The sequence below is a fragment of the Lagenorhynchus albirostris genome, chromosome 1, assembly GCF_949774975.1.
Source record: "Lagenorhynchus albirostris chromosome 1, mLagAlb1.1, whole genome shotgun sequence".
NCBI classification, from domain to species: Eukaryota; Metazoa; Chordata; class Mammalia; order Artiodactyla; family Delphinidae; genus Lagenorhynchus; species Lagenorhynchus albirostris.
Window position 1 is genome coordinate 54,537,850 of NC_083095.1, and position 60,948 is coordinate 54,598,797.

The 60,948-nt window shown below is 36.5% G+C and overlaps 1 protein-coding gene across 1 annotated transcript; it reads left to right on the forward strand.

Annotated features, from left to right (window-relative positions):
• Positions 1 to 5,154: 5,154 nt before the first annotated feature.
• On the forward strand, positions 5,155 to 60,073 carry MIS18BP1 (MIS18 binding protein 1). The gene is made up of 14 exons (XM_060142899.1): positions 5,155 to 5,758; positions 9,903 to 10,013; positions 10,645 to 11,120; positions 17,370 to 17,443; positions 19,126 to 19,256; positions 24,432 to 24,519; positions 26,554 to 26,711; positions 30,190 to 31,054; positions 40,853 to 41,016; positions 46,906 to 47,066; positions 49,091 to 49,239; positions 53,994 to 54,081; positions 59,044 to 59,098; positions 59,283 to 60,073. Exons 1-14 carry the CDS (start codon positions 5,224 to 5,226, stop codon positions 59,384 to 59,386), a joined length of 3,159 nt encoding a protein of 1,052 aa, XP_059998882.1. The 5' UTR covers positions 5,155 to 5,223; the 3' UTR covers positions 59,387 to 60,073.
• Positions 60,074 to 60,948: the final 875 nt, after the last annotated feature.

The following is a 60,948-nucleotide window of genomic DNA, read 5'->3' on the forward strand; positions in this document are numbered from 1 at the left end:
GGAACGTGCGGCTGGCGCCCCTCTGAAGAAAAAACGAGTCCGAGAACGACTATAGGTGCGTGCTCAGTACCCGCTGCAGCTTGGGGTTGCCCAGTTTTTATAGAAACAGCATTGCTCACGTGGAGCGGGGACCACCCCCAGTTTTCCTGAGTCCCAGTGAGACGCACGGTGACGCAGTTCCTGGGCGCGCCAATCCCGGGCTGACTGGGAGGGCGGGCTCTTCAGATTTGAATTCCCAAGCAGTTTAGCGGTTAGGGAACCTCACCGAGAAAGTGAGCGTCACCTGGGGCTAGGCCGCTGCGAGCTGGGGCCGACTTGGGCCAGAGGCGAGAGTCTCGGGGCGCCCAGGTCCCCCTCTCCCCAGCACGAAGCCGAGCCCAGACTGCAGCCGTCTTGCCATGCTAGGTCCTTCGTCCAAGGTACGGCCACCCCGCCCCTCTTTCCTCGCCTCCTGCCTCCGGTCCTTTCTGGCGCCGCGAGTCTCAGCGCTTCAGCATTCTGGGCTCGCTCGGACTTCTGTACATTTCTGGCTTTGGCTGTAGTATCACAACTACTCATTCATTCGGGGTGTATTTGTTGCGTGTCTACTGTAGTTATCAAGAGAGTAGACTACTTTCCTTCAGATTTGTTTCGATGGTGAGCGCTCCAGGCTTTTCTTCTAAAATCACTTCTAGAAAAAAAATTTTTTTTTTTAAAGATTACCAGGTAGGAGAATTGTGTGCGTCACTGCCCGATTCTTCACCTTGGAACCCAGCATCCACAGACCTAAAGAAACAATTGATCCATCCAGCTTCTGTTTTCTTCTGATTAAATTACATATTAGTTGCAAATATTTTCAGATGTAAGTAAAATTATTTAGGTAGTGGGAGGCCCCTTCATCAAAGATAAACGCTGCACTTAAAAGATAAACGCTGTTTACAATTTGGTATACTCATTTACAGATTTTTTGCCCTATGCTTATGCTCCTGGATGTGTTTGTTTATTTTTGACTTTTTTTTTTACAGAAATTCAATTGTACGTCCTGTTTTGTTGGTTTTTTAATTTAGTGTATCCTAGCTACTTTCTATGTCAGTATATGCGCGTGTGTGTATATCCTTTTATTGAATACATAGAATTCAGTTGTATGAATGTAGCAGAATTTTGTCCCATATTTATAGACATCTAGGTTGTTTCTAGTTAGCCTGGTACTTCAGTGAACAGTAGAATTTTGTCCCATCTTGGTAGACATCTAGATTCTTTCTAATTAGTTCAGTACTTAAGTGAACATCCTTGTATAGGGCCTGTTTAAGAACTTGGGCTTTGAAATCAGATAGACTGAGGTCCTACTCTTAATCATTGTAAGTGGGACCTTGGACTGGTTATTTAACCACTCAATGCCTTAGGTTCGTCATCTTCAAAATGGGAATAATGACAGTATTTAACTCTTAAGAATTGCTGTAAGGTTAAGTAGTATCTGATGTATATGCAGTAGATGTTGACTATTATTACCACATATATATTTGCATTCTTATGTAGATGTTTCTATAAGAAAAATAATTTTAAGTAGAATTTCTTGCCCATTGGCATGCAAACCTATATTTTGAAATTAATTTTTACCAATCTGATAATCATAAGAAGTCTCACTGTTTTAATTTGCATCTCTTCATTTATTAGTAAAATGGAGTGTCATTTTGACTCATTTATTGGCCTTTTGTATTCCATTAATTGCCATAAATGTCCTTTGGCCATTTTTTGTGTTGATCATTTCTTTAAATTGATTCATTTGGTTTCTTTGAATGTTATCTATATTGACCCTCAGTGTGTCATGTGCTGCATTTTTCCCCCCAAATGTATCATTTGCCAGTTAACTTAGTGTTCCTCTCATTTTTTTCCCAACTCTTGTCTCCCAGTTTTGGTTAGTGTGCCTTGGGAGTTTTGATCCATTCCATTATAATTATTATTAATATTACCACAACAATAAATTCCTAGAACTTTTCATGTCTTCTTAGGAAGAAGAGTAAAAATTACTTTCAGTATCATTTCCATGATAACAGTTGTTTAGCCTGCCTTTTACATACTATAAATGCTCATAGCTAGCTTTTTTTATATAACGGTTTTCCCACGCCTGAGTATTTATTTTGAATAAATAGTCATTTTTTCCTAGTACATCAGAATTTGTCAGTTTTCAGAATAAATTATAAGTATTAGATTTTCCAATAGTTTTAAGCAGTTAATGAAGGCACAAGCATACCATTTTAGAATTCACCTTCTCTTCTTCAGTCCTAGAGTCTGAGCATCATGATTTATTTTCTTTGTTTTGCTTTTCTGTTAACTAGGAAGAGAATGGGGCTTCAGGTGTTTATTGAGTGGCCTCTACCCAGTGGCTTTTTGTTTTTCTTCTTTATCTATTATGCAAAGCCTCTATGGTCAGAGAAAATCCTGGGTGATTTTTTTTTCTATATATCCTTCTCTTTTCCACCAACCGCACTGAAACCTGGCAACTATTGGCAACTCTTTTTGCTTCTATTGAGTTGCTCTTTATCACATAAATAAGAAAGAGGTGCTTCTCTTTCTTATTTAAAGAGGAACTTTCTGCATCTTTTGGGGAGAGTGAGTGGAGTTTGAGGATTTTCAGAATCTTGACTACACACCTCTCAATCCTACTACATGTTTGAATTGAGAAGGAAGAAGTTGGGCAACATGAAAGAGAGGAGTTGTGTGCTGGTTCTTGGAGACTTTCACTGTGACTGAAATTATCTGCCTTTAGATGAAAACAGTTCTGCGTGTGTACAGTAGTCCCCACCGCCCCCCCCATTACCTGCATTTTACTTTCCTCGGCCCACAGTTTCAGTTACCTTCAGTCAATTGCAGTCTGAATATATTAAATGAAAAATTCCAAAAATAAACAATTCATAAGTTTTAAATTGCATGCTTTTCTTAGTAGCATGATGAAATCTCACACTGTCCCGCTAGGGATGTTAATCATCCCTTTGTCCGGCATATCCTACCCATTAGTCACTTAGCAGCCCTCTCGGTTATCAGATGGACTGTCGTCAAGGTATCATAGTGCTTGTGTTCAAGTAACCCTAATTTTACTAAATAATTGCCCCAAAACACAAGAGTAGTGGTGCTGGCAATTTGGATATGCCAAAGAGAAGCTGTAAATTGGTTCCTTTAAGTGAAAAGTTGAAAGCTCCTGACTTAATGAGGAAAAAAAATTGTATGCTGAGGTTGTTAAAGTCTGGGTGAAAACCGAATCTTCTATTTGTAAAATTGTGAAGAAGGAAAAAGAAATGCATTCAGGTTTTGCTATTGCACCCCAAACTGCAAAAGTTTACAGCCACAGTGCATGATAAATGCTTAGTTAAGTTGGAAAGGCATTAAATTTGTGCGATAAGATATTTTGAGTGAGAGAGATGACATTCACATAACTTTTATTACTTTTTATTATTTTTTATTTATTTTTGCTCTGCCGTGTGGCCTGTGGGATCCTAGCTCCCCAACCAAGATCAACCCCACGCCCTGCGGCATTGGAAGTGCGGAGTCTTAACCACTGGACCGCCAGGGAAGTCCCTATTACAGTATATTGTTATAATTGTTTTATTTTATTCTTTACTGTGCCTAATTTACAAATTAAACTTTATCATACGTATGTACATAAAGGAAAAAACATAGTGTATATATAGGGTTTGGCACTATCCACAGGTTCAGGCATCCACTGGGGGTCTTATAATGTATCCACCCCTGGGAGAAGTGGAGTGGGGGGGGAGGACTATTGTGCTACAGATTGGGCCTGTTCTTAGTTCTGCTAGTTTATTTACAGTTTATACTTCCTGCTGAGCATTTCATTAGGTTCTAAGGAATTGAGATTGTGTAAACCTGCACATACTTTGCCTTCTTTCCATGCAATTGTCCCAGTTTATTCATTTTGTTTTGAGAGCTTAAAGAGAATGGCTAGTGAGTATTACAACTCTCAGCACAGCGTTCCTGTCACTACCACATTGCCAAATGCATAAATATATACATTAATACATATTTGCTGAATTCAGTGGTTTTTGTGTCATTCCCAGGATAACCCTTTTTTGTCAGCTCTTGTTATCGAGGGATATTTCCTTCTTTTTTCTCTTATAAACTGTTGGATAAAATGGTAATTCGTATATGAATTTTTAACTTGCATATTTGTTTCTTACAGAAGTTACTGTAGATAAAGATACTTGATGTCTTTGGTCTGATTGCATTTGTATTTTCTGAAATAGGCTTTTTATGTTTATATGATGTCAAAGACTGGTTGGAATAGTTATAAATTCAGTGATCAGAGATGCTATAAATCTAGATTTTCAAGTTCTGAGCTCCTCAGGTTGAAATATTTTGTTAATTTACCAGGTATTACAGAATGTAACTGTATGGTTCATCATCTAGAATCTTAATTTCTAGGTGTGGGAAATAAAATTTATATGTAAGAAGCAAGCTAAAACAAGTCTAAGACCATGTATGCCCAAGTGCATGATTTCCTCTAAAAATTCTAAGTAGCGGTAAATGTTTAGAAAATTAGAATGTATATAATTTACTTTTGATTTGAGGTTTTTTTTAAAACAAAAACCTCACAATTAAAATGTTCTGCAGCATAACAAAATCAGGATTGGAGATTATTTAACTTAAAAATTGAATGGATTTTTAGCCTTCATTAGGATATATCATTGTAGCTGCTGCCTGAAAATTTAAGTGCCTAAAAGGAAAAACCATATTGGTGAAAGTTAATCTTTTATAACTTAATGTAGTGCCATATGCAAATGTCAGTTAATGGCTTTTGATGCAAATATAGATTGGAACTTACAGGACTTGAGGTTCAAATAAATTTCAAAAACAAATATTCAAAATTCAGCCCCTAGAGCGATTAAGTAGAAGACTTGGTGAAAGCTGCTTTTTCGTAGAGAAGTAAATTTAAAAGCCAAACTGTTTATCATTGAAAAATAGTAAAATGAGGCTTTAACAAAAATATAAAATCTTCGTCTGATTTGTGAACTATAGATTATCCAGTGTTGTTATAAACCGATTAAACCTTTTAATTAGTATAATGTTGTTATGGAAAGCAAATAAACTTAACTTTTTCTGTACCAAAGCATGGTAAAGGTTGATTTCACATTGAACTACAGGTTCTTCTGGCCCCTTGCTGAAGGTCTATCCTGAAAATTGTGTTTAAGTGAATATTCTCTTAGAGGAAATTTGTTGCTACTGTTTATCAAGATGATTGCAACACCTTTGAAACATCCAGGAATTCACTTGTCTTCAGAGACATCTTCTCAGAGGAGAAATATGCCCATGCATGCAGTCTTTTTTGACAGCATTCCTTCAGGCACACTTACTCCTGTAAAAGATTTGGCGAAATATCAGAAGTCCTCTTTAAAATGGAATGACCATAAAAAGAGTCAGTTCCTAGAAATAACAGTTTTTAATAATAAATTTCAATCTACCATGCTAGCAGAGGCTACCACCTCTAACAGTTCTCTTGATATCAGTGCTATAAAACCCAACAAGGATGGATTAAAAAATAAAGCAAGCTATGAATCACCAGGAAAAATATTTCAAAGAATGAAAGAAAAAGTACTACGTAACAAGCAAGAACAAGCATCAAGAAACAGTTTGTTGGAACCACCAACAAATGAAAGTAATAAAATTTTCACTCCTAACGGCGCTGAGGAAGGAGTATTACAGCATACCTACCTCTGTGAAGGAAAGGAAAACAACAAATCGTTCCAGCCAGAAGACAGTTCACTAAGAGGTTAGTTTTATTACGTGTTGGTTTAAAAAGTGTTTATTGTGTCTGATACTGTTTTAGGCACTCGGGCGGGATACAGCAGTGAACAAAATGAACAAAAATCTCTGCCCTCATGAAGCTAGCTTACATTCAGTTGCTGGGAGACAGATCACCAAATAAGTATTTTTTAGGGTATAATAGAAGAAAAATGCTCTGGAAAGAAAAAGAGTAAGCTTGATGGGGAGAGTTGGAGGAGGTTGTAATTTTCAATGGGGTGGTCAGTAATAAGGTGGCATTTGAGCCAAAAATTGAAGGAGGCACTAGATACAGATATCTTGGGGACTGAATGGGGAAGGATGATCCTTCAGCTGGTACAAATGCCCTGAAATAGAAGCATGTGGACTAGCTGTGAGATTATCATGGGTGAGTGGACAGAGCTGGGAAGGAGCGGATAAATAGAGGGTCAGATAATGCAGGGCCTTATAGGTGAATGTTAGAGTTTGGGCTTTTATTGTGAACACATTAGAGAGTTTTGAGTTGGAGAGTTTTGAGCAGAGGAATGACACGATCTGACTTATATTTTTAAATTTGAAATAGTTAATGAAGTAATTCAGTTGAGAGAGGGTGTTGGCTTGGTCAGGTGGTAGCAGTGAAGATAATAAGGAGTGGCTGGATTCCAGATATATTTTGAAGGAAGAGCCAACAGCATTAGCTTAGAGATTGGATGTGGAATATAAGAGGTATAAAGGGTGATTTATTTGTTTGGTTTTGGTTTTTTTTTTGCTCGAGCAACTGGAACGATTTAACTGAGGTGAGGCAGACAGAGGTGGAGTGGGGTTGGGGGCTCAGCAATTATGTTTTTTGTCATGTCAATTTTGATATGTCTGTTAAAAATTGAAGTGTAGTTGTGAATTAGGCTTTTGAAAAAAAGTAGTTGGAATTTAGGGAAGTGGTCCAGGTGTGAAAAATACATTTGAGAGTCATTAGCACCTAAATGGTATTTAAAGCTATGAGATTAGATGGGATCATCAGGGAGTAAGTGTACACAGAAAAAACATTCAAGGATGAGTCCTGGGGCACCCTGAAATTTAGAAGTTAGAAGAAAGAGTAGGAAGTACTGAAGGCCACTGAGAAGATGAGGAAGAAGAAAAACCCAAGAAAACAAAATGCTTTTGAGGAAGTTGTCATTAGCTGTGTCTAATGCTGCTAATCAGTCAAGAAAGATGAAGACTGAGATTTGACTATTGGATTTAGCAACGTGGAAATCATTGATGACTGATGTGGGCAGTTTTGGTGGAGTGATAGGAGCAAAAACGTGATTCAGGAGGGTTCAAGAGAGAGTGTGAGGAGAGAAATTGATGATGGTGAACATAGTTCTTTTTGAGGGGAGCAGAGAAATATGGGAAGTATGGTTTAAGAAGATCTTGTTGTTTTTAATGATTGGTGAAATAACATCATCTTGGTGTGCTTTTGGGAATGATCCACTAGGGAAGGAAAAACTGAGATTTGTAGTATGATATTCTTGAGTAGTTGAGAGGGAATAGAATCTAAAAGTGGATGTTTGGCCTTTGCTAGGAACATAAACAGAACATCAAACAAGAAGGTAGGCAGTGTTATGTGACTTCAGAAATAATCTGAAATACGAAGTCAAGTCATCAGTTGAGAGTGAGAATGGGAAGCAGGTATTGAAGTTTGAGAAGGTTTGAATAGTGTAGGAGAGCGAAACAGTAAATGGCCTAGGCCTGATTTCCTGGGCAATGTTAAGGACTTACTTGAGATTTGTGGGCATGAATTTAGATAAGACCAATCAGTATGGTTGTGAGTTTTCCTCTAGCTGCATAGGTGCTGGTGGGGAACAGGAAGGGGGTTGGATTTTATCAGGACTGTAATTTTGCCAAATACAGGCATCCTCGTTTTATTGCAGTTCACCTTATTGCTCTTCACAGATATTGCGGTCTTTATAAATTGAAGGTTTGTGGCAATCCTGTGTTGTCAGATATGGTTACCATTTTTAAACGGTAAAGTTGCTATAAAAAATTGTGCTTTTAGCAATAATTTTTTAAATTAAGGTATGTACATTTTTTTCTTGGACATAAGACTGTTGCACTCTTAATAGACTACAATATAATATAAATATAACTTTCATATGCATTGGGAAATAAAATTCACATGATTCACTTTATTGTGATACTCACTTTATTGCAGTGGTCTGGAACTCAACCCACAATATTTCCGAGGTATGCCTGTAGGATGATGTGAAAAAGGGACAAAGGAGTTGGGGTGTGTGTGCAAGGGGGTGGTCACAATTGGCCATGAAATTTAAGTTGGTTAGACAGAGAAAAGAAGACCTGAAGGAGGTGAAGAAGTGTGAAGAAGTGTAGGTCTTGTTGGGATAGTCAGTGAATTTGAGAGAATGATCTGGAAAGATATAAGGTGATCAGAAATTGGGACACTTGAAATTGAGATTTTAATGAGTTGCAATAATTGATAAAGATACTTTACATGCATTATTTCTTTTGATTCTTTGAGCAAACACTATGGTTACATGCATATTTAATAGTCTCGGAGTTGGAGCTTTTAAATATGTCACATCTGCTCTGTGTCTCACAGGTAATAAGTGATGGGCTGAGAATTAAATACAGGTAATTATTAGAAAGCCCATGCTCTTAACTACTGTACGATAGATTGTGGGTATATTGTTGCATTTCAAAGACAGTGATATATTTTGACACAAAAAGCAGAGTTTTCTAAGGGAGTTTAGGATAGAGGTGGGGGAGTATACAAAATAATCTCATACAGTCTAGGAAAAAAGGGAGAAGCAAATGAAATAATGTATATTAAAGCATGTTTTATATGTAAAGTGGAATTAGAGACAAGTAACTGACTACTTTGAGAATCTGATGAATCTTTCCCCAGAAAATGCACATATATACAAACACAGATTTTGTATATATTTTCAGAGATCTTTTGGAGAGTCTCTGCATGGATCCTTGGACTCTCAAATAAACGGCCCAAGTTCTATATAGCATGTTATTTATATTTGATTGAATTACCTACTCATCTTTACTACCTTGCTTTTTCATTTCTAGTAGAATGAATTAAAGAAATAGAAACTTATCCTTCTTTTATGACACATCATTATAATAAAATCTTTATATTAAGGTTTCTAAGGCCAAAGCGGCATACTTATTAAGTATAATCACTACTAATTTTTTCAAGTGTAATATTTAAAATTAAACATATAGGGCTTCCCTGGTGGTGCAGTGGTTGAGAGTCCGCCTGCCGAAGCAGGGGACGCGGGTTCGTGCCCCGGTCCAGGAAGATGCCACATGCCGTGGAGCGGCTGGGCCCGTGAGCCATGGCCGCTAAGCCTGCCTGTCCGGAGCCTGTGCTCCGCAACAGGAGAGGCCACAGCAGTGAGAGACCCGCGTACCACCAAAAAAAAAATCAAACATATAAAATAATTCAGTTTTTCCTTCTCTGGTACAAATTAAGTCGATTACCTTCCCCTTTTTGTGTGAAAGAAATTCATTTCTGTATTCAAGAAACAAAACTAACCATCTAGGATGTAAAGCAGAATAAAATGTAAATAATACTATTAGTTCCTATTTTTCTAGTTGATAAGCCTACCAGATTTGTGCCTTTGAAGACCTGCTAAAGAGATGTCAAAGAAGTATAAATTATGGTTTAGTCTGCTACTGAATCTCAACATTTTGATTTTTAAAGTATAAGTTACAACTTTTCAACTGTTCTTCCACATTTTAGAAATTTCCAGCAACCAGAAGCAAAATCAGAATTTTCAAGGCTGGATGGCACTTCATATATAACCTTAACACTGATTTGTGGCAGAAACAGAATGTTATTCCAGATGTCTAGGCTTCTAAGTTCAGTAGTATACTTTTGTCTAGAGTTGGCAAGTAATGTGGAGAAGTTTTAAAAAATTTTTTTCTCAGCATAATGTAGATATAGATAATCTGTTGAAGGCATGAGACAATAATAAAGGGGAAAAACTTAATGTAACTGTCATATATTCCGTAAGTATACACTATTGGTTGGATCATTACTGAACCTAAGTCTATTCCAAGATTTTTTCTAAGGCAGTTTTTTCTTCTCAGTGACTAATACAACTCAACTTCTTTCTTTTAAAAAAAAACAACAAAAAACGCAGCCTCAGTCCAAGAAGTTCCTTCAGAATCATCAAATAATATTTTCCTGTCAGTCAAGCAAAAGATTCAATATCAGCAGGAAAAGAAGTCACCTCTGTGCAATTTAACTTATGGTAAAGTGCTTTTTGTTTTGTTTTGTTTGTTATTTCAATGTATAGCTAAATGTGCTAGATAAAATTATTTCCCCTGTGTAGGCAACAAGCATTGACTGTGGATAAAAGATTGAGTTGTAAAAGCCAGCTGCACTCAGAGAAAGACTGGGCAGGAGGGTGGAACATTTCTAACCTGAAGACTTTTTAATATAAACAGTTTTACAAAACAAATGAACAAACATAACAAAACAGAAACAGACCTATAGATATACAGAACAAACTGGTAGTTGCCTGGGGCGGGGGAAATGAGTGAAATAGATGAGGGAGATCAGTAATACAAACTCCCAGTTATACAATAAATAAGTCACGGGGATTTCATGTACGGCATAGGGAATGTGGCCAATCGTATTGTAATAACTTTGCATGGTGACAGATGGTAACAAGTTATTTTGGTGATCCTATGTTGTGTGTTTTTTGTAATGTGTAAAAATACTGAATCCTTATGTTATATACCCTGAAACTAATATTTAAGTCAATTATACTTCAGTTTTAAAAAGGAAAAAAATATTAGAAGTTTTCAGTTGTTCTGTTGCTCTCTTTTAATTTCATATTATCCTTCTATAAATTTTGTTTGGTTTTGTGTTTTTTGCAGAGCTTCCAATTCTGAACCAAGAACATGAAAATGATTCAGCTGCAGGAGTCTCAAACAAGGCATTAACTAGAGCTCAGTTGGCTAGACAAGTTCTTCACTCTAAGGAGAATACAGTTGCAACCACTAAGTCCAAAAAGGACACATTTGTCTTAGAAGGCACTGATTCTACCTGTGAAAAATCCCAAAATACCACCATTGAGACTCTCTGTGTTCCTTTTAAAAATGGCAGTCAATTAATGGTTTCTGATGATAGTAAGATTACAACAGAAGGCACTTCAAAACAGGAAATTAAGGAAGGAAATGAGAAAACAATGCCCAGGGAGACTGATCTTCCAGGTTCCATGAATGATACATGTAAAATTGTGCTTGCAACTCCAAGATTTCATATAGGAATACCTCAGAGATCCAAAAGCAATGCCTGGAAACTTTCTCCAAGTACATGCCGAACTATTACTAATGGAGTTAAAAAAAATAAGGTAGGAAAACTTTTAAGGCAGATGTATATTTGTTTTTACACCCATTCTTCAAGAGCATGAGCTCTTTTGCTTTCTCATTAACAGTATCTTCATTTTGGAGTTTTGATGTTATTTAGTGTAGAGGCAGTGTGGCCTAGTGAAAAGAACAGTGGATTAAAAGTAAGACCTAGGCATTAACTCTTACTTTGCTCTATTACTAGTACAGTCTGCAACTCCCTTTGGGGATGAACAGTGAGGTATTCTTCTTAAATTTTATTTTTCCTGATTCTTGGGCTTCTATTAACAGAGCAGTTAAAAGAAGAGTTACAGCATCTGAAGATTTGAGAAGTTTTTCTGTTGTAATACAGAGGGATCAATGAAAGACTTTAGACCATCAAACTATGTTATATTAGGATAAGTTCTCTGAAGGAGGTGTAATAGAAATGCAAGTTCAAGGAGGAAGATACAATGTAAACTTTCCAATTGGTAAAGGTTTGAGCCTTTATTTTTAAAAGGATGATTGTAGGTATCAGACTGAGATATTTGAATTCTGTCTAAATTTTTTTTTAAATTATTTATTTTCGGCTACGTTGGGTCTTCATTGCTGTGCGAGGGCTTTCTCTAGTTGAGGTGAGAGGGAGCTACTCTTCTTTGTGGTGCACGTGCTTCTCATTGTGGTGGCTTCTCTTGTTGCAGAGCACGGGCTCTAGGCATGCAGGCTTCAGTAGTTGTGGCACACAGGCTCAGTAGTTGTGGCTTGCGGGCTCTAGAGCACAGGCTCAGTAGTTGTGGCTCATGGACTTAGTTGCTCTGCGGCATGTGGGATCTTCCCAGACCAGGGCTCTAACCTGTGTCCCCTGCATTGGCAGGCAGATTCTTAACCACTGTGCCACCAGGGAAGTCCCTGTCTAAATTTTTAAGAGCGATATAACAGTTACAGTTTCGTATCTCAGTGTATTTATTGGAAATTGCATTATTTGCAAATGTTTAGACTTACGAGGAAAAGTTTTAGATGTTGTCTTAAAAATATGAGGTGGATTAAGTAAAAGATTTAAAGACATCTGTTCTAAGAGACCCTACAATATTAATTCCATCATCTCTATAGTACTGTTTACCTCAGCTACTACACAAAGTCCAAGCCTCCCAGGTCTCTATACAGTTCTGTACATGCCTTAGTCTGACCCAGTCTCTCACTCATCTTTAACTCTCCCAACATTACATTGCTCTCTTGAACTCGAGTTACAGCATTAGCAAAATGTTATATTCTCAATCTTCTATGAACATTTCTTAACTTTGCTCTAACTAAAATTATGGCTGTTTCTCTTAAATGGTGGCTCTTTTTTCTCCCATATCCCATATTCTTTTGGACCTAGAGATGATATAATGTGCGTTCCTCTTGTTCCTCATCCTTGTTGCAGGTCATTTTTCCTTCCTTCTTTCTAAAACCACTCCTTCCCCCTCCCTAACTTTTGAAGCATGTGCCATAAGGCTTTACCACTCCCTCTGTCCTTTTGTAGTCATCTACAGTGCAACCTCCTAGTCATGAGCTTGCATCCTGTTGAAAGGTTTTGACACCTGTTACTTTTTCCTGTGCTACTCCTTCTGTCAACTCTTGTGACATCAATATCCATGCAGATAATCTATCCAGCCTCCTTGAATTCTTGATTTTCAGAGACGTTCTCCCTACCAATACCCTCAACTCTAGTCATACCCATCCCTTGTCTTTGCCAGTCCATGCACCAGCTCCTCACTTTCAAGCATCCCACTCTCTCTATTAAATCCTGTGTGCTCAGATCATTCTACCTCTAGTACTTTTCCCCCATCCCCACCATCAATACTCCACCCCACTAAGACAACCTTCAGTTCATCGAATCTTTTCTGTCCTCATTTCTCTTACCTTACATAGAGTCCATGGTCCATCATTATAATCATCCCCTTCACTAAACTCAGTTCTGTTTATTGCTTTTCCTTCTGTCTTCCTCTGGCAAAATTGTAACCCTGGTTAAATTTTACTCTTTTTTTTTTTTGCTACACATCTGTACCTGAGAAGTAGAAGATGACTGGAACAAAATGTACAACGATGTTGACTAGTCTCATTTTAAATTTGACAACAAACCTTAAATGGGCTCTCAGTATTGCCCATCAGTCCTGCTAGATTTCACTTGTCAATCCACCCCACACTCTGACTTTCCTAGAGGAGTATGCCACTCTTATTCTCTCTTAAAACCTCCAAACCTTCTCTTTCCTCCTCATTCTCAGTTCATTGAGAACCTCATATTCCCATCACCAAATCTATCAGTCTGTTTGCTGCTATATCCACATATTCTGTGTTTCCTTCTGTTAAAATGGATGAACAGTTTGTGTTCCTTTTCAAGGCCAGTTCATTTCCTCCTACCACCTAAAGGATTTTGTCCTTCTTCCCTCAATTTTTTCCTCTCTTCTGCATCATTCCCATTAGTATACAAACATGCTGAAACATGACCTGCGTTTTTTAAAAAATATGAAGAAAAAGTCTACCTTCCTTTTACTCCATATCCCACTCCAGCTACCACCCCTTTTTTTGTTTGCTTGTTACAGCAAAACACCTTGAATGAGGTATATGTATTCACAGTGATCATTTCTTCTTATCTCATTCCCTATTGAGCAAGTTCCACTTTGGACATTCATATTCACTACGCCATGAAAATTGCTTTTTTCAGGTTCACCAGTGATTTCCATATCATTAAATCCAATGATTATTCTTATTCCTTATTCTGTCACTCATGGGGGAGGTTAACACAGTGAATCAGAACATCCTTCTCAAAATTTTGTATTGCTTTTTTGCTTAGGTTCTAGGAACTCTCTCCTAATTTTGTGCTACCTCACTGGGCATTCTCACTCCCCTTTGCTACTTTCTCCTGTAACAACCTGTAAATGTTGGATTCCCTAGAATCCTAGAAACTGATTCTCTCTAGACTATTATTATCCAGTGCCATAGCTTTAAATTCCATTTCTCTGCTGATAGCTGCCAAGTATATATGTCCAGCCCAGAACATTCTTGTAAACCCTACTCACATATGCAATTATCTGTAAATCTTCTCTATTGATACCTAATAGGCATCTCAAATTTAACATTGTGTCCCATATTGGTACAAAGTAATACCATTTCACCAAATACTTAGGTAAAAATTTTAGGTTCATTTTGGGCTTTTTTTTCTCTCTCTCTCTTTCTCTGTCTCTCTCTCTCATACTGCACATCTAAACTGTGAAGAGATCCTGTTGTCTCTGCTGTCCTGAATCTGACCACTCCTTATTGCTCAACCACTACCTCCTAGTCCAAGGCACAGTAATCTCTTGGATTACTACAGTAGGCTTATAGTCTCCCAGTTTCCACTATTGCCTCTCTCCCCTTCAGTCTGTTTTCTAAATAGAGGCCAGAATCTTTATATATAGGCCAATTTCTACCCAGCAGCCCCTTAATAGAATATTAAATCATGTCACTCCTCTGCTCAAAATCCTCTAGTAACTTCTCACCTCAAGAGAAATCACTGGGACTTCCCTGGTGGTCCAGTGATTAAGACTCCACAGCACTTTCATTGGCTGTGAGTGGGGGATGGGGGGCGCACGGGTTCGATCCCTGGTTGGGGAACTAAGATACCGCATGCCGCATGGCAGCCAAAAAAAGAGAGAGAGAAAACACTAAACCTTTACCATAGCTTGTAGGACTCTACATAATTCAGTCCTGGAGATCTCCAGCCTCATCTCATCTCTCTTGCTTACTCTTTTCAAGCTACTGTGCCCTCCTTGCTACCTACTTAGGGCCATTGTACTTGTTCCCTACCTGGAAGAATTACTCCCAGATATCCATATGGCTCATTCCTTACTTCATTCAGTTCTCTGTTCCAAGACCTTCCCTGACTATCCTGTCTAAAAAAAAAAATCCTCCATTTATACTTATTTTTAATATTATCACTGCCTGACATTTTTTTATTGTCCATTTATTTGAATATCACCACCACCACTCTGCTTGTTTCCAGCCCCCTCACCAACCCTCACCACCACCACACATACAACACAAATGTTGACTCTGAAGAGGGTGGCCTTTTTATTCTGTTTCTGGATGAATCCCATGCCTAAACCAGTGCCTGGAGCATAGTAGAGCTCAACAAATGTTTGATGAATGAATATTTGATTTTTTTTCTTAAATAATTTATTTTTGGCTGCATTGCGTCTTCATTGCTGTGCGCGGGAGTTCTCTAGTTGCAGCGAGCGGGGGTTATTCTTCATTGCAGCACACAGGCTTCTCATTGCAGTGGCTTCTCCTATTGCGGAGCACAGGCTCTAGGCGTGCGGGCTGCAGTAGTTGTGGCTCCCGGACTCTAGAGCACAGGCTTAGTAGTCGTGGTGCCCGGGCTTAGTTGCTCCACGGCATGTGGGATCTTCCTGGAGAAGGGATCAAACCCATGTCCCCTGCATTGGCAGGCAGATTCTTAACCGCTGCGACACCAGGGAAGTTCCGATTTTTTCTTTCTTTTTTTTAACAACATAGTTTGTTTTTTTTTTGTTTTTTTTGTTTTATTTTGGCTGTGCGGGGTCTTAGTTGCAGCATGTGGGATCTCTAGTTGCTGCGTGAGGACTTCTTAGTTGCGGCATACGGACTCTTAGTTGCAGCATGCATGCGGGATCTAGTTCCCCAACCAGGGATAGAACCCGGGGCCCCCTGCATTGGGAGCACAGAGTCTTACTCACTGGACCACCAGGGAAGTCCCTTGGTATTTTATGTAAGCAGTATGATACAGGATCATGGAGCCAGAGTTCCTAGATTTGTAACCCATCTGTGCTACTAACTAGCTCTGTGTGATACAGGCAAGTTATTGAACTAGACTTTACAGAGTTTCTTTATCTATGAAATGAAGATAATTGTACCTGCCTCCTAGTGTTATGAGAATAACATGAGTCAGTGTATCTTAGATGCTTGGAACACTGCCTACTTTTAGCTTTTATTGTTAATACCATCTCCATCTGATAGATTCTTTGATATATCTTATAGTTCCAAATGCAGAAGTAGGAAAAAAAAATTTTATTGCCTCTTTCCCAAGTCCTACCTGTAATTTTTTAAATGAATACCCTTCCATTTTAGTTTCCTGACTCAGCATAAAACTACCACAGAATAGTTTGTCTTTATATGTAAGTTTATAATTTTATATATAAAATAAATGGCGACTCAAAGTATGACTTTTATGGATGTATTTGTCATCAGAAATAGTTCATTATTAGATTGTTACACAATAAAAGCAATAATTTCATAACACAGTTGTTCACAGAAATCTTCCTTTATAGTAATGTAGGATTTTACTTGTCCTAAAATAAAGAATTCTCTGAGCTGTTCAGTTGTTTGCTTTGGAATAGAATACTAAATATAGATTACTAGCAGTCACCTTTATAGGAAATTGAATGCAACTCCAAATCAACTTTGCAAAAAACAAAAAAGCTCTAATTATATAAGGGTAAGAGTGATGGTGAAATGTATATTACACAACTGTTTTTTTCTCCAAGTTATTGGGTCTCTTGTGAGTTTGGGTATTTTAATGGATACCTTAGGATTTTAGGTGTTTTTTTCCCCCTAGTGGTTAAGGGTATTTAACCTTAACATAAGAATATTTAAAGTATAATTGATTCTGGATTGGAGAGCAAACTCTGCAGTACAACCTCAGTTCAGTCTCTCTCCATTCATCTTTTTTTTTTAATTAATTTATTTATATTTTGTTTTTGGCTGCATTGTGTCTTCGTTGCTGTGCTCAGGCTTTCTCTACTTGTGGAGAGCAGGGGCTACTCTTTGCTGGAGTGCGCAGGCTTCTCATTGCGGTGGCTGGCTTCTTGTTGCGGAGCACAGGCTCTAGGTGTGCGGCCTTCAGTAGTTGTGGCATGCAGGCTCAGTAGTTGTGGCTCCCCGGCTCTAGAGCACAGGCGCAGTAGTTGTGTCTTAGTTGCTCCGTGGCATGTGAGATCTTCCTGGACCAGGGCTTGAACCCATGTCCCCACACTGACAGGCAGATTCTTAACCACTGTGCCACCAGGGAAGTCCTCCATTCATCTTTTGTTCAATTATGTATAAGAGTTTTTACCTTATTGCTATTTAAAATAGAATGTGATTCTTACGTAGATGAACACTAAAGACTCATTTGGATTACTCGTCTAAGTTTTTTCTTTTAATTTAATGTAAATTGATTTTGTAATGCATATGCTACAAGTAATACAAAAAATAACATACTTCATTTTATGCTTAATTAGGTAGTCCAGCTACAGGAATGGATGATTAAAGTCATCAATGATAACACTGCTATATGTGTAGAAGGAAAATTGACGTAAGTATAACTTTTCGGTATTCTTTTAATAAAATTTGTGATAAGATATACTTGTGTGTAAGAGCTTAAAAGGAGATGCATGACAAATTGCATCTTGGTACAAAACAAAGACTTTCTAATGAGGTTACAAACTGATGGCAGTAAAGTAAAATGAGTATGACCATTGTGATTGTAACCAGCTTTCTTGCTTTTGTCTGTTAACTCAAATTATTTTTAAAATAGTGACAGCTCCAATTTGTATACACAGTGCTTTATTTTTTTCAGAGGTTCTAATAAGTGAACTGGTATTATCTGCTTAATTATATATGATTAGTTAATATTACTACATGCATTTCAGTCCAGATTCTCACATCTAAATTGGGACAACCAGATATAAATTACTGATCCAGAAAAGAAATCAAAATATATAACACTTTGCCATACAGCTATATATTAAGTAATCCTTGGCACTTTCTGGTTCTCCCTAAAGCGAAAGCATCATCTGGTAAGTGGGCTTTGCCTAGTTCTGCTACTCTATTAGCACAGTTTCCTATTCTTCAAAACTAATTTTCTTAGTAGTTAAAAAAAAATTGTAATAAAAGGTTGTAATAAAACAATACAGTGTATCACTGCTCAAGATACTTACCTGCAAGTTTATAAGTGTATAAAATCTGTCTTGCTCACTTTATTTCTGCCTGCCTTGCACCCATTTCCTTAATATCCAGAGGCAGCATTGATTGCCCTTGTTGGAATCCCATTACTGCTCTTTACTGTCTGTATGAGTTGGGCAAATTACTTATCCTCTTTCAGTCTCATTTTCTTCATTTGCATGATGACAATAACAGTATGACCTACCTTTTGGGTTATTTTGAGGATTAAATGAGTTAATATTTATAAGACTTTGAGAACAGTACTTTTAGAGTACTATTTAAATATTTGTTAAATAAAATAAATAAAGATAGAAAGAACAGAAGACGAGAATATTGTGTTAAAGTATAATGTATGAATTTAATTCCATTTGACCAAACTAAAGAACTTAACTTTCTTATTTATTACATTTATATTTAGAATGTTTCTTATTAGTTATCTAATGAATCAAAAAATGTTCAACATTTATCTAATACATCTTCATACTTGTTTTTTTCTATTTTATATTTATTCTTAGTTTCACGTAAGGAAGTATGAAGAGTAGATTTGTGGGTCAGTGATTTGATACTGCAGTTTGTTTTTTCCCAATTTGAACCTCTTTTTGGTACTTTCCAAAGAGGAAGGTAAAGACATTTGGCTATGTAGTGAGGGGAAAAAACACAAGATTAGAATAATCCAAACCATATAACTGTGTGAAAGCTAACACAGTATAGCCCCTGAGGAGAGGGACAGGGAAATCATCCTTTGGAAGCTGAGCATCAGTTGTTAGCACCAGATGAAGAAGGCTCTGCTTTCTTGCTAATGATATATTTTATACTAGGGGTATAGTTTGGCCACAATACAGTTTCTTGGTACTCTGAGGATCACATTAGCCAAGAGGTTGAGTTCTGTTGCAATGTTTGGCCTTCAAATGTTTTGTAACTAGATTAATAGTATTGTAGCTGGAGGGCAAATTTATTACTTTCTGTTATAAATTTACATGCTTATATATGTACATTGTGACTCTTGGTAAAATGTGAATGTTTTGGTTTTAACTAAGCTATTTTTTCTCCTAGAGACATCACTAACATATATTGGCACAGTAATGCAATTATAGAACGGATTAAGCACAACAAACTTAGGACTTTATCAGGCAACATGTATATATTAAAAGGAATGATAGACCGGATTGCCATGAAAGAAGCAGGTAAAAACTGTCATTACTAATTGATGAATTAGTTTACTAAATGAAACAATTAACCATATATCTAACAGTAATATACATTTTTTTGCTTTTTACTAGGTGTTTTAAAATTATATATCAAAATTAAAAATAAAATTGCCAGCATTATGTAAAACTGTTCTGTATGTTGATCCTTTCCTCTGGTTTAATCACTCTTATTGACAGTTTAAGTCCAGTAATTTAAAAAACATTCAAGTCAAATGTTCCTTGTTTGTGAGAAATTGTAAGAATAAATTATAAGAATATAATTTAGCTCCCCAATTCTTCTCTTTATTGAACCTGCCCGGTACAACCCCAGTCCTGATACAATCTAATTTTCTGCCTATGCCTTGTACACAGCTAAAGTGACTGAAGAAAAACACATCTGAGTAGTCCACCTTAAATTTATGATTACCAGCAACAAGTTTTGGTCACTTAGTGCCCCTTGGTATCCTACCACAGCTCCCTAATCCATTCACTCTCCCATCCTCCTTGATAACGATTTCATATTTTTACACATCTCCTACCTCCCTCTCTCATCTGGGTGGGTAGGGGAGCAAGAAGAGGACTTGAGCAATAGGAACAATCAAAAGAAAACCTCTCTGTCACATTTGCTCACCTGCTTGTATCTGTACCTGCTTTTATTGTGGACAAACTTTCCATGTTCCTGTCTGTGTCCACCTATTTATGCTTCAGCTCCTATCCTCTTTTACTCAAGGATATTACTCCAGTAATTCTTCTTTCTCCTATCAAAAAGAAAAACAAAAAACCCTCTTTTGAGTAAGAAATCAGGGTTGTTAGAATGCATTTGTATTTAAGAGATCATCAACTTAAAATAATTATATATATATACTATATATATATATATAGATAGATAGATATACTATGTAACATATATACATATACACACACGCTATATATAAACCTCATGGTAACCACAAACCAAAAATCTGTAATAGATACACAAAAAAAGAGAAAGGAATCCAAATATAACACTAAAGATAGCCATCAAAAGAAGAAAGGAGGGCTTCCCTGGTGGCACAGTGGTTAAGAGTCCGCCTGCCGATGCAGGGGACGTGGGTTCATGCCCTGGTCTGGGAAGATCCCACATGCCGCGGAGCGCCTGGGCCCATGAGCCATGGCCGCTGAACCTGCATGTCCGGAGCCTGTGCTCCGCAACGGGAGAGGCCACAACTGCTAACGCAACCAGAAAACAATTAACAAAATGGCAGTAACTACTTTCAACGTCACTTTAAGTGCAAATGGACTAAATGGTCCCAATCAAAAGACATAGAGTGGCTGAATGGATAGAAACACAAGGCCCATATATATGCTGCCTACAAGAGACTCACTTCAGATCTAAAGACACATGCAGATAGAAAGTAAGGGGATGGAAAAAGGTATTCCATGCAAATGGAAATGAAAAGAAAGCCAAGTTAGCGATACTTATATCAGACAAAACAATTCAAAACAAAGTTTGTAACAACACAAAAAAGGACATTACATAATGGTAAAGGGAGCAATCCAAAAAAAAGATATCACAATTGTAAATATATATGCACCCAACATAGGAACACCTAAATACATGAAGAACAAAGCTAGAGGCACCACACTCCCTGACTTCAAACTATACTGCTAAGCTACAGAAATCAAGACAGTATGATACTGGCACCAAAACAGCCACATAGATCAACTAGACAGATTAGAGGCCCCAGAAATGAACCCATGCTTATTTGGTCAATTAATTTATGACAAAGGAGGTAAGAATATAATGGGGAAATGACAGCCTCTTCAATAAATGATGCTGGGAAAACTGGATATCTACATGCAAATGAATCAAACTAGACTACTTTCTCATACCATGTACAAAAATAAACCCAAAATGGATTAAAGACTTAAATGTAAGACCTGAAACCATAAAACTCCTAGAAGAAAACACAGGCAGTAAACTCGTTGACATATGCCTTAGTATTTTTCTGGATCTGTCTCCTCAGGCAAGGGCAACAAAAGCAAAAAATAAACAGATGGGACTATCTCAAACTAAAAAACTTCTGTACAGCAAAAGAAACTGTCAACAAAATAAGGCAACCTACTGAATAGGAGGAGATATTTGCGAACTATATTACTGATAAGGGATTAATACCCAAAATATACAAAGAACTCATACAGCTCAATATCACAAGAAGAAACAACCCTTTTCCCAAAAAAGACATACAGACGGCCAACAGATATGAAAAGATGCTTAACATCACTAATCATCAGGGAAATGCTAATCAAAACCATAATGCGATATCACCTCATGCCTGTGAGAATGGCTATTATCCAAAAGACAAGAAATAACATGCGTTGGTGAGGATGTGGAGAAAAGGGAACCCTTATGCAGTGTTGGTGGGAAAGTAAATTCCTTACAGCCACTAGGAAAAACAGTATGGGAGTTCCTCAAAAAATTAAAAGTATAACTACCATCTGATCCAGCAATCCAGTTCTGGGTATTTTTCCAAAGAAAACAAAAGCGCTAGTTGAAAAGACAAATGCACCCCTATGTTCATTGCAGCATTATTTACAATAGCCAAGATACAGAAACAGCTTAAGTGTCCATAGATGGATGAGTGGATAAAGAAGATGTGGTGGGACTTCCCTGGTGGCGCAGTGGCAAAGAATCTGCCTGCCAGTGCAGGGGACACAGGTTCGAGCCCTGGTCCGGGAAGATCCCACATGCTGCGGAGCAACTAAGCCCGTGCACCACAACTACTGAACCTACGCTCTAGAGCCTGTGAGGCCACAACTACTGAGCCCACATGCCACAGCTACTGAAGCCCACGTGCCTAGAGCCCATGCTCTGCAACAAGAGAAGCCACTGCAATGAAAAGCCCACCTGCCACAACAAAGAGTAGCCCCTGCTCGCTGCAACTAGAGAAAACCCGTGTGCAGCAATGAAGACCCAACGCAGCCAAAAATAAATAAATAAAATAAATACATTAAAATAAAAAAAGATGGGTACATATATATATATACACACACAAAAGAATATTGTTCAGCCATAAAAAAGAATGAAATCTTGCTATTGTGACAACATGGCTGGACCTAGAAGGTAATAAATTTTAAGTGAAATAAATCAGAGAAAAACAAATAACATATGATTTCACTTGTATGTGTAATCTAAAAAATAAATGAACAAACAGAAACCGACTCATAAAGAGAACAGATGCTTGCCAAAAGGGAGGGAGGTCAGGGAATGAGTGAAATAGGTAAGGGAGGTTAAAAGATACAAACTTCCAGTTACAAAATGAGTCACAGTGATGAAATGTACAGCATGGGGAAAGGACATATAATCACAGTATTCTAATAGGTTCTGCAGTGAACAATATTCACATTGTTAAAATGGTGCAAACAATCTTCGATATAATTAAAATTATTGTAAAAATGTGGGGAGAGGGTGAGGAAGGAGAGGTGCAGATGCTAAATCTTCATCTCATAACATTTATAAATTTTAAAATTGCTTTTTTCTTTTTATTGTATCTATATGAGATGCTAGATGTTAACTAAACATATTGTAATCATTTGACAATATGTGTAAATCAAACCGTCATACTGTACACCTTAAGTTTATACTGTAATGTATGTCAATTATTTCTCAATAAAACTGGGAGGGGGGCCCTCTTTTAACCACACTTCTTTCAGCCACTGTTGCTCTCATTTACAGCAAAACAGCTCAGACGATTTGTTATACTTAGATCTAATTCCTCTTGAATTCTTTCTCATTTTTTCTTGAATTCTCTTTAATCACGCATTAATCCTCAATTCTTCACCAAAACAGCCTTTATCAAAGTCACTGGTGGCCCCCACATTGCTAAATCCAGTGTACACTTGACACAGTTAATCACACCTACCTTCTTGACTTTCTTTACTTGGCTTCTGGAATACCATATTTTCATACTGCCTCATTCCCTGTTCCTTCTTAGTTTCTTTGCTTATTTTTCTTTCTTCTTTGCCTCTGAATGATGGGATAGACTACAGCTCTTTCTGTACTCAGTGCTGTGCTGATTTCTTTTAGGCTTAAATCTCATTCATATTTTGACAAATGCCAAATTTTATCTGTAACGAAGAATAGTCCCTGAGCCACTCAACTCATTTTCTGCCTGCTTATTTGACATCTCCACTAGGATGTCTACAGGTGTCTCAGAGTTAATATGTCTAAAACGTGGTCTTCTCCCTTAAATCTATATAGCCTACAGTCTTCCTCTCTTTCCATGGTTCCAGTGGCTAGCCAGTTTCCTCAGTTTCTCTCACACTCATATCTCGTACGTCAGTACATCCTACTGGCATTATCTCCATGATATATCCAGAACCCAGGCCTCTGCTGCACCGCTGTGGTGTGGACTTTCCTCATCTTTTGTCTGAATCATTGCTGTAACCTCCTAACTGGTGTCATTGTTTCTCCCTATGTACTTCCACAGATTGTTCTCAAAATAGCAGCTAATTCAGTCCTGTTAAAGTAAGTCAAATTCTGTGACTCCTCCACTCAGAATTTTTCTATAGCTTCCCATCTCACCCAAAGTAAAACACTCGGTTTATAAAATGACCCCAAGGCTTTATAATCTCCCCCAACTACCTCTGTTACCTATCTGAGTAGCCTCTCCTCACTCCACTTAAACTACACTGATTTCTTTGTCATTCTACAAACAGGCCGGGCACACTCTTGCTTCATACCCTTTCACTTTGTTCCCTCTGCTTCCACTGCTTTAACCCTATATTGCCACATTGCTCACTCCTTCGTGTCCTAGGGCTTTACTCAAATGATGCTATTTCTGTGAGAATGTCTCTGTCCTTTTTTGAAAAGCTGCCTGCCCCCTTTCTCCTCCTTTAAAATGAACACAATGGTATCCCTATTCCCCTTAACTGCGTAATTTTCTCCATAGCATCGATGACCATCTAACAAACGAGATGTTTTACTTATTGGTTTGCTTTCTGTTTAGAAGCCAGTTTTCATGAAGGTAGGGATTTTTGTTTGTTTTGTTAACTGCTGAATCCTCAGTATCTATGACAGTGCCTGGCACATAGTAAGCAATAAGTATATATTTTTAAATTATTTAATGAATTAATGACTTCACTTTAATATCTAGACTTTCAGGTAATTTTTGTTTGTTTATCATTAAATAGGTTACCCAAATTATCTCATAAGGAAATTTATGTTTGGATTTCCAGAAAAATGGAAAGAGTACATTGATAATTTTTTAGAACAGTTAAGGTAAAGTACCTTCTAACTTTTTAAAAAACAACTTTATTAACGTATAATTTACATTTGATAAACTGTATCTTTTAGGAATAAAATTTGATGAGCTTTTTACAAATGTATATACTCATGTAACCAATGTAAAGTGGTTTTAATTTGTATTTTTGGAAATGCCAGTTTTGAAGCTGTCTTTGATCACAGACTTTGAGAAGGCAGTAACACGTTACTAGAACTTCTGTAATATGGAATAAATCTAAAAGGAAAATAAAACCTTTGATGTATTTCAAGGAGTCATCCACAATCACTTACCCTTTAAGAGGAATTTAGCTGTTAAACATGAGTCTGAAGTTCTTGATCTTTTTTTTTTTTTAATAATTTTATTTTATTTGGCCACGCCACATGGCGTGTGGGATCTTAGTTCCCTGACCAGGGGTCAAACCCATGTACCCTGCATTGGAGCGTGGAGTCATAACCACTGGACCTCCAGGGAAGTCTGGTCTTTTTTTTTTTTTTTTTTTTTTTGCAGTACGCGGGCCTCTCACTGTTGTGGCCTCTCCCATTGCGGAGCACAGGCTCCAGGCACCGGATGCGCAGGCTCAGCGGCCATGGCTCACGGACCCAGCCGCTCCGCGGCATGTGGGATCTTCCCGGACTGGGACATGAACCCGTGTCCTCTGCATCGGCAGGCGGACTGTCAACCACTGCGCCACCAGGGAAGCCCTGGTCCTTTTTTAATTCATTCATTCCCTCAGTAGTTACCAAGTGTCATTTGCTTAGCAGACACTGTATCAGCCTTGGGAAAACAAAGAATTTGATTACTTTTTTTTTTTTTGAATCTTGGTTTGTTTGTTTTCTTTGTACTCTTTTTTTTTTTAATTTTTGGCTGCGCTGGGTTTTCGTCGCTGCGCGCGGGCTTTCTCTAGTTGCAGGGAGCGGGGGCTACTCTTCGTTAAGGTGCGTGGGTTTCTCATTGTGGTGGCTTCTCTAGTTGCGGATCATGGGCTCTAGGCACATGGGCTTCAGTAGTTGCAGCATGCAGCCTCAGTAGTTGCGGCATGCGGGCCCTAGAGTGCACAGGCTTCAGTAGTTGTGGCCCGCAGGCTCAGTAGTTGCAGCTTGTGGGCTCAGTAGTTGTGGTGCACGGACTTAGTTGCTCTGCGGCATGTGGGAGCTTCCCAGACCAGGGATTGAACCTGTGTCCCTTGCCTTGGCAGGTGGATTCTTAACCATTGGACCACGAGGGAAGTCTGAATTTGATTAATTCTTGCCCTTAAAAACTCATAGGGGATAGGTTGTGTAAGTTGACTAATCATGTCACAATGTAATAAGGTATAACTGGGGCTGGCAATTTTTTTCTGTAAAGGGGCAGATAGTATTTTCATGGGTATGTTGCCTCTATCACAGCTACTCGACTCTGCCTTTGTAGTGAAAAAGCAACATAGATAGTACTGAAAAGCAAGAGAGAGGCATGGACATATATACACTACCAAACGTAAAATAGATAGCTAGTGGGAAGCAGCCACATAGCACAGGGAGATCAGCTTGGTGCTTTGTGACCACCTAGAGGGGTGGGATAGGGAGGGTGGGAGGGAGGGAGACGCAAGAGGGAAGAGATATGGGAACATATGTATATGTATAACTGATTCACTTTGTTATAAAGCAGAAACTAAGACACCATTGTAAAGCAATTATACTCCAATAAAGATGTAAAAAAAAAAAAGAGTGAATGTGGCTGTGTTTCAATAAACTTTACAAGAACAGACAACTGGCAGAATTTGTCCTGTAATTTTCGTATAATATCAGCTTAAGTGGGAAATACAAGAGCATAGATAAGAAGAACTTAAGAGGTCATTAAGATGTTATACTTAAGTTGTTTGTGGGAGGAAAAGGGTAGAAGCCATGAAAGCTTAAATAATGTAAGATTAAAGGTAATATGCTGGGGAAAAAAGCTTTATCTGAGGGACTTTCATTTATTATTTATGGGTTTCGTTTTTTGTTTTTGTTTTTTGAGAACCAATATTAGAGGAAAAATACTATACTTGTTTTTAGGTCTTGTGAAAAGAAAGGAGGAAAGGCCAGACAAAAACAGAAAACTGAAAGAGGTGTTCCTGACATTCGAAAATCAATGAAAAATGATGCAGGGGAAAAAAAAACAGAAGTCCTCCAAAGAGCCACTGCCACTTGTGACCTTGATTGTGATCATTTGGGTATGTTTGCTCTTTTCTTTTCTGTTGGTATAGTGGTAAATTTTTACCTGAGCTCCACATTGTTTAATTGTTTACAGTGAATTTAGTATTGAGTTCTTGACTTATACTGCCCTAAAATTCCTGGGTTTTTTTCACTGCTTAAGAGGAGAAACTGCAATGTAGACTGCCTGTAGTCAGCATTCAGCTTACTTCATTAAATTATACCTTTTAATTAGAATACCAAGAACACTGATCAACATAACAATGAAAAATGATTGTTCTTTCAGTTTTCTAGACGCAAGGTATTTAGGCTGCCAGCTTACCTCAGACCTATATTACAGATACCTATATTTTTGTACTAACTATTATTCCTGTTAATAGACAAAACCAGTTTGCTTTCATGGAGGTAATGGCATGTCTTTTTGAATGACCGTTGCTATGAAGGTAGCTGGCAGAACTGTTCTGTGTCAACTCTACCAAAACTATAATCTGCCTCACATCCACCCAACCCCTGAAAAAAGTATTTATAGTCCTTTCTAGATAATATAATGAGTAAAATTCCTAGACTCTGTTGTATAAATTTATGCCAATTCTACCTTGATCTTACAATGAAGAGTTTTACAGAACTTCAAGAGTTCAGGACTGCTTCTGCCAGAAACATAGCACCATACTGGATATAAATGTACCTGTATGGCACTCCCCACCCCACCATACCCTATTTCCTCTCCCCCACCCCCATTGAAACTATGCTCATCCTTTGTAATACAGAGAAAGGAATAAATATGTGGATGACTGCTTCATACAGCTAGCAAAAATTCACTCCTTAACTGTTGATCCAGTTCCTTCTCAATCCTTCATTTTATCAAAAGTCATCCTGTTTCTCGCGAATTAGGCATACTGCTTGTTATCTTTGCTAGACCTCTTCAGTATTCTGGAGTCCTGGGGCTACAGCACCTGCTATGTACTTTTTTACTCTGAAATTTAAAAGATCCCTAAAAGTATATCTAACTTTGAATTATTTATTAGTCTTCTTTAGTCTTAGGTCTTATCATCTCCCTACCCCCACTCCTTCCTTTCACTTATAGTACTGTTTTTCAGGAATTTGAGTCAAATTGTGAGTATTATTGGTAAAGTATTTGAGAATACAAATGTAAAAGACTAAAGTTTGATAATTTACATGCCAGCTGTGTCCAAAGGAAAATCATTCAACGAACATTTTTAAAGCATCTTCCATGAACTTTGATCTATGTTAGCTGTTAGGAACTTAGAGATGAATAAAATGAGATGCTTTTCCCTGAGAAGCTCAGTTTAGGGGAAGATATTACTGTATTCTGTTTTGGATGTATCATTTTTCCAGTGTGATTCATTAGATCATTGTTTTGTGAAACTATTAAGACAGTGAGTGTCTTCTTGTCACATACATTATTTTGAGTGGTGGTATTTGATGCTGTTATTGTTTGTATTATCATTATCATTACACTTTCCATGAGAAAACCACTGAAATATAAAAAAAAACACATCTTACATTAAACAACTGAGGTTATGCAAAGGTGCCAACCAATGATAATTTAAGATGATATAATTGCGTGTGTGTATTTTAATGATTTACCTAATGTTTTGTATATTTAGTTCTGTAATCTATATATTATAGTATTGCTCTTAAAGTACTTTATATATCTCTGTTATTATACTTAACAGTATATTGTAAATGATTATAATATCAGCCTTCCTCACCATACTGTAATAATCTCAAGAGCAAGGAGTACCATCCATTGTGCATCTTCAAGTACAGACTTCTATGAACTTAATACCATAATTTAGTTTTGTGTAAGTGTGGATTTTCAGAGTAATTTCATTGAAATCCTGCCTACCAGAATTTAAAGAACCTTTTCTCTACACATTAGCAAGTTTAAAATTTCATATTGAGTTAAATCCATCAGCTTAATAGCACTTTTTCCTATCTTATTTCTTCTAGGTGAAAAGAAATGAAAGTGAGGAACATTTATAAGTGCTTAAAGAAGTAGAGAGGAAACAATACTAACACTATTAACTTCATACAGCTTAGGTTGAAGTATCCAGAATGGTCTGAATCTTTATTCAAATTATTTAATAAAATGAATAAAAATATTCAGAATAAAAAGGTTTTGTTCAAAATTAGAAAGTTCAAAATTTTCACATTTCCAATTGAACATTTGAATCATGTTTATATGAGGAATTAGAAGAAAACTCTTCCTTCATAATATGAAGATACATGATTCCATTGAGAAATCATGTAGAAACTTTCCTGATTACTTTTGTCTAGTGCCACTTCTCCATGAACTATAATTTAGAGGCTTCTTTTTTCCCCAGCATTCAGTATTACCCATCAGTCTTTCATTTTGTCATTCATCTTGTAAAATGGCACATAATATGTGTAGGTTGTTGGAGTACTTCACTATGATGATTGGTGTGATGATTTACAATTTGTATATAATTGTATAATTTAAAGTTAAAATTAGTTTGGCTTCTGGTTTCCTAAGTTTCAAATTGGAGAGTTTCTCTCATTTTAATTTGCTTTCTTTAACCAGTGACACAGTATAATAAAGATTCCCAACTTCTGCTTTGGTTGTTAGTCCATGATGCTTCATGGAGTTTTGGGGGATTCAGCAAAAATGTACCTCTGTGACCACCGCTGGGGTTGCATATGGGGCCATGCAGATGGAGTTCCATGTTTTCCTAACTCTCCTAAACCAGGATAGCTTCTGTTCCATATATTACATACCTAGTAAGGTTTTAGCAACCCTAGTGGTTTTCCTTATGTCTTCTTAATATTTTACTTCCAAATTTAACAAATATTTAGCATCTCCTATGTATGTGAAAGACTGTACTAACTCCAGCAAAAAAAAATCAAAAATGAAGACGAAATTCTTACCATTAAGAATTTTTTTCAGTTGAAAGATAAGAAAAGTATGTTAATTATAATGCAGGGCACATTGTCAAACATGATATTATTTGAAAGTATTCTGGAAATCTGAAGGAGAGCTTTCATTCAGTTGAGGGAATCAAGACAAAGTTTGTGGTTAGGTGGGTTAGAAAACAGAAATAAAGAAGGTTATAGAACAGAATTGAAGCAGGTGGTAAGTGAAGGAAACTTTCTAAGTAGAGTGAATGACATTAATGAAAGTTGAGAAGCAGTGGATTAACAGACATAGAATATCATTCAGATTTGGGTACAGTGAGTGATTAGAGCTATATTGAAGACCAGGCGGAGGAACTGTGTACACTAAGTAGACTGTGAGACGTCATGGACAGATTGGTATAAAAATTAGTATATGTTTACAATTGAAGGGGCAGTGAACTGAACAGACCAGTGCTTCAGGAAGATTAATTTGGCGATAGTGTTTAAAATGGAGTTTGTGGGGAAAGAAACAGTATATTTTATTTGGGAAATATTTTTTCTATATTTTGTTTGTAGCTAATTTGAAATTTTGATCTTTGGTTTTGTCTTATGAAATTAAAGAGAGAACTGAAGAATCCAAAGTATTCGTTGATATTCTGACATCAAGGGAACAGTTTTTCTCAGATGAAGAAAGAAAATATATGGCTGTTAATCAGAAGAAACCTTATATTTTAGTAACACCACTCAAATCTAAAAAAGTTATAGAGCAAAAATGCATGAATTATAATCTGTCCTTTGGCACCATTAAAGCAGTAACAGATTTTGCAGTGCGAAAGCATCAAAAAGAAAGTAAATCAAACTTATGTGAACCTACAAGTCCAATCAGCAAACCCACAAAGACTTTAGAAAGTACATTTGAGTATAGTGTGGGTCATAAAAGTAAAAACAAGGAAGGTTGTAGTGAATGTGATTTACTCACTGTCAACCAGAAAATAAAAATACCTAGTCCTAAAAAGGAACAAACAGTCACCTCTGACTTTAAGAAAAATACAAGGTTATCAAAATTGAAGAAAACTGAAAATCAAGTAACTGTGTCATTTTACAAGCATCAGTCCTCATCAGATTTATCTAATGAAGAGAGTGAAAAAGGAAAGGAATTTAGAAGGAAAGCTGGGGTTGTTAAGAAAACCAGAGCAAGAAATACCAAAGAAATCGTGGTTCACTTGAGAAAAAGCACAAGAAAAACAAGGACAATCCCAGTGATGTCTGAATCTGAAACTGAAGAGAGTGAAAATGAACTTCATATGAAACAAAAGAAAGCTAGATGTTCTGCTAAAGAAAATCTTCAGAAATCTGATATTAGCACTGAGCTTCCAGTTATTGAGACAATGGGATCTGGCAAGACAAACAGGTATTCCTTAGCATGTTTACCTGGTTTAATTCAGGATGAGGAATGGAATAAGAAAGAATTACAGAAACTTCATTGGTAAGTAGTCAGATTTGACTCTGAAATATCTAGAGGGGCCACAAAACAGTTTACAACATAAAAACTCCAATAACGGGCTGATTTAATGACTTCTATTTGTAATATGGAAGATGTCATCCAAAAACACATGGAGAGAAATTAAAATTTATATAGGGAGTAGAGGGAGAGTACAGATAACTTCTAAATAGGTTCTTTGTGGCCATGTATAGCCTGCATGTGAGGAAAGTGAGTGACCCTCTTTTCTTTTCATTCCCATTTAATATTTCAAGAGAGTTCCCTCCCCCTCCCCCCTAAAAAAGGGTAACTGTGAGGGGACAGATGTGTTCATTAATTTGATTGTGGTAATCATTTCACAATGTATATGTATGTCAAATGATCACATGTACACTTTAAATATATACAGGTTTTTTTGTCAATTATACCTCAGTAAAGCAGGGGTAAACCATTTCAACACAGACAAATGCAGCTCTCTCACTTAGCTTCACATTTTAAGGAATATTTTATAAGTAAATTTACTATTATAAAACCCTAAATTTGAATCCAAATTTGTAGATTATTTAGTACAGTCTTTTCCCCCTCATTTATAGAAGAGAAATTAGTCTCAAAAATTCAGTGATTTGTCCAAGGTTTCTTAATTAGTGCTGCTTGATAAATCAGGTATGATGAGAATTGGATTTAGCTACATAGACTTGAAAAGCAGTTTCAGTAGTGTGGTAGTTAGTATTGGAAGCCAGATCATAGTTGAGAGATGAAGAGTGAATGAGACAGTAAAGACAACCTAGATGGATGACACAAGAAATTTGGCAATGATAGGGAACAGAAGAATGCATAGTCATAGAAGACAGTGTGAAGATAAGGGAACATGTATGTTTAGTTGCTTGCTTGCTTGTTTGTAAGGTGACTCATGCCAGGGTGTAATGGTATGTTCTTGGAAATGATCTAGTAGAAAGAAAGGAAGATATGATTGATAAAAGAGGGAAGGATAACATAGAAACACGCCACGTTCAGTGTTCCATTCTCTTGTGTACCCCCAACTTTATAACATTTGGAAGTCATTTTCAAATCTACCTTCTCTTCCTAAGGCATCTTTGTGCCACTGTACTCTTCCTTTCTCGATTTCCTAAATTTTCCTTCTCTATCTTATTTTCAGGCAGAGAAGATTTTCTTATTCTTCAGACTTCTTGGTTTTGGCTGTTTGCTTTCTAGCAGTAGTGTATTCCTCAGTAATCTTTTCATTCCGAAGTTCTACTTTTCCTTTTTGCAAAGGGACTTCCAAATCTGTGTCTCTGGTCTTGAATTCTTGTACTTAGGTTTGTATTTCCCTTTCCCTGCTGGACATCTCTACATAAATCTCACCTACAGCTAACTTAATATGTCAAAAACCAAACTTATTTTCCCCTGCCTGTCCACTTTGCCTGACATTCCTGTTTCTGAATATGTAATTTTTCTAGTCAACTAGGTTTAAACTCTCTATTATTATTGATTTTTAATCTAATTTTTTAAATCTAATTTTTTTAAAAATTAAGAAGCTACCAGCTATACTTAGGCAATATTGTGGGTTCAATTCTGGACTACTGGAAGAAGGTGAATATCTCAACAAAGAAAGTCACATTAATTTTTTGGTTTCCTGGTGCATATGAAAATTATGTTTACACTCTACTGTAGTCTCTTAAGTGTGCAATAGCATTATGTCAAAAACACCAGTGTATATACCTTAGTTAAAAAAAATAATTTATTGCTTAAAAATGCTAATCATTTGAGTCCTCAGCAAGTTGTAATCCTTTTGCTGTTGGAGGGTCTTGCCTTGATATTGATAGCATTTTACCCACAGTAGAACTTCTTTCAAAATTGGAGTCAGTCCTCTCAAACCCTGCTGCTGCTTTATCAACTAAGTTTATGTAATATTCTAAATCCTTTGTTGTCATTTCAACAGTCTTCACAGCATCTTCACCAGGAGTAGATTTCATCTCATGAAATCACTTTCTTTGCTCATCCATAAGAAGCAGTTCCTCATAAGTTCAAGTTTTATCATGAGATTGTAGCAATTCAGCCACATCTTTAGGCTCCACTTCTAATTCTAGTTCTCGCTATTTCCACTACATCTGCAGTGACTTCTTCCACTGAAGTCTTTAACTCCTCCAAGTCATTCATGAGGGTTGGAATCAACTTCTTCCAAACTCCTGTGAATGTTGATATTTTAATAGACCTCTTCCCATGAATCACGAATATTCTTAATGGCATTTTAATGGTGAATCCTTTCCAGAAGGTTTTCAATTTACTTTGATCCATCAGAGGAATCACTATCTGTGGCAGCTCTAGCCTTAGGAAATATATTTCTTAAATAATAAGACTTGAAATTCAAAATTACTCCTTGATTCATAAGCTGCAGAATGGATGTTATGTTAGCAGGCTGAAAACAACATAAATCTTGTACATCTCCATCAGAGCTTTTGGGTGACCAGGTACACTGTAAATGAGCAGTAATATTTTGAAAAGAATCTTTCTTTCTGAACAGTAGCTCTACACAGTGGTCTTAAAATGATTCAGTAAACCTTGTTGTAAATAGATGTGCTGACCTCCAGGCTTTGTTCCATTTATAGAGCACAGGTAGAGGAGATTTAGCATAATCTACCTAAGGACCCTAGAGTTTTCAGAATGGTAAATAAGCATTGGCTTCAACTTCAAGTCCCCTGCTACATGAGCCTGTATCAAGAGAGTCAGCCTGTCATTTGAAGCCAGCCATTGACTTTTCCTCCTTAGCTATAAAAGTCATAGATGGCATCTTCTTCCAATAGAAGACTGTTTTGTCTGCATTGAAAATCTGTTGTGTAGTGTAGCCACCTTCATTGATGATCTTAGCTAGAGCTTCTGGATAACTTGCTGCAGCTTTTACATTAGCACTTGCTGCTTCACTTTGTACTTTTATGGAGACACTTCTTTCATTAAACCTCATGAGCCAACCTCTGCTAGCTTCAGACTTTTCATCTGAAGCTTCCTCACCTTTCTCACCCTTCGTAGAATTAAAGAAAGTTAGGACCTTGCTCTAGATTAGACTTTGGCTTAAAAGAATCTTGTGACTGGTTTGATCTTCTATCCAAATCACTAAACTTTCTCCATATCAGCAATAAGCCTATTTGTTATCATTTGTGTGTTCACTAGAGTAGCACTTTTAATTTCCTTAAAGTACTTTTTCCTTTGGATTCACAACTTTACTGTTTGGCACAAGAGGCCTAGCTTTCAGCCTGTGTCAACTCTTGACATGCCTTCCTCACTAAGCTTAATCATTTCTAGCTTTTGATTTAAAGTGAGAGACTTGCAACTCTTCCTTTCACTTGAACATTTAGAGGCCATTGTAGGCTTATTAATTGGCCTAATTTCAATACTCTTGCATCCTCGGAGAATAAGGAGGCTCAAGGAGAGAGAGAGAGAGATGGGAATGGCTGGTCAGTGGAGCAGTCAGAACACACAACATTTATCAATTAAATTCACTGTCTTATATTTTCACAGTTCATGGCACCCCAAACAATACAAGAGTAGCATCACAGATCACATAACAAATATAATAATGATGAAAAAGTGTGAAATATTGTGAGAATTACCAAATGTGACAGAGTCATGAAGTGAGCAAATGCTGTTGGAAATATGGCACCAATAGTCTTGCTTGACACAGGGTTGCCACAAACCTTTAGTTTGTAAAAAACACAGTAAAGCAAAGGGCAATAAAACAAGATATGCCTGTACAGCCTTTTTCTTAACACTACTCTTTTTTTCAGACCTTTAATGCCTTTTGCCTGAACTGTGTAAGTAGCCTTGTGTTTTTACTTTATTCTGTTCATCTGAGTAATCTGTTTTATACAACTCCAGATTAGTCTTAATGTATAGTTGTGGTTCTGACACATCAAAAACCTTCACTTGCATTCTTGCTCAAATTCAAATTATATAAAGATTTCTTCTGCCTTGCATTGAGAGTAATAGTTGACCTCAGTTATCCTTTCCAGCTGTATCCCCCATTATTTCCTTTAATAAAAGTTGTCAACCTTTGCTGTATGTTCAGATCATGCAAGGAGATTTTTAAGTGCCTGGACTACAGAAATGCCAGTTCCCAGTAAGATGAGTAAGCATACTCCACTCTGTTTCTTTGCAGCTGTAACACCTGGACAGAATTCTTGGAACAGCTTTTTGTTAACTCAGGAAGATAAATAATAACAGGTTGATTGAGGGAGACTAGAATTTTAAGAACCACCAAACTGGAAGTGAATTTCCAGTTTTTCCTCTAGATATTCCCCCAAGCTAAACTCAAGGCCACCTAAAACCAGGAAGGGGGCATTGAGGCAAGACAAAGAGAGTTCAAAGAGAAGCCCTTCAGTTATGGCTTGAACAGGAAGGGGGATTACTAACACTCAGAAACAGTAGAGGAAATCTCTCAGTTGTTTCTTTTTCTTTTCTCCTTTCTCTTATAACCCAGTACCCATACAATCCAGCAGGAGCAAGCATCACAGCATCATTTGGGGCCCACACATACCTAAAACTCTGAAAGTGCGGAACCTTCCTCTCTAGTTCAGGTAGAGGTCTCAAAAGGGTGGGGCAAACCATTTTGCAATTTTCTCTTTCTGTCCTCTGCTTGGCCCTGAGAAAGATACAATTTTATAAAGTGTGCAGCAGAGCTGGGTAACTAAAACCCCAGGTTTCTGCCAGAGAATCAAAAATGGGAACCCTAGGGAACCAAAGACTGCAGAGAGGGAGGACCTAGGGAAAGCAACCCTATAAAGTTGTTTATGAACTTTTGGGCTCACCCTTGAGTTGCCCATTTGTGGATCTGATCCTAAACAGCATACCCAAGACTTTGAGAACTGAACTAAATGGTAGACCACCATGCAGTTTCCAGGCCAGCCACCCAGTGTCCAACATGCAGTATATCCTAATAACACTGCAAAGCTTTAAAAATGGAACTGACACTGAAACTGCAACCACAGAAGACTGACTGGAATTTATAGCTCAGGTTACAGCCAGGTTGCTTGCCTGCTAAAACAAAAATATTAATATTCTCTATAAAATATATATAAGACCCAGAGGTTTGTCATTCAAAATGTCTAGGAAATAATCCAAAATTACTTAGCATACAAAGAACCAGGAAAATTTCAACTCTTATGGAAAAAATAATCAACAGATGCGAATGCTGGGATTGACACAGATGTTGGAATTACCTGACAAGATTCTGAAGCAGGTATATAAAAATGCTTCAGGAACTAAAAGCAAACATTCTTGAACAGAAATTTATAATGTCTCAGCAAGAAATAGAAAATGTAAATAAGGATCAAATGGAAATTTTAGAACTGAAAAATAAGATAAAAACTCACTGGATAGGCTCAATAGCAGAATGAGATGAGAGAGGAAAGAGGCAGTCAGTATCAGGAATGGAGGAATAGGAAGACAGATGGCAACTCTGGGTAAATACAGTAGACTTCTCTTGAGTTCTTGTAAATGTTTAGCGGTTTAAGGCAAATATTGCATTGCATGATGGAGTTCTTCAGTGTTTATAAATGTGATACAGAAGACAAGTGAGGAAGAGGCTTATATGATGGTAAGATTTTACTTGAAGCAGTAAGATACTGCTTCTAAGTTGACTGTTCAGTATGTATATAGTAAACCCCAGAGCAGCCACTAAAAAACTACACATATCTTCAAACATTTAATAGATAAATTAAAATACTAAAAAAAAAAGGCAGAAAAAGGAAATAGAAAACAGGAGGAACAAAGAAAAACAATTACATTAATTATGTTAATAATATAAATACCATTTAAAAGATTGTTAGAATGAATTTAAAAACATGATCCCACTGTGTTGTATAAAGGAAACTCACTTCAAATAGGACATAAGTAAGTTAAAAGTGAAAGGATAGATACATACCATGCAAATTCAGTAGATAGCTGGAGTGGCTATACTAATACTAATCAAAGATTTCAGTATGAAGAAAATATCGAGAATAAAGAAGGACATTACAAAATGATAGAAGTGCCATTTCACCAGGAAGACTTAACAATCCTAAATGTGTATGCACCTGAGAACAAAACCTCAAAATACATGAATCAAAATCTGACAAAACTAAAAGGAAAGTACTGAACTGAAAAGAGTCAAATCCACAATTATAGTTGGAGACTTCAGTATTCTTCTCTTGGTAATTGATGGCAGTAGTAGACAGATAATTAGTAAGGGTATACAAGAACTGAATGAACAACACCGTCAGCCAACTGTGCTAGCTGACATTTTGGAATAGTGTACCCAACAGGGAAAAAACACATTATTTCTAAGGATAGGTGGATTATTCACTAAGAAAGAACATTTACTAGGTCATAAAACAAATCTTAACGAATTGAGTATAACTGAAGTTATATAAAGGGTGTTCTCTGGCCATAATTGAATTAAACTACAAGTCCGTAAAAGAAAACAAAAAATTCCAAGTGGTTGAAAAATAAATAACACACCTATAAATAATCTATGGGTCAGAGAGGAAGTCTCAAGGGAAGATATTCTGAACTGAACAACAAAGAAAATATATCAAAATTTGCAGTGTGAGCCCAGAAGTTCATAAACAATGTTACAGTTTGGTTTTACGTAGCTCATTTCTCTGCCTGACTTTCATGATACTTTCTTCATAAATGAAATTGTGGTATGATCTTATAGTGAGTGGACTACTGAGTAATAAAAAGGAAGAACTATTGATACTTGTAACCACTTGAATGAATTTCAGAGGTATTATGCTGAGTGAAAAATGCCAGCCCAAAAGGTTACATACTATATGATTCCATTTATGTTATGTTCTGGAGAAGACAGAACTAAAAAGGAAGAAAATGGATCAGGGATTTCCAGTGGTTATAGTGGTGGACCACAGAGGGGTAGCACTGGGAATTTTTATCAGTCTGATGGAACTGTTCCATCTGTTGTGTTATATATCTGTTAAGATTCATAGAACCATACCCAAAAAGACAATTTTACTTAAACTGTTTAAAAAGTGCCTAGACTGCATACTATTAAAATATTCAGATATGGCAGGTTTGGGTTTGGGTTTTATGCTTCTCTAGTTTTTTACAGCTTTGACCTGCAGCTATTTCTTTGAAATTTACTGTTCTATAAATATGAACTATTTATCATTCCCTAACCATATGTAGTTCTTCCTTGTCTTCATTTCCTTGCCAATATTATGGCCTCATTTTCACCTGTTATATTTTTATCCATCCTTCAAATTTTATCTCACATGTCACCTCCTCCCTGTAACATTTCCTTGTTATCACCTATTCCTGCTTTCCACTCAGTTAGATGTAATGCCTCTTTCTTACAAACAACGTAAAGCAATTCTAATGCTGATTTCAAAGCAAAATAATCACATGAGGAGCTTTTGGAAAATGCAAAGGATTGCTGCCCCAGACCTACTGTATTGAAATCTTCAGGGATGGAGTCTATGAATCTGTTCGCTTATTTTACTTGCTTGCTTGCATTTTGCTGTAAGCTCCTTAAGTGATTCTTGGTTGCAGCCCACTGTTTTGTACACCCCCATCATGCTTATAACCTAGTAGGGTAGACAGATACTTAGCAAATAATCCCTGTAAGAAGTTTATGACAGTATTTATCAGGGAAATCTGACTTAGTTTAGGCAGATACTAGAATTAAGATTTGAAGGTTAAATAAGAAGTATTTAGGCCAAAGATTCATGATAAGTACGTTTTAAAGTAAAACAGTGTATGTAAAAGTAGAAAGTAAGAGAGCATATTTAAAAATACTAAAGGCCAAAATGACTGGCATACAGAAAGTGAGGGAAGAGCTGTAGAGGATGAGAATAGACAGGCAAGGAAGCACATAGATCATATTTCGGTTTTTATGCTTAAAAATGATGAAGTGATTTTTAAGTAGGACTGGAATGATATTACATTTGCCTTTTTAAATTATCTGGGATTAACTAGAGGAGATGTGTTCATTACTAATTTCTTATTAAGTGCATTAAGTATTTTTATTATGACAAAATAGTCCTTTTAGGCAATCCTAGACTTGAATATTAGCTATGTACACAGATGGGGAAGCTTGAGCCCCCTCCCTATAGTTCTCCGCTTTAGAACACATGTGGAATGATTAGTTATGCAAGGGTAGAACATTTGTTAAGTGTTCAGTGCCCATAAGTATTTGTTCTCCTTTTATGCATCGAGTGAGTGGTATTCTGTAGTTAGATCATATCTGTTCACAAAAGTTGATTCTTAAATTTTCATGAATTTTACAAATTAAATGTTTCATGATCATTATTAAAAATTAAATTATATAAACTAAAGGTTAAATAAATTTATTAGAAACAAACTAAAACTCTAAACTCATCACTTCCTAATTATTTTACTATATTTTATTATCTGTGCCCTTGAGGTTCTTTACATCTGTCATATCTGTGTAGTGGAAATTCTTTATAATTGTGTGCTGTTGCACATTTCTTACTCCATGTTGGTAACTTGAAATCACCCATGATAGGAGTATTTACAACATGGAAATTGACAAACAAACACTACAAATTGGGGCTTTTTAACCCCAGAGAACTAGTTGTTAAAAATTTACCAGCATAACACTGCATAGGTTAACGTGAGTTAAATAGATCTTTTCTGGCAGAACTATCAGCCTAACCACAATATATAATATCTCTTGGAGGGGGAGGGCAGTAATATGTATACCAGGTTCTAAATACAGTAAGTCCCCTACATCCGAACCTTCAGTTGTGAACTTCCGAAGATGCGAACGTGTTCACATGTCCAGTCACATAAGTTAGTTCACATGTCTGGTGTATACTGTCACGTGTGTGCATCCTTTACAAGTAGTTGTGCTTTTGTGTGCTTTACTGTATAATATTGTATCGAGTACAGTAGTACAGTATCTTTATTTCAAGCCCAGGATGTCCGGATGCAAGCATAAAAGCAGTGGTGATGTAGCTGGTACTACTGTACTTTTCAAGGTACTTTAGTGTAAGAGTAAAAATGTTTTTATTTTTTGTGTTTGTTTTTAATGTATTATTTGTGTGAAAAGTAATATAAGCGTATTACAGTATAGCACTATATAGCCAATTGTGTTAGTTGGATACCTAGGCTAACTTTGTTGGACTTACCAACAAATTGGACTTAAAAATGCAGTCTCGGAACGAAATTCATTCACATGTAGGGGACTTACTGTAATCATTTGCAATGAGATTTTAGAATGTAACTCGTTTGTTAAATTGGGGAACTACCTTATATTGACTTAGTTTTTTTCTATTTCAATTTTCATTTCCCTCAGTTAAGTATTATATCTAAAATATTGTGTTCTATAAATTATAATAGAATGAAAGCAAGCGTAACACTTTTTAATAAGAGTTTGTAACATGGAATATATAGAAACTAGGAGCTTGTCTTCCAATATAGTTAGCAGCAGTAAGATTTGTGCAGCAGTGTACAAAAGTTAGTCATGCTAGAGTCCCCCCAAAGATCTAATCACTGATTAGTTGGACTTAGGAAAAAAATGTTGAAAGATTGGGCATGGTTTTTCAGGTTTAATAAGACTACAACAAAATAGAAGGCATCTACTAGATATGTACACTTACATCTTTGTATTTTAAGCATTAGAGTAGGTTATTAAGTGGAGAGAATACTATCTTCTTCCTAAATAGTTATCTAGAATGATTTTGATAAAATTCCTTCAGCTCAGTAATTCTCCTTGATTTAGTAGTATCCCTTCAGAAGGTTATTTTTTTATTGAGTTGAATTGCTTGTTCTTTAACTGTTTTTGGTCTTCGATAGTGCTTTTGCATCTCTTCCAAAGCACAAACCTGGTTTCTGGTCAGAGGTGGCTATGGCTGTAGGTTCTCGATCTGCTCATGAATGCCAGAGGAAATACATGGAAGATCCCCGAGGAAAAAGATCTCAGAAACATGTCACCAAGAAAAAGCCAGTCAACTCCAAAGGTAACCTTTGTAGGAAATAGTTTTTTCCTAGTTCTTAGTATCGATTTCTTTTTTTGAATTTTATTTTATTTATTTTTTTATACAGCAGGTTCTTATTAGTCATCCATTTTATACACATCAGTGTATACATGTCAATCCCAATCTCCCAATTCATCACACCACCACCCCCACCCGACACTGCTTTCCCCCCTTGGTATCCATACGTTTGTTCTCTACATCTGTGTCTCAATTTCTGCCCTGCAAACCGGTTCATCTGTACCATTTTTCTAGGTTACACATACATGTGTTAATATGCGATATTTGTTTTTCTCTTTCTGACTTACTTCACTCTGTATGAGAGTCTGTAGATTCATCCACGTCTCTACAAATGACCCAATTTCATTCCTTTTTATGGCTGAGTAATATTCCATTGTATATATGTACCACATCTTCATTAATCATTTGTCTGTCAAGGGGCATTTAGGTTGCTTCCATGACCTGGCTATTGTAAATAGTGCTGCAGTGAACATTGGGATGCATGTGTCTTTTTGAATTATGGTTTCCTCTGGGTAACCCAATAGTGGGATTGCTGGGTCATGTGGTAATTCTATTTTTAGTTTTTTTTAGTTTTTTAAGGAACCTCCATACTGTTCTCCATAGTGGCTGTGTCAATTTACATTCCCACCAACAGTGCAAGAGGGTTCCCATTTCTCCACACCCTCTCCAGCATTTGTTTGTAGATTTTCTGATGATGGCCATTTTAACTGGTGTGAGGTAATAACTCATTGTAGTTTTGATTTGCATTTCTCTAATATTAGTGATGTTGAGGAGCTTTTCATGTGCTTCTTGGCCATCTGTATGTCTTCTTTGGAGAAATGTCTATTTAGGTCTTCTGCCCATTTTTGGATTGGGTTGTTTCTTTAATATTGAGCTGCATGCGCTGTTTATATATTTTGGTGATTAATCCTTTGTCCGTTGATTCGTTTGCAAATATATTTCCCATTCTGAGGGTTCTCTTTTCGTCTTGTTTGTAGTTTCCTTTACTTTGCAAAAGCTTTTAAGTTTCATTAGGTCCCATTTGTTTATTTTTGTTTTTATTTCCATTACTCTAAGAGGTGGATCAAAAACTTCTTGCTGTGATTTATGTCAGAGAGTGTTCTTCCTATGTTTTCCTCTAAGAGTTTTATAGTGTCTAGTCTTATATTTACTTCTGTAATCTATTTTGAGTTTATTTTTATGTATGGTATTAGGTAGTGTTCTAATTTCATTCTTTTACATGTAGCTGTCCAGTTTTCCCAGCACCACTTATTGAAGAGGCTGTCTTTTCTCCATTGTATATCCTTTGCCTCCTTTGTCATAGATTAGTTGACCATAGGTGCGTGGGTTTATCTCTGTGCTTTCTGTCCTGTTCCATTGATCTACATTTCTGTTTTTGTGCCCCTACCATATTGTCTTGATTACTGTAGCTTTGTAGTATAGTCTGAAGTCAGGGAGTCTGATTCCTCCAGCTCCGTTTTTTCCCCTCAAGACTGCTTTGGCTATTGGGGGTCTTGTGCCTCCGTACAAATTTTAAGATTTTTTTGTTGTAGTTCTGTGAAAAATGCCATTGGTAATTTGATAGGCATTGTGTTGAATCTGTAGATTGCTTTGGGTAGTTAAGTCATTTTCACAATATTGATTCTTCCAATCCAAGAACATGCTATATCTCTCCATCTGTTTGTATCATCTTTATTTCATCAGTGTCTTATACTTTTCTGCATACAGGTCTTTTGTCTCCCTAACTAGGTTTATTCCTCGGTATTTTATTCTTTTTGTTGCAGTGGTAAATGGGAGTGTTTCCTTAATTTCTCTTTCAGATTTTTCATCATTAGTGTACGGGAATGCAAGAGATTTCTGTGTATTAATTTTGTATCCTGCAACTTTACCAAATTCATTGATTAGCTCTAGTAGTTTTCTGGTGGCATCTTTAGGATTCTCTATGTATAGGATCATGTTATCTGCAAACAGTGACAGTTTTACTTCTTCTTTTCCAATTTGTATTCCTTTTATTTCTTTTTCTTCTCTGATGGCCGTGGCTAGGACTTCCAAAACTGTGTTGAATAATAGTGGCAAGAGTGGACATCCTTGTCTTGTTCCCTGATCTTAGAGGAAATGGTTTCAGTTTTTCACCATTGAGAATGATGTTTGCTGTGGGTTTGTCATATATGGCCTTTATTATGTTGAGGTAGGTTCCCTCTATGCCCACTTTCTGGAGAGTTTTTATCATAAATTGGTGTTGAATTTTGTCAGAAGCTTTTTTTCTGCATCTATTGAGATGATCATATGGTTTTTATTCTTCAGTTTGTTAGTATGGTGTATCACATTGTTGATTTGCGTATATTGAAGAATCCTTGCATCCCTGGGATAAATCCCACTTGATCATGGTGTATGATCCTTTTAATGTGTTGTTGGATCCTGTTTGCTAGTATTTTGTTGAGGACTTTTGCACTTATGTTCATCAGTGATATTGGTCTGTAATTTTCTTATTTTGTAGTATCTTTGTCTGGTTTTGGTATCAGGGTGATGGTGGCCTCATAGAATGAGTTTAGGAGTGTTCCTCCCTCTGCAATTTTTTGGAAGAGTCTGAGAAGGATGGGTGTTAGCTCTTCTCTAAATGTTTGATAGAATTCACCTGTGAAGCCATCTGGTCCTGGACTTTTGTTTGTTTGAAGATTTTTAATCACAGTTTCAATTTCATTACTTGTGATTGGTCTGTTCATATTTTCTGTTTCTTCCTGGTTTAGTCTTAGAAGGTTATACCTTTCTAAGAATTTGTCCATTTCTTCCAGGTGGTCCATTTTATTGACATAGAGTTGCTTGTAGTAGTCTCTTAGGATGCTTTATATTTCTGCAGTGTCTGTTGTAACTTCTCCTTTTTCATTTCTAATTTTATTGATTTGAGTCCTCTCCTTTTTCTTGATGAGTCCGGCTAATGGTTTATCAATTTTGTTTATCTTCTCAAAGAACCAGCTTTTAGTTTTATTGATCTTTGTTGTTTCCTTCATTTCTTTTTCATTTATTTCTGCTCTGATCTTTATTATTTCTTTCCTTCTGCTAACTTTGGGTTTTGTTTGTTCTTCTTTCTCTAATTCTTTTAGGTGTAAGGTTAGATTGTTTGAGATTTTTCTTGTTTCTTCAGGTAGGCTTGTATAGCTATAAACTTCCCTCTTAGAACTGCTTTTGCTGCATCCCATAGGTTTTGGATCATCGTGTTTTCATTATCATTTGTCTCTAGGTATTTTTTGATTTCCTCTTCGATTTCTTCAGTGATCTCTTGGTTATTTAGTAACGTATTGTTTAGCCTCATCATGTGTTTGTGTTTTTTACGTTTTTTTCCCTGTAATTGATTTCTAATCTCGTAGCTTTGTGGTCAGAAAAGATGCTTGATATGAGTTAAATTTTCTTAAATTTACTGAGGCTTGATTTGTGACCCAAAATGTGATCTATCCTGGAGAATGTTCCGTGCGCACTTGAGAAGAAAGTGTAACCTGCTTTTGGATGGAATGTCCTATAAATGTCAATTAAATCTGTCTGGTCTATTGTGTTTTAAAGTTTGTATTTCCTTATTTTTCTGTTTGGATGATCTGTCCATTGGTGTAAGTGAGGTGTTAACGTCCCCCACTATTATTGTGTTACTGTCGATTTCCTCTTTGAAAGCTGTTAGCAGTTGCCTTATGTATTGAGGTGCTCCTATGTTGGGTGCATATATATTTATAATTGTTATATCTTCTTCTTGGATTGATTCCTTGATCACTATGTAGTGTACTTCCTTGTCTCTTGTAACATTCTTTATTTTAAAGTCTGTTTTATCTGATATGAGTATTGCTACTTCAACTTTCTTTTGATTTCCATTTGCATGGAATATCTTTTTCCATCCCCTCACTTTCAGTCTGAATGTGTCCCTTCGTCTGCAGTGGGTCTCTTGTAGACAGCATATATATGGGTCTTGTTTTTGTATCCATTCAGCAAGCCTGTGTCTTTTAGTTGGAGCATTTAATGCATTCACGTTTAAGGTAATTATTGATATGTATGTTCCTTTTACCATTTTCTTAATTGTTTTGGGTTTGTTTTTGTAGATCCTTTTCTTCTCTTGTGTTTCCTGCCTAGAGAAGTTCCTTTATCATTTGTTGTAGAGCTGGTTTGGTGGTGCTGAATTCTCTTAGCTTTGGCTTGTCTGTAAGGCTTTTGATTTCTCCATCAAATCTGAATGAGATCCTTGCCCAGTAGAGTAATCTTGGTTGTAGGTTCTTCCCTTTCATCACTTTAAGTATATCATTGCCACTCCCTTCTGGCTTGTAGAGTTTCTGCTGAGAAATCAGCTGTTAACCTTATGGGAGTTCCCTTGTATGTTATTTGTAGTTTTTCCCTTGCTGTATTCAGTTCTTCTTTAATTTTTGCGAATTTGATTACTTTGTGTCTCGGCGTGTTTCTCCTTGGGTTTATCCTGTATGGGACTCTCTCCACTTCCTGGACTTGGGTGGCTATTTCCTTTCCCATGTTAGGGAAGTTTTCGACTATAATCTCTTCAAATATTTTCTTGGGTCCTCTCTTTCTCTCTCCTCCTTCTGGGATCCCTATAATTCCAATGTTGTTGCATTTAATGTTGTCCCACAGGTCTCTTAGGCTGTCTTCATTTTTCCTCATGCTTTTTTCTTTATTCTGTTCCATGACAGTGAATTCCACCATTCTGTCTACAAGGTCACTTATCCGTTCTTCTGCCTCAGTTATTCTGCTATTGATTCCTTTTAGTGTATTTTTCATTTCAGTTATTATGTTGTTCATCTCTGTTTGTTTGTTCTTTAATTCTTCTAGATGTTTGTTAAACATTTCTTGCGTTTTCTACATCTTTGCCTCCATTCTTTTTCCGAGGTCCTGGATCATCTTCACTATCGTTTTTCTGAATTCTTTTTCTGGAAGGTTGCCTATCTCCACTTCATTAGGTTGTTTTCTAAGGTTTTATCTTGTTCCTTCATCTGGTACATAGCCCTCTGCCTTTTCATCTTGTCTATCTGTGAATGTGGTTTTTGTTCCACAGGCTGCAGGATTGTAGTTCTTCTTGCTTCTCCTGTCTGCCCTCTGGTGGATGAGGCTATCTAAAAGGATTATGCAAGTTTCCGGATCAGTATCAATTTCTGATCACTCATTAGATGTATTTTCTATTTATCCATGTGTTTTATTATAGGTATTTTTTGTTGTTTTTAAAATTTTAAAGCTAGGAAGAACTCCAAGGATCATGTTTAATTTTTAAGTCTGACCTAGCTACTTACTTACATCAGTAGTAGCCTTAGCAGCCTTGTGCTTTGAGTTTGTTCTAGGAAATCTGCAGTTGGATCCAGAGATTTCAATAACTGGATTATTGTTCTAAGGGTCTAAGTTAATTTGAGGCCACTTGGGTAGGGCCCCCTAGTAATTCATAAGAAAACTCAGAATAAATTTAGTTTTTATAGTCCCTAGTTGTACACACTCCTGGCCAGTGTTTCTGCCAGAGAAGTCCTATACCAGGCTTTAGGGAATATTCAGTATCCCTGTCCTATTTCAATAAGGTTTATATTTTAGCAAAATCAATAAGTTAGGTAGTCAGCGAGAGAAGTGTGAGAGGTAACCTTTCTCACAGGTAAAGAACCTTTTCAACCTCACGCTACCTAATCCTAATATAATTTCTTCCTGAGTAGTCTTGTAATCTGATCACATTGCGCAGATCCCAGTGTAGAAAGAATCATTTGTTATATTAGAGGCTTGGAAATATTAACAACAGAGACTGAGTTTATTTAATGTAAATACACAATTCAGAATTTGCAAAGGCTGTTCACTTTATAGAGCAGTTAGTATAAATGACTAAATCCTTATCAAAATGTTTTGCTGACTCTTAAGGCAAGATCAGTGATTCTGATAAGAAGCAAACTATTAAGATAACTGCCAAAGTGGGAACTCTTAAAAGGAAGCAGCAGATGAGGGATTTTCTGGAACAGTTGCCAAAAGATGACCATGATGATTTTTTCAGTACAACACCTTTGCAGCATCAAAGAGTACTGGTAAGCATCTTAAATGTATGAAATCATTGTTTTCTTTATACTGACTTTTATATCTTTCATTTTATATATGGTTAGTGTTCATCCCTAATATTTAGGCCAAGGATTGATAGCCCTCACTGATATGCCAAAGTATAGTATAGTAAAGTATAGTATAGTATAAGAAGCATTCTGATGCCATTCTCATCAGTGGCCAGAGTCTCCCCTTCAGTGGGGTTCAGAAGTAATGGTTGTAGAACCAAATAGAAAATCCAGAGATAGACCAAACATATATATTTAAAATTCATATGCAGTGAGGCAAACTTAAAAAGGGGGGGTGATAAGAAAAGATTATTACCTACTGCATAGTAAATTGGGAGGAGGGATTAAGTGACAGCATAAGATTGACAGATTTGAATGTATACAAGAATTTTTGTAGTATGAAAAATCACAAAACTAAAAACTTCAGTGACTGGGATAAAATATTTGCAACAGATAAAGACAATAATATGTATAATATGAAGAACTCATTCAGATGTTACTGGAATAATAAAAAGTATCAAGCTCACAGGAAAAAAGTAGGCAAGAAAAATTTAAAAGGCTGAATGAACACTTAGGAGCATTTTAACTAGCTATCAAAGGAAAACAAAGTAAATTATATACCTTCTAAATTACAGAACTTTAAAAAAAATAAGTTAAAATATTCACTAACAAAAAGCAGTAGGCATGTTGATATAGTCATATGTCAGTGTATACATAATTGAATCTTATCTTTTGGAAAGCATTATGGCAGTATATGAGAGCCATAAAGATTATATCTATTCATGGGAGTTTATCCTAAGAAATTCAAAAGAAGGCAAAAATCTTCACAAAGATACTCCTTGTACATTTATCTTCACAGCAAAAAGCTGAAAACAATCTGTATATCCAGTAAGGATGTACCTCATAAACACAGTTAAATATAGTGCAAATATTAAGTGCAAATCTGAGACTTTGTAGACTCTAAATATAAAATGTTAAGAATATTAAGATTAAAGTAATGCAGAAATGGATGTATATAGACAACTGGACTATTAAGCATAAAAACTGAGATTTGTTTTAGTGAGCTACACTTAAGGGTAATTTTTTCATCTACCCATTTCACAATGTTGTTAAATCATCTCCAATTTTAAAAGGCTACACAGTGCTTTAAGAATTTAGTAATAACATCATTATCTGAGCTCTCTTTTTGCCTACACAGGTTATGAAGGAAGGTATTTTAAGGGAGCCATCTGAGAATCTTACTGTGTTCTTTGCACAAAAACCATGGTCCTTTAGGCATTGTACCCTTTATATTCCCCCATCATTTCAGGTTCTATATTTGTTTTGGCCTAAATGCAACAGTAGCAACATTTTGAAAGCAATAGAAATAGAAAGCAGTGAATTAGTTCATTTTCTGTGGCAGAAGTCCACTGTTTCTAAGGTTTTAATATAAAGGTGAGTAAAATCTTAATTAAGGATTGAATTGCTGTTTATTGGAAATATATGCACACAAAAAGTTTAATACTGCTTGACTGTCTATTTAGTACCAAGCATAATAGTAAATCAATTACAGTTTTGTTTTGTTCTGTCTACACAGAGGTCAGCATACTTGGTGCATAGGCCAAATCTGGCATATCACCTTTTTTTGTAAACAATATTTTATTGTAACACAGACATGTTAGCTATGGCTGCTTTCCTGCTTCAACAGCAGAGCTGAGTAGTTGGAATAGAGACTGTATGGACCACAAAACCCTAAAATATTTTCTGTCTGACTCTTTACAGAAAACATTTGCTGACCCTGGTCTACACAGTGCTAGAAATGTGTGTCCATTATCTCTGTTTTACACAACAGAAACTAAGTTTTTTAGAGGCCAAGGCTCTGTTCTCTACCTACTAATATTTTTACTTAGTCAGTTGTGAAATTATAAGACAGAAAACAACTTATCATCTCCCCAAAAAAACAATTTGTGATAATGAAGAATTCCGTTTTTAGGAGTGCCTGTCAGTAATATATATTTGCTTTCTAGTTACCAAGTTTCCGGGACAGTCAAGAAGAGGATGATATTCTGCCAAATATGGACAGAAATCCAACAACTCCATCATCGGTTATCTTTCCACTGGCAAAAACTCCTCAGTGTCAGCATGTCAGTCCTGGCATGCTAGCCTCTATAAATAGGTAAGTATTTGTGCATATGATACTGTAATTCTCTGCATCAACTTTTAATATTCCATGAGTTGAAGAGAGTAGATGTCAGTAATGAAAGGAGTGATCATTATTTATAAAAAATCATGAAAGAATAGTTCCTAGAAGTCAAGGATGGACAGTTTCCACAAGGAGGGATGTTATTCAATAGTGTCAGTACACAAGTGACACTTTACGTTAGATTCTAGATGGGTCAAAGTTTTGCCTGTAAAGAATTAAACTATAAAATATACCTTAAAAACACCTTAGAGAATTATTTTACAACCTCAGAAGAACCAGAAGCCACTAACAAAAAGTATGATAAAGTCAACCATACAGAAAATAAAACATTTTACCTGGTACCAACCACCATAAACAATCAAAAGACAAATGACAGTCTGAGAAGAGAATTTGTGGAACTCATCACAGGAACAAGGCTAATTTCTCTGTTATAACACTCCTACAAATAAACAAGAAAAGGAAAGCCATTCTCGTGCATTACTAGTGAGAAGGTAAATTAGTTCAATCTCTGCAGGCAGTAATTTGTTGATATCTATCAAAATTATAAATGCATATGCTCTGACTTAGCAGTCCTACTTCGAGAATTGTGAATGTACAACTAATTCATTGCAGTATTGTTTATAATGACAAAAGACTGGAAACAAATGTCCATCAATTAGGGACTAATCAAATAAATTCTGATATATTATGTAGCCATAGACATTAATGAAGAAATTCTTTATGTACTTAAAAATGTCCAAGATATATTAAATGCAAAAAGTTAGATGTGGTTAATTATGTGTTACAATTTGTGTAAATCAGGACTGTGTGTGTGTATATACTTGTGATTGCTTTTATGTGATTAAATATAAAACAATTGCTTTTATGTGATTTAAATATATTGCTTTTATGTGATTAAAATCACATAATTACTTTTATGTGATTAAATATCTCTGAAGGGATACATAAGCAACTGAAAACATTGGTGATTCTTAGGGAGAAGAACTAAGATAGCTTGGGACAAATAAGAGGAATACTTTTTTGAATTTCACACGATTTGAATATAAGCATTATTTTTTAATATAAATAAATAAAATTAAGAAAACATATGGGTGGCCAACAGTCATATAACACAGAGAAAAAAATGGAAAATGAGGCCTGAAAATAGGCTATTCATTTGGCAATTAAGCAGGCCAGTGCTGATCTTAAGAGCAATTTCCATGGGGTGTGAGAGATAGAAGCCAGATGATCATGACTGAAAAAAAAAAAAGTACTTAGTACTCTCATGAAGCTTAGTGAAATTTTAATTTGCATTTATTCAGCGAAAACATAATTTTTCCCTAGCAATCCACAAATTATTTTTACTTTTAATTTAGTATTTAGTGCAGGTGAAAGTATATTGAGCATATAATTTTTTAAAATTTATTTTATTAAAGTATAGTTGATTTACAATGTTAATTTCTACTGTACAGCAAAGTGATTCAGTTATACATATATATATTCTTTTTCACATTCTTTTCCATTATGGTTTATCACAGGATATTGAATATAGTTCCCGGTGCTATACAGTAGGACTTTGTTGTTTATCCATTCTATATATAATAGTTTGCATCTGCTAATCCCAAACTCCCAATCCATCTCTCCTGCACCCCCTCTCCCCTTTGGCAACCACAAGTCTGTTTTCTATGTCTGTGAGTCTGTTTCTGTTTGGTAGATAGGTTCATTTGTGTCATATTTTAGATTCCACATATAAGTGATATCATATGGTATTTGTCTTTCTCTTTCTGACTTAACTCCACTCTGTATGACAGTCTCTAGGTCCATCCATATTTCTGCAGATGGCATTATTTCATTCTTTTTCATGGCTGAGTAGTGTTCCATTTTGTATATGTACCATATCTTCTTTATCATTCATCTGTCGATGGACATTTAGGTTACTTCCATGTCTTGGCTATTGTGAATAATACTGCAATGAACACAGGGGTGCATGTTATCTTTTTGAATTATAGTTTTGTCTGGATATATGCCCAGGAGTGGGATTGCTGGATCATATGGCAACTCTATTTTTAGTTTCTTGAGGAACCTCCATACTGTTCTCCATAGTGGCTGCACCAGCTTACATTCCCACTAACAGTGCAAAAGGGTTCCCTTTTCTCCAAACCCTCTCCAGCGTTTATTGTTTGTAGATTTTTTGATGATGGCCATTCTGACTGGTGTGAGGTGATACCTCACTGTAGTTTTGATTTGCATTTCTCTAATAATTAGTGATGTTGAGCATCTTTTCATGTGTTTGTTGGCCATCTATATGTCTTACTTGGAGAAATGTCTATTTAGGTCTTCTGCCCATTTTTCGATTGGGTTGTTTGTTGTTTTGTGGTTGAGTTGTATGAACTGTTTGTACATTTTGGAAATTAAGCCCTTGTTGGTCACATCATTTGCAAATATTTTCTCCCAGTCTGTAGGCTGTCTTTTCATTTTGTTTATGGTTCCCTTTGCTCTACAAAAGCTTGTAAGTTTGATTAAGTCCCATTTATTTATTTTTGGCTTTTATTTCTGTTGTTTTGGGAGACTGATCTAAGAAAACATTGGTATCATTTATGTCAGAATGTTTTTGCCTGTGTTCTCTTCTAGGAGTTTTATGGTGTCATGTCTTATATTTAAGAGTTTAAGCCATATCGAGTTTACTTTTGTGTATGGTGTGAGGGTGTGTTCTAACTTCATTGATTTACATGTAGCTGTCCAACTTTCTCAACACCACTTGCTGAAGAGACTTTTTTCCATTGTATATTCTTGCCTCCTTTGTTGAAGATTAATTGACCAGAGGTGTGTGGGTTTATTTCTGGGAAGCATATAATTTTGGACACAGTTTTTGGTAAGCACTTTGGCCAAATCATTAGCTTTAAAATAGTCATCCCTTTGGCCCTTGAATTTTATTTCTGAGGAAATATGAGGTTTGGGCAAGTATGTATGCACATTTATATGAACAGAGATGTTCACCACAAAACAATACTGAAAATTTGGAAATGACCTAAATGTCCAACAGTAAGGAAAGTCAAGAAATGAGAATTTGTTGGACTTCCCTGGTGGCGCAGTGGTTAAGAATCTGCCTGCCAATGCAGGGGACACAGGTTCGAGCCCTGACCCGGGAAGATCCCACATGCCGTGGAGCAACTAAGCCTGTGTGCCACAACTACTGAGCCCATGCTCTAGAGCCCACGAGCCGCAACTACTAAAGCCTGCGCGCCTACAGCCCCTGCTCTGCAACAGGAGAATCCACCGCAATGAGAAGCCCGTGCACCCCAACAAAAAGTACCCCGCTCACCACAACTAGAGAAAGCCCGCATGCAGCAACGAAGACCCAACGCAGCCAAAAATAAAAAAATAGATTTTAAAAATAAATTAGGATTTGTCCATATAATAGAATAATATACAACAATTTAAAATGATGCCTTCAAGAATTTTTAATGACATAATGTTCAGTGGATAATTTTTAAAAGCTAAGAAATAAAACTACATACAGTATGATCCCAGTTTACATAACATGTATTCATAAGAGAAAGGAAATTTCTTGACCAAAAATATCACCAGCCATTATCTCTATATTGTAGAATTACACTGATACAGGTTGTCACGTTATTTTTTTATATGTATCACTTTTATAATTAAGGAAAATGGCTTTTTTTTTCTTATAGAGCATATGGTGGGCTCATTTATATCAAGAATATATTTCCTAAAACTTCTTTATTTTTAAAATATGAGTTTCCTAGACCTCTTCAATCTCTTGACTTCACCAACTCTAGCAGTTAGTTTCCTTCTCATAACAATATTAAGTAACAAAACAGTTTTTTTTATTAATCCCCAAGTCTCTGGTTTGTTCAGGACAACAGACCCATGAGATGCTGATCCTGAACCACTGGCTAGGATTATTCACCTGCTATGCAGCAGAGTTTGTGGTTCACATTAATATCTTAATATGTCACACATTTACACATTTCTACACGTCATACCTTTAAGGTTGCTCCCAAATAGTCATAAAGGAAAGGATAGTCAATCATATAGGATCTTGAAGCCAAAAGAGAGAATTAGAATTGGTGTTCAGCTGGATTTACTGTCATAAGTAATTGTTGGGGAAATTGAGAACAACATTACATGTGGCTTCAGTTTTCATCTGTAAATTATGAGTCAAGCTTATTTGCAAAGAATGAGAAGGGAGAGAGGTAAGGTAAAAAGAAATGAAAAAAAATTCTTAGTTGGTATGGGGGATATAAGAAAGATGTAACTATGTAGAAATAAAAGGCTTATGAGCTGAACTGAAGACTAAACACAGTTGGAAGCCATAAATTAATTGAGGGCTTTCATCACCAGACTTATCCTTAAAATGATCAACTTTTAAGATTCAATCTGGAGAGGGAAGGAAGACATGAATAAGAGAAAGGAGTGAAAGGTATAACAAAAGCGAATCAAGGGACAAGAAGTCTGTGAGTTTTAGAAAAGACAGGCAGCAAGATAGAGATTGGAAAGAGCACAAATGGGACAAAAGACAATGGGTAAACCATCATTTCCCAAAACAGTCTTAGATTGAAGCATTTTGTCTATTTCCATTGGTACATGATTGCCTTTTTAAAAATGGAAAAGAAAATGTACTTTTAAAATATTGAAACATTTTAAATTCATTTTGTCAGTTGCTGTTCAACCTGTGGATAAAAGTATGGTAGTTAATGTTGACCTGTTATTTTATATTTAAACAGGGCTGACTGTGATAAATATGTTTTTCGTATGCAAAAAACCCATAAAAGTAAAGGTGGCACTGTCTGGGGCAATATCAAGAAAAAAACAGTAAGTATTTTTATTCACCATTCATTTATTCAACATATACCTATTGAACAACTATAATATATGGCAAATTATTGTAGTTATGTTATATAACAGTCCCTGCCTTCAAGTTGCTTACAGCCTAATACAAGTAAATTATGAGGCTATGAGTGAGGTAAGTACCTAAGTGCTGTAGGATTATGGATGGCAGCTCATAGACTGAAGCATTTGAGCAAGGTGAGAATTTTCATTTGAGGAGTCTGGCAGGGTGGAAAGAACACATATAGGTTAGAGACATTTCACACAAAACAAAAGCATATCTATTCAATGATTGGGGAATAATCCACACTAATTGAGTTGTGATTGTCATAGAATAAGAAATTTCATTAAATCCTCTGCAGGTTCAAAATGGTTTCAAATTTTTTCAGATTCAGCTACTTGATTTTATGTGTGTGTGTATGTCAATAACAGAAAAAAATTTAACTCAAAATCTAATTACAGAAAAAATTATAATTCAAAATTGCCTTACAGTGATCTGTATCCCTTTGAGAAAAGATTAGGAGAATCCTCTTGAATTAATTTTTAAATTTTTAATTTCTGATTTTAATCTGAATAATTTATATCCAGATAAAACTATAAGTATTCTGGAAAAGCTAATTCACCTCAAATTTCCTCAAAGTAAATAGCCATTCTTAGAGAATGATAATTTCTGGATGGAGGTAAAATGGGAGACTACCTTATTCCCTGAGGGTATATTCCTTCTGACCAGGTTATGGCCATCTTTCTCCCTCACCCACACTGAAATATTTATATTGCACACCTGCTAGAGTACAGTTCCTCTCAGAGAGTCTCTAAACTTAACATTAGGATTACCTAATCAGACCTAATCTTTGTAGGCTTTATTTGTCCACAGGAAATGGTAGGTACCTCTGGGAACCTTGGTTTAAAATCAGTCTGGAGACTAAATTCTTCAAAAGAAACCTCTACTCCATAATTGAAGGTGTGGGCAGATGCCCTCTCAGTGTTTCTCAGATTTTCTTTTTCCAGTCCATTCCTTACAAGAATGAAATTTTGGTTTCATTTGTAGCCAGTGAGTGTGTGAGGATAGAAAGAACAAAGGATTTAGTATTAAAACTTCTGATTTCAAGGTCTGACTCCATACCAGCTTTATGACAAGGCAAGCTACTTGAGCTTTCTAATCTCATTTTATTCATATGTGGTATGAAGTGGGGATCATGATGATATTGTATCATTTAGGATCTCTGTTGCCTTATTGATTTTCTGTCTCGAAGATATGTCCATTGATGTGAGTGAGGTGTTAAAGTCTCTTACTATTATTGTATTCCCATCAGTTTCTCTCTTTATATCTGTTAGTATTTGTTTTATGTCTCTGGGTGCTTCTATATTGGGTGCATATATATTGACAAGTGTAATATCCTCTTCTTGTATTGATCATTTTATCATTTTATAGTGTCCTTCTTTATCTTTCTTTGTTTTAAAGTCTGTTTTGTCTGATAATGAGTATTGCGGCCTCTGCTTTCTTCTCATTCCCGTTTCCATGAAATATCTTTTTCCATCCCCTCACTTTCAATCTATGTGTGTTCTTTGCCCTAAAGTGAGTCTCTTTGTAGGCAGCATATTGTAAGTTCTTGTTTTTTTATCCGATCTGCCACTCTGTGTCTTTTTATTGGAACATTTAGTGCATTGACATTTAAGATAATTATTGATAGATATGAATTTATTGCTGTTTAAACCTTGTTTTTCCATTGATTTTATATTTCTTCTTTGTCCCTTTTTCATTTTCCTTTTGCAGTTTGATGTTTTTCTTTATCCTTGTGTTCTTTTTGGTTTTTGTGCATCTATTGTATGTTTTTGATTTGTGGTTACTCTGTTTTTCAAGTATGTTAACCCCTTCCTATATCTACTTGCTTTAGACTGGTAGTCATATAGGCTCAAACACATTCTAGAAAAAAAAAATGTACATTTTCTTACTCTCCTCCCCCACATTTTTATTATTTTGATGTCTTCTTTTACATCTTCATGTTAATCCTTTTGCTGTTCATTGTGGTTATCATCACTTTCACAGAAATTTTTTGATTTTTTTTTTTTTTTTAGTCTGTGTCCTGGCTTATTTAATTGATTTACTTTCCAATTGTGATTTTCTCTTTCCTATAGATTCTTGCTTCTTTTCTATTTAGAGAAGACCTTTTAGGATAGGTCTTCCTTTAGGATAGGTGTACTCTTAGTTTTTGCTTGTCTGAGCAATTCTTTATCTCTCCTTCTATTCTAAATGATAATCTTGCTGGGTAGAGTATCCTAGGTTGCAGGGTTTTCCCTTTCAGGACTTTATATCCTGCCATTCCCTTCTGGCCTGCAATGTTTATGTAGAGAAATCAGCTGATTGCCTTATGAGGGTTTCCTTATAATTAAATCTTTGTTTTTCTCTTGCTGCCTTTAGAATCCTCTAACTTTTGCCATTTTAATTATGTCTTGGTGTAGGTCTGTTTGGGTTCATCTTGTTTGGGACCCTCTGTGCTTCCTGTACCTGGATATCTGTTTCCTTCTTTAGGTTTGGGAAGTTTTCAACCATAATTTCTTCAGATACATTTCAATATCCTTTTTTCTTTCTTCTCCTTCTGGGATCCCTGTTATGTGTAGATTGGCATGCTTTATATTATCCTATAGGTCTCTTCTGTTGGTTTCATTTTTCTTTTCATTTGGCTGTCTGCTGTTCTAATTGGGTGATTTCTCTTATTCTTTCAGATCACTTCTTTGTTCCTCTGCATTATTCATTCTGTTATTCATTGCCTTTAGCTCAGCTTTCATCTCGGCAAATAAGTTTTCCAATTCTTCTTAGTTCCTCTTTATAGTTTCTAGTTTCTTTTTACAGTAATCTTCATTTCTGTCAATAGCCCTTCTTAATTCCTTCAGTATTTTCATTATTTCCTTTCTGAACTCAGTGTCTATTAGACTGAAGAGGTCTGTTTTGTTCTTTCAGGAGAATTCTCTTGATCTTTTAATTGGGAGTGGTTCCACTACTTCTTCATTTTACTTTTATTTCTCTGACTCTGTGAGCTTAGGAGAAATAATTATTTACTATGGCCTTGAAGGGCTGTTTTTATGTGGGAGCATCCCTTTGTAGCCTGCATAAGTCTAATATTTTTGGTGCATGGGCTGTTTCTAGTAGGGATGCCTGCTGCATTTTCCTTCAGTGTGTGCTGGCCGGGGTCCTTTTCATAGGGGGTATGACTCGTGTAGTGACTAGAGCCTGCACTGGATATTGAGCAGGGTCTCTTCTTTGCTCTCTGGTTGTCACAGCCCTGTTGGGGGCAGCATCTGCTCCCCAGTTGTTGGAATAGAAGCCCCTAGATCCGTTTCTGAGCTGCAGTGTGAGGTAGGTGAAACTGGAGCTCTCCCACTGAGAGAAGAGCCACTGAGTATTCCATTGCTCGAGCTGTCCACTGGGGGGTATGCTCTGTGTGTCACCTGTGCAAGCCCACAAAGTACACTGGCACTGGCACTGCCCTTGGCCCCGCCTCCACCGTGGGAATGCAGGTAGTCGGCTGTGGCGTCCCTCAGACACTGTGTTCACAAAGCTGCCAGCGCAGATCCACTAAAGTTAGGTACCAGGACCACAGCAGTCACATACCTGGACCCACCATGGGAGCTATGGAAGCAGCCCAGACCCCAGCCCTGCCTCTGCGTGCAGTCACACACAAAGCCTACAGCTGCCTGGCGGCCTGGCTTCCACATACACCCTCGGTTGAGGCCCTATAACTAACTACTCTCCAGCCCCTTCAGGCTGTCTCCGTTTAGCCAACCCCCGTACTCTCCCCAGGTGTGTCCTCTGAAGCCCAACCCGGTCATCCCATTGCTCCCTCCCAACACACAGACACACAGACACACACAGACACACACAGACACACACACACACACCACACAGACACACACAGACACACCACACAGACACACACACACACACACACACACACACACACACACACACACACACACACACACACACACACACACACACACACACACACACACACACACACACACACACACACACACACACACACACACACACTGAGGTAGCACAGATCCTCTGTGCTAGTCTCTGTTCTGCCTGCCACCAGCTGGCTTCTGTGCTCTCTTCCAAGCCTATGAAGCTCCCTTTCTGTCCCAGCTGATCTTCCCACCAGTTAAGGGGTTTCCCAGGGTGCGGGAACGTTTCCCCTTTTCCAGCTCCCTCCCAGTGCCGCAGGTCTCATCCCAATTCCTTTATTTTTTGTTTCATCCTACTGGGTTATATGGAGATATTTCTTGCACTTCTGGGTGTCTGATACCTTTTGTCAGTGTTCAGTAAGCTATCCTGAGAAAATGCTCCCCATGTAGATGTATTTTTGATGTATTTGTGGGAAGAGGTGAGTTTCATGTCCTTCTGTTCTCCCATCTTGGTTCCTCCTCTTGATCATGATGATACTGGTTTATCTCATTGAATGATTTTTGAGGGCTAAATGTTGTAATAGTGTTTTGACTCATTTCACAGGAAAAAATACATTTCCATGGCAATCTATGAACACGAGTTTGTATATCTAAAGTTTCTTTCAATAATACTTATCCTTAGTACAGTGGGTATACTCTGTCATATTTTCTTTTCTGTTCTATTCATTTTCATTTTTTAAAGATAGTCATGGCCAGTAGTTTAAAAAGCACTGATGTATATATAAGCATGCATTATATACTTAAAACTTGCCATATAAATTATTATTTTAGCCAAGAATTTAAAGTACAGAGAATTCAAATTTTGCTAGTGTAATGGAATAAGTACTCAGTAGATTTTGGCAACTTTCAGAGGCTATCCTTTAACCACTGTAGCATTAGTTTGTAATGTTTTATTGGGATAAAGCATGCTGAATTTTGTCTACATATGAAGCAGGCTTCAGAGGAGGCATCACTTAGCTAATATGAACTCTCTTGTAGATTGAAAGTGATTTTTCAACTCCACCATCAAGAAGAAAAACCCCATTTAACAAAGGTAATATACTTACATCTTTCTTTTGTAGCTCTGTTCTATTATAGGGTAGTCTCTTTATTAACATAGTATTAAAATTAATTGCTTACAAGTGGGCAGATCTACCAATTGGTTTCCTGTTATTTTCAATTTCATTGAAATTGTTTTTAGAAATATATTAATCTTTTTATTAAACTTCTCTTTACAGAATTAGCAGAAAACTCTGGTATTGGAAAACTTTTCACTAATGCTATGGAGTCTTTAGAGGAAGAAGAGAAAGATTCTTATTTTTCGAACTCTGATTCTGCATAGTAAAAATGAGAATACTTCCAGGATGTTTATCAAGAAGCAGTGTATCTGTATCTTCATTTGAAGGATGTATTTTTTTTTTTATAATGTAGCTTCATATGAAATTGCAGACTCTTTTTCATAGGTTTCATGTGTTATATATAGATGTCTCTCATAAACATCTTAGTCTGTTTACTTTAAGAAAATCATGTTCCATACAGATTTTTTCAGAAGCATTCAAGAAAATGTTGCTATCCTTAAGGGGCGAGGTGGGGGAGAATTAAAAAATAGATTGTATTGGTAGCTACTGAGTTCATGAAAACTTTAGGTTACCAGTTGTCACCACTTGGTATAAAAGCCAGAGTTGATCTAATGTTGCAGTTATCAGTACATGTTGTTTAAACCATTTGACAAGCTTTCTCCTGATTGTTTTTCTTAAAACTTGTGATTGGCATATTCATGAAACCTATGTAAATTTAATTTATTGCTTTTTCAGTATTTTTATTAGGTAGAATAAGAGAACAGATTTTGTTGTATTCTTAAGCAGACATGGCGTAAATTTGGTCTCAGTATTTAAAAGACTGGATTAGACAAACATTCAGGTTATAGCTCTTTTACTGTAAGGAGTCAAGTTACTATGTCATGTCATAGTAAACACTTTTCCTTTCAGACAGACAGCTTCTTTAGAAATAAACTTCTTTTAGCATATTATGCCATTATGCTTTAAAATTTGACATAGGGCTTCCCTGGTGGCGCGGTGGTTGAGAATCTGCCTGCTAATGCAGGGGACACGGGTTCGAGCCTTGGTCTGGGAGGATCCCACATGCCGCGGAACGACTGGGCGCGTGAGCCACGGGTACTGAGCCTGCGTGTCTGGAGCCTGTGCTCCGCAGCAGGGGAGGCCGCAATAGTGAGAGGCCCGCGCACTGTGATGAAGAGTGAAGGCCCCCACTTGCCACAAACTAGAGAAAGCCCTCACACAGAAACGAAGACCCAACACAGCAAAAATAAATTAATTAATTAATAAACTCGTACCCCCAACATCTTCTTTTAAAAAAAAATTTGACAGAATTTTTTTCCCTCTGGTTATAGTACATATTTACCCACTCTTTCTCTCCAGGTAGGTTGTTCAAATAAAGTAAATTTGCTTTTATAATATTCATGTTTTGGTTGGTTTTTCTAATTACTGGATGATAGAAAAAATGCATTTTGTTTGTTAATGGTTCAGTTCATTTCCTTGAAAAATACCAGAACTGTTTGTTAGAAGTATACTTTCTTTTTTCTTAAGAATTTAGTCAGTAATAATCAGCAGCTAAAGAACTACAGGATTTGTAGAAACACAAGATTTAAGAAGAATAGTGCAAGCAAACAGATCACTCTCCTTTAAACTACAATGATAGTTTCTGCCACAGAGATTTTTGATAGATGAAGGATGAAACAAATGAAAGGGTTATTTTAGAGTAGCTCTAAAAAATTCTGTTGTAGAACTCTAAGTTGCCAATATTTGGTGTAATACCATGCTGCTTGATGTTAGTGGATAGTGTTTTAAGAATTAGAAGGTATTCACAACATTGTAAATCAACTAT

What these genes read in the sequence shown, in the direction of transcription:
- MIS18BP1 (XM_060142899.1), top strand. Translation starts at nt 5,224, where the DNA reads ATGATTGCAACACCTTTGAAACATCCAGGAATTCACTTGTCTTCAGAG. An exon ending in TGTGTAGAAGGAAAATTGAC is followed by an intron (nt 17,444 to 19,125) that starts GTAAGTATAACT and finishes TTTTTCTCCTAG; the next exon opens with AGACATCACTAACATATATT. An exon ending in GAATTACAGAAACTTCATTG is followed by an intron (nt 31,055 to 40,852) that starts GTAAGTAGTCAG and finishes GGTCTTCGATAG; the next exon opens with TGCTTTTGCATCTCTTCCAA.